This window comes from Vipera ursinii (assembly GCF_947247035.1).
Source record: "Vipera ursinii genome assembly, chromosome: 5".
NCBI classification, from domain to species: Eukaryota; Metazoa; Chordata; class Lepidosauria; order Squamata; family Viperidae; genus Vipera; species Vipera ursinii.
Window position 1 is genome coordinate 4866770 of NC_139518.1, and position 71965 is coordinate 4938734.

At 41.8% G+C, this 71965-nt stretch overlaps 1 protein-coding gene across 1 annotated transcript; it reads left to right on the forward strand.

Annotated features, from left to right (window-relative positions):
- Nucleotides 1-249: 249 nt before the first annotated feature.
- On the forward strand, nt 250-38426 carry LOC310641154 (cytochrome P450 2A3-like; the record flags this gene model as incomplete). Its single annotated transcript, XM_083363984.1, has 9 exons — nt 250-417; nt 21748-21910; nt 23128-23277; nt 23861-24021; nt 27445-27621; nt 30618-30759; nt 33842-34029; nt 36579-36720; nt 37369-38426. The coding sequence occupies 9 exons, from the start codon at nt 250-252 to the stop codon at nt 37548-37550; spliced, it is 1473 nt and encodes a 490-aa protein (XP_083220110.1). The 3' UTR covers nt 37551-38426.
- Between the last annotated feature and the right edge of the window lie 33539 nt (nt 38427-71965).

The following is a 71965-nucleotide window of genomic DNA, read 5'->3' on the forward strand; positions in this document are numbered from 1 at the left end:
ATCCCCTCCCAAATCCCTTGAAAACAGTCACAGGCCCCATTGCAATTAGGCTGGTAAAAATCACATGCACAAGATGAAAGGCACATTCCTATGCAGTAATTGTTTCTAATATATTGAGAGGATGCCAATCTGCCTGCTTAATTATCATATATAGGCAGTTGGCATCTTCAGATGAAGCAAACAAATACTGCAAGAGTGCAAATCAGAAAAGAAGCAAGAACAATATTTTGACTTTGGTATCAGTTAAAGATGGAAGTGAGCCAGTTCCTGATTGCTACAGGAATATGCTTTTTAATAGTCCAGTTCATAATGCTTCTTTGGACACGAAGGAAATTCCCACCTGGACCTGTGCCTTTGCCTCTCTTTGGAAGCCTCTGGAGAACTGGATGGAAGATCCACCAGGATGCCTTCAGGAAGGTATTTTTCTAAATAATCCTCACCAGGCAGCAGGTATATTTGGACAAGCATGGCAAAAACAACCAGGGTCCTGCAAGCAAGTATGATAAAAACTGGAAGCTGATGAATCTGTTGAGTCTGATGATTTGGAGAATGTAATTGGAGTTTTTAGATAAATGAAGGGCTTTTGAAGGAGTGGTGGAGATTAAGATCTGGAGAAATTTTTTAAAGGCATGTCTTCTTTGGGTTCAAAGGCATTTGTGAGTTGATTGCAATAGCAAGGGAGAGGGGAATAGGTGTCATTGTCATTGTCAGCGGCTCCTGTTCCATTGGACGGCCCTGGGGTTTCAGGTGTTGGATCCCTTCCGTTACCCCTCCAGTTGCGACCCCAGGTGTTGTGTCGGTTGCGGTTTCCAGCTCTCTCCTCCCTTAGTGAGCTCAGGGTTGTTTTCATCAAGTCAATAGCTTTTTCCAGAAACCGCTCTTCCTCACTGGCGTGCAGGGAGTTCTCCATCTCTTGTTTCCATTCCGGTTGGTGGTCGCTCCGTCTCAGGGTCACTTCTCCCGCAGCCTTTTCCCACTCACTTTTCCTTCCAATGCCCATCGACCACCGGGGTTTTCGTTCGTGCTGCTCCGCTGTTTCCTCCCAGGAGGAATATGATGCTTCACCTTCCCAATGTTTCTGGGAATTCGGCTGGGAGGAAGGCTCCTTCTCCGTGGGGCTTCCCTCCCTTCTTGCTTCATCGTCAGACATCATGTTTATTTGCAAAGTCTCCCGGTACGGTTCCTCTTCCCAGGTTGACTTTCAAGTGCAAGTCCTGTCTAATGTCAGGACCCACCCCAAACCACGTCTTAGGAAGACAAAATTCTTGGAGTCAAATCTATTCCAAAAAGAATCTTTACTATGACATGCTTGGTTGTAGGAACGAGACAGGACTTAATATTATTCCACGAAGTAAACCCTTATAAAGAGTTCCCGGTTTAACCCCCCTTAACCCCCATTTGGTCAGTCCCCCATCCTTTCTCTCGTATCATCCATCTCGTGGGAAAAAGGAACTTAGGACCCTTCATGTTTATTGCTGTCTTCCGTGACAAAAACCAGATGCTAGCCCCCCCTTTTGTTCCCCCAGTTCAAAAGGCTTCTCCTTTCCTTTGAAATGCCTATTGCCGGTTCAATACACATCTATTCTCTTCTCTTCGGGAGATGGCAGAATCCATGGAATAATGTTTGAAACATTCCATTTATGAATATGATATAAATGGATTCTGACAGTCATTTCAGGACTCAGGATTTTCTTTTTCTGGTCCATCATCTGCTTGTACACACATAATTAATATGTAAAGTTTCTATTTGTTTATCATTACCTCAAAGCAGTAATCAAGAGTAATCAGAATCGATTGATCGGTTAATACTTTTTTCAGCCCACAGTAATAGCTATCTTCCAAAGAATCTTCTTTTATGCCTTTTTTCTCAATGGCTGGGTTCACAGCTGTATGTTACTGGTGGGATCACCATTATACCAGATCATTTTGTTTGTTTTATCAGTACCTTTATCTTCCCTGTTTGTTTGTTTGTTTATCTGTGCTGCTGAATATGGAGTGTCTTTTTTATTGAAAAGTTTTACAATACATTTTATCTTTAGCAAAACAAAACCCCTCCCAACCCCCTCCCCTCCCACCCCCTTCCCACTCCCCAACCCTCCCCAGCCCCTCCCTCCCTTTCCCCTCCCCCCGACTTCCCAGAGCTGAGTACAGGGTATAAAAATACAAACAATCATAATTTACCTTATGCAAACAATCCTAAACTATTAAAACTATCGCACTTTAACTCATATAGATAAACTCCAAACGTATAAATATCACATCAATAATTATTCAAATGCTAAACAATACTTCAGTCCCATATTTACTCCATAGTATCTCTCTGTTGCAAATAGTCTTTCAGGTGCACTAAGGTCTTTACCATATCCTCGAAATTAAAAACTTTACAGTCCATTCTTCTATAATCGGTAGTTCTACCTTTTAACTAGAAATCTTACTGCCATAGTTAAATTCAACATCCACTTGATATCCACCGCAATAATGTCAATAATACCCAATAAAAACAATTACAGGCAAAACAATTTTACATCAATCATTAAAAACTATTCTTCTTTCCAACTGGGCTTTAAATTTCCATACTAAAACCAAGTTTATGCAATCTTTCCTTCTCCTGATATATTATACAGCTTCAAATACCATACATTACTTTCCAAACTTAAATTTTTTTATATAATCACATCATTCTTATATTTTCTTTACATGTTTCATTATTGCCCATAAAGATATTACAAGTTAGCTTTCATCTATAATTTTTCCCAAACTTGCACCAGAGTATATCACGAAGTATATACCTTGAACACATTATCCACCTTCTTATCACACCATAAATATACATACCAACTAAATAGCAAAGCATAACCTACAAAATTTCAGTAAGCACTACTACAAATCTTCCCAATTAAGTTTTCATAATTATCTTAAAATTAAAACAACATAAAATATTACAACACAGTTATTTTATAAGGGTAAAAAGTATATCCCCAAATATTTAGCCCTTCTAACAATTTCAATTCCCATAATCCTTATTACATTATTATCTCCTTCAGTTATGCAACTAAATCTTCAGGCTTGGCTCATTTGTCTAGAAGCCGCACGCCTCTTCCAATTTCTAGCCTCCTCCAGGGATACTGAAATTTGATCCACTCCTGTAGCTTTCTCCTCTGTCTGCATTATTCCTTCAACACCTTGTAGATTCTCTCTGTATCGTTGAGACTCTCTCTCACCTTTCTTCTTTGTAGATTCCAAAAGTGGTATGGGGGCTGCTTTTAAAACATTACTGTAAAAATCACGTGCCTGAATCACCGTGGTAAATCGGTGCCTCGTACCTTCATAAGTCACCACCATACCCGCTGGTATCTGCCATCTAAACTTGATATCACGTTGTCTCAAATTTTGTGTCAGAAAAGCAAATTCTTTCCTTTTTCTTAAAATTCTTGGAGGGATCTCTTTTAAGATCAAGACTTTTTGCTCAGCAATTACAAATTCAATGTTGTAGGAGGCTTGAATAACTTCATTTCTAATCACTCTCTTTGTAAAATAAACCACCACATCTCTAGGTAATTTCCTTTGTCTTGCGATCCACGAATTAACATGAAAAATTTTATCTATATCTTCCATTATTTCATCTGCTGGTCGCCCCAGCACCCCTTCCAGAGCCTCAGAAACCATTTTCTTCAAATTTTCTTTAGGATTTTCTTTTAAGCCTCTAATCCTTAAAGCAAACTCCATCTGATAATACTGTATCGAGGTCAAATCACAATCAATTTTCTCTACCACATTTTCAGTTTCTGTCATTTTTGCTTCCAGTCTAATATCATTTTGACTGAGATCTTCCACTCTTTCATCCAAATTCTCAATACATATAGCCATGCCTTGCAAAGCAGATAAAATGTCTGCTCTCATTTCTGTTAATTTCTCTGTAATCTTTTCATCCATAACCTTAGCTAGTTTTTCTGTTAACTTCTCCTCCAACTTTTTGTCCATTATCTCAGCAAATTGTTGCTATTGCTTTTCCATAGTCTCTTGCAGCACATTCTGCAAATCTTTAACTGTAAGGGCTGATGCAGATACGGGTGCAGGGGACAATAAAGCTTGCAATGAAGACTGCTGCACCAGAGCAGGAACTTTAGAAGATATAGCCGCCATTTTCACCCGCTATTGTTTGCTACGCACTTCCACTTACAAGCTCAGCAAAGTCCATTGAGTTAAAGATCAAAAGACCATCTTCACCTAAATCTCCTGTATCGCTTTGCCTGCGTCCTCGTTCTCCAAATTTCTTTCTTGCTAGCAGGGATGGTTGCGAACGCCCTGTTCTGCTCCAAAAAACCTGGAGCAGAGGCGCCTTGCAGTCCGGAGCATGCCCAGGCTTCGGGGGGGCTCAATCTTTCAGCTGCCAAAACTTTAAGTTCTGGCGGCCCCAGAGAGCTCTACCCCTACCTGGGCGCTCACCCCCTCCTCTTCTCCCGAGGAGGGGGCTTCCGAGCCACCGAAACAGCTGATCGGCGCTGTTTTTGGTGGATCTATGGAGCCACGAGGCTGACAGCCGAAGAATGGCTGCCTCCGGCGACGCCTTGCCATCCATAAGAGTGTCTTGAATCCCATTGTGGGGGAGTATGGAGACAGCTTTGAAAAATATACCTAGCAGCCATTAGGAAAATATAAACTTAGCCCAGGAAAAACAGGAGAGGGTGAGGCAAATGCTCAAGATCATCCTGCCTTGAGTCTCTTTGGAATAAAAGGGAAAGAAGGAGAAACATGGTTAGGTTTTCTGATATTGTAGCTTATAGAGTAGACGTCTTTATTGGCCAAGTGTGACTGGACAAATAAGGAATTTGTCTCCGGTGCATAAGCTCTCAGTGTACATACAAGAAACAAGTAATAAATCATGATCATAATCATGAGAGGGACCTTGGAGTCCTAGTGGATGATCACATGACTATGAGCCAGCAGTGTGCAGCACCAGCCAAAAAAAGCTAATGCAGTCCTGTGTTGTATAAATAGAGGGATAGAATCAAGATCACATGAGATTTTAGTACTGCTTTATAAAAACCTAGTAAGATCACACCTGGAATACTGCAGTCAATTTCGGTCACCATATCACAAAAAAGATGTTGAGACCTTGGAAAAAGTTCAGAGAAGAGCAACTAAAATGATCAAAGGCCGGGAGTCTAAAACATGTGAAGAATGGCTGCAAGACTTGGGTTTAGCTAGTCTAAAGAAAAGAAGAAACAGAGGCGACATGATAGCAGAATTCCAGTATTTAAGGGGCTGCCACAAAGATGAGGGTGTCGAACTATTCTCCAAAGGACCAGAAGGCAAGACAAGAAACGATTGGAAACTAACCAAAGAGAGAAGCAACCTGGAATTAAGGAGAAACTTCCTGACAGTGAGGACAATTAACCAGTGGAACAGCTTGCCTTCAGAAATCATGGGCACTCCATCACCGGAGGTTTTTAAGAAGAAGCTAGACAGTCACTTGTCTGAAATCGTATAGGTTCTCCTGCTCAAGCATGGGGCTGGACTAGAAGACCTCCAAGGTCCCTTCTAGCACTATTCTATTCATCAAATAGAACCATCATAAATCGTAAGACACAGCACTCAGTGATAGATATAGGATACTAATCAATCAATATACTGTAATAAGATACTAAATAAAAGCAATCAACACAAATCATGAGATGCAAACAACAAAGTTATAGTCATAAGAAGCTAAGGAAATAGGTAATAGGAAAGATGAGAATAGTAATACAGCCCTACTACCATGTCCCCCCCCAAAAAAAGCCCAGGTCTTATATTTATTTTAGGCTCAAAAAACCATTAGAGCTTATTTTGGGGAAGTGTTTTATTTTTTTCTATGGCCTACATACGGCACAAGCCTCCCATGATGGCCAACCTGACCCTGGGTGAGCCGAATTTCTTACAGGGAGAGGCTGCACGTTGCAGGAGGATGACTGCAAAGGGTTAAGTAAATCACTGCAGCTGTTAATAACTCAGTTGTTAAGTGAATCTGGCTTCCCCATTGACTTTGCTTGTCAGAAGGTTGCAAAAAGTGATCACATGACCCTGGGACACTGCAACCGTCACAAGTACATGCCAGTTGCCAAGTGTTCAAATTTTGACCACATGACCACAGGGATGCTGCAGTGTCGTAAGTGAGAAAAACAGTCATAAGTCACTTTTTTCAGAGCTATTGTACCTTTGAGTGGTCACTTATGAATGGTTGTAAATTGAGAACTACCTGTAATCAAATGGTCTGCCCGGCAAAATTCTAAACTATAGGAATTAACTAAGTCTAGCTTATTATGCTAATGCATTTTCTCCTTCATCGTCACTTGACCTGGTTAAACATTTTGTGTGAATTTAAAGCTTGCAACCAGACCTCCTTCCTTGCTTCAGTTGAGTTGACTTCAGCTTTGCTCTGGCAGAGATTACGTGCAGAATCAGCATGACTCTGTGTGTGTGTGTGTGTGTGTGTGTGTCCAGGTGGATGTTGTTTATAAAAGATTCTCAGCTCTTTCCTCACCACTTTCTTCTTCCCTGCAATCTCTCCACTTCAGTTAGCTGCTGTGTGGGGACATGGACATGGTAGATGTGACTTTTCAAGAGGCAGGGCTAGGGATGAAGCCCTCAATGGCTGTGGAACCTGTTTGCTCAGCCCAAGTTAGGTTCTTTCTCAATCCTGATATTTACCAATAGATTTCTTGACCGCACCTCTCATATTTTGCAAACTGCCTTAGTGAGGAATGCTCTGATGAGCAGAGTTTTCATCAGATGTTGTCTATCTGTACACCTCCCAAGGTCACTCGAGTTTCTAAATACAGGTGGTATCATGATTCCGATAGATGAGACCAGTAAAAAGAACTCTTAAGGCAAAAAGGTTTCCTTAAAGAGCATATTTATTTGGCTACATAATATCGGCATGTTCAAAACTGAACCCAAGACTGAACACCCCCCCCCCAAGGTTACAAAGTTGCAAGTGAAAGTTCCCACCCCTGTAGTATGTCATAAATCACGTTCCCCAATTAACTACTCATGTGGTAAAAAGTTAAAGGTAAAGGTTCCCCCGCACATGCATGCTAGTCGTTTCCGACTCTAGGGGCCGGTGCTCATCTCCGTTTCAAAGCCGAAGAACCAGCGCTTGTCCGAGGACGTCTCCGTGGTCATGTGGCCGGCATGACTAGATGCCAAAGGCACACGGAACGCTGTTACCTTTCCACCGCAGTGGTCCCTATTTTTCTACTTGCATTTTTATGTGCTTTCGAACTGCTAGGTTGGCAGAAGCTGGGACGAGTAACAGGCGCTCACTCTGCTACACGGCACTCGGGATTCAACCCGCCAAACTGCCGACCTTCTGATCGACCTCAGCGTCCTAACGCACTGAGCCACCGTGTCCCATGTGGGCTTTCTAGCAAAAATACCACCCACCAAAATACAGCTAGCAATGATCTTGGTTCCCACAAAACAATGTATTGTTATGGCTAAGACAAGAACACTCATTTTCCTCCTTCCAAATCAGTGGCAACCGAAAATGAAATAAAAATGGCTTCAGCTGATTTCACTGCAGAGTTGACATTTGGATCCTCTAGAAGAAAGAGAAATACTGCAATTTACAAAGAATTAAAATTAGGAGTTTCCTCAAGGCTTATTTGGATGTTTATTGAAAAACCTGCACATCAACCTTTCAGCTTTTACATCAGTACTTTTCACCAAAGTGGCCTCTGATAAGGGGTAGTATACCTTCCATTGCACTAAATACTTTATTATTATAGATTTATTATATTATAGAATAGAGCTGGAAGGGACCTTGGAGGTCTCTTGGAGGAGAACCTCACCATCTCAGACAGGTGATTGTCTAGTTTCTTAATAATAATAATAATAATAATAATAATAATAATAATAATAATAATAATAATAATAATAATATAAAGTTGGAAGGGACCTTGGAGGTCATCTAGTCCAACCCCCTGCTCAGGCAGGAAACCCTATACCATTTCAGGCAAATGGCTGTCCAGTCTCTTCTTAAAAACCTCCAGTGTTGGAGCATTCACCACTTCTGGAGGCAGGTTGTTCCACTGGTTAATTGTTCTAACTGTCAGAAGTTTCTCCTTAGTTCTAGGTTGCTTCTCTCCTTGACTAGTTTCCATCCGTTGCTTCTTGTCCTGCTTTCAGGTGCTTTGGAGAATAGCTTGACTCCCTCTTCTTTGTGGTAGCCCCTGAGATACTGGAACACTGCTATCATGTCACCCCTCACCCTTCTCTTCATTAAACTACACATGCCCAATTCCAGCAACCGTTCCCTATATGTTTTAGCCTCCAGCCCCCTAATCATCTTGGTTGCTCTTCTCTGTACTCTTTCTAGAGTCTCGACATCTTTTTTACATCGTGGTGACCAAAACTGGATGCAGTATTCCAGGTGTGGCCTTACCAAAGCATTGTAAAGTGGTATTAGTACTTCACCTGATCTTGATTCTACCCCTCTGTTAATGCAGCCTAGCACTGTGTTTGCATTTTTGGCAGCTGCAGCACACTGCTGGCTCATATTTAAGTGATTGTCCACTAGGACTCCGAGATCTCTCTCACAGTTGCTACTATTGAGCCAGGTACCACCTATACTATACCTATGCATTTGATTTTTCCTGCCTAAATGTAGAACCTTACTTTTTCACCATTGAATTTCATTTTATTAGATAGTGCCCAGTAATGATCTCCAGTGATGGAGCGCCCATGATTTCTGGGGGTAAACTGTTCCACTGGTTGATTGTCCTCACTGTCAGGAAGTTTCTCCTTAAATCCAGGTTGCTTCTCTCCTTGATCAGTTTCCAACCATTGTTTCTCATCCTTCCCTCTGGTGCTCTGGTGAACAATCTGGCCCCCTCTGCCTTGTGGAAGCCCCTCAGATACTGGAACACTGCTATCGTATCTGCCCTATTTCTTCTTTTCTTTAGACTAGCCAAACCCAAGTCCCGCAGCCCTTCTTTGTATGTTTTAGCCTCTAGGCTTTAGTTGCTCTTCTCTGATTTTTTCCTAAACTCTCAACATCTTTTTTGTGATATGGTGACTGTTATGTGCTCCTGGTTACTTTCCTTCGTGACCAAAGGCAATCTCGCCTGACCAATAACCAGCCAAGACACAGTGAAGGCCTTTTAGTTTTGTTTATTGCAATAAGCGGGGAGACAAGCTTTCAAAGCGTGGTTCTCTTCCAAGTTCTAACCCAAAATATGGGCTTCATTATGCCGGGATGTCCCGGCTGCACATCCCTCCTCTTTCCCCATTGGCTGAGGTACTATGAGGTTACACTCTTTCCGTCCACTTCTTACACATTTCCTACTGACATATTCAGTCATATTCACATATACAATAATCATGAACAAAAATTAGACATTTAAATGGATATTTTGAACTCTGTGGATGTTTATGTCCCCCTTTAAGAACAATAGGTTCTTTCCTGTTTTTCAATTTAGTATACCTTTCAGTATAATCTGAAAACTTGGTTATTTGATCTTTCTGGCCTGGACTGAGGGGTTTTTAATTTAACTTTAAATTTTAAATTTTAATTTGTTTTAATTGTGGGCTAGTCTTAATTTAATTCTATTTTAATTGTATTTATTTGTATTGTTTTAATTCGCCCTGTAAACCACCCTGAGTCCTTCGGGAATAGGGCGGTATATAAAATCAATCAATCAATCAATCAATCAATCAATCAAATAAATAAACCAAATAAATAAATAAATAAATAAATAAATAAATAAATATCTTATTCAGCTCATTTTCCTGTTTTTCAATTCAGCATGCCTTTCCTGGCTAGCCATTTCCTCTTACAGCTGTTTTTTTTATAGTTTGTCTTCTTCCTTTTCACACTCTAAGACTCGGCTAATTTTTGCCTACGTGTTTACCTTACTTCCTTCTTTTATCTTATCTTTTCCTAATTTCCATCAATTGTACTTGTTTTTCTATTCAGTTAGTTTCCATTGTGCTGTAGTTTTAACTGTCTCTAAAGATTCATCATATTGATACATATTTATCAATCCCCCCTGTATTTCTGTATACTCTGATGAATCTTCATTTTTGGCTATATTGGATAACATAAATTGAATCTGTACATCTTCTCCAGAGATGCTTTACACTACTGACCCCAGTGTTTTGGTGCAAAATGATATACAGCAGGGTAAACATTGGATACAAACACAACACATAATACCTATCACAACTATAAACACTAATCCTATATATATTTGTTTTAACCATCCAAAATTAGGAAGCCAATTTGTTAACCAACTCCAATCACCCCACATATTTTCATACTTTTGTTCAGTAGCTTTGGCCACGTTCCTAATTCCTTTTGCAATGTCCACCACTGCTTCATTATTATTATGTATCTGTAAACAGGTGGAGCAGTGGGCTAATGCCTCCTTAAGTAACACCAGCTGCCTGCAATTAGTGCAGGTTCGCATCCCACCAGGCTCAAGGTTGACTCAGCCTTCCATCCTTCCGAGGTAGGTAAAATGAGGACCCAGATTGTTGGGGGCAATTAAGCTGACTTTGTAATAATGCCGCTGGGGGGGGCCTGAAAGCCCTAATAAGCAGGCATATACATAGAATGAAGGCTACTGCTAAGCTTGTAAGCCGCCCTGAGTCTTCGGAGAAGGGCGGGATATAAATGGGATTAAAAAAACACACAGTATAATTAAATTTTCCAAATACTCCTCCTTCAGAAGCTAATATGTAATCTAAGGCCATTCTATTTTGAATTACAGCTTCTCTGATTTGTCCTACTTCAGTAGCCAGTAATTCTAGAACTGTAGCTGTTCGATTAGCTATTACTCCTACCACAGCTTGTAATCGTATCATTCCATTGGTCAAAGTATATACCCCTCTATATCCTCCTATGGTCCACCAATTCCAGGTTACTGGTTGTAATTCTTTTATTATTCTATCTGTGGACCATACACCCTTCCAATTCTGTTCTGGGGCTTTAGCTATATCCCTCTTTTCCCTATATTTTTTACACCAGGGAATTTGTATTTCATTATCCTTTTCATTTTCTAATAAAAAGAATTCAGATATCACAACCTCTGGATAGCAGATTCCACTCCAGTCTGGGGGCAATGCTCAATATTCTCTTGAGCCACATATCCAGGATTGACCTTTTCTTACTGGCTGTCCCTTAGGAAAAGGTCCCTTCCAATTGCCATCCCATCCAACTGGTGCTATAGTCATACATTGTCCTCCATGTGGTAAGGCATAGCCCACAAGGTTGTTCCTACACATCTATATACTTTCCCTTCCATTTATCTGTTGGCCATTTATAAATGTTCCAATATTCAGTGAATCCTGCGATTATGTTCCATTTATATTTCCCCAACCTCAGATCCATTCTGTTAACTGTTTTACTATCCCTTCCTTATTCTGCTTTTTGCATAAACATCCCAGTCTTAACCTATTTGCTGCATAAGAACATTATTTTTAGTGTATGTTTTTTTAAGTTGAGTACAGTTTACACGGCCTGTTGTAATCTTGTCATATGTTTGAGTCCAAACACACTGACTTTTTCCCAACATTTGATGTCCCTTACTTCTATTTAAACAAAAGAAGCCAGTTGGAACATTATTTAACTCCCACGTATGTCGGTTAGTATCAGTCCAATTGCTAGCATAATCCTCAGAGTCAGGGAGAAGAAAACGTGGCCTCAAAGGCACTGCTCTCATAGGCCATTGAGCTATCAAAGGCCTACCACACACCCAACATTTGGTTAAATTGAACACCTTCTGCACTTGTTCTGCAAATTCCACAAACAATTTTTTTCCTTCATTTCCCAGGCTGTTCTGGTGTGTTATCTTCAGGAATATTAGAATTAGAATCCACCCCCTCATGATTATTACACAGTATCTTACACCCGTAAATTGATCCAAAATCACAACAATAATAACAATAACATCAATCACACTAGCAATTACAAAGGTGACACATCCACCACCTCATTCTTACAATTTGCAAATCTACTTTTCCAGTTTCTAATGGTGTGACTTCTGTCTCAGTTACTGGTTTTACTTGTAACAAACCACTTTTACTTTTCTCATGAATCACCACCAACACTTTTGTTGTTGGTCTGGGGTCCCCTGGGATTCTAATAGAGATGTTTGAAATAGATGGGAATTCTGTTCCACCACCCATTCAAGTTCTTTTACATGTGGCTTTCAGTCCTTGTCCTGGAATAACCGTCCAACCTCTTTCAGGTCCACTCACCAACCCTTTTCAGCCGTCTGGATGGCAGATTCAGTAGTCAGTAATACTCGGTAAGATAAGATAAGGTAAGTCATTTTTTTACTGTGGGCACAATGGCGCACATCAAAAATGAAATTTAGTTGCCCGCTCTCAAAGTGAGACACATACATGACACCCCCCCAAACATACTACATACAACATATGTATAGACTCACACCCCTATATAAACATATATATATACATATACATATACATATACATATACATATACATATACATAAAATAATAATAATAATAATAATAATAATAATAATAATAATAATAATAATAATAATAATAATAATAAGTTGGAAGGGACCTTGGAGGTCATCTAGTCCAACCTCCTGCTAAGGCAGGAAACCCTATACCATTTCAGGCAAATGGCTGTCCAGTCTCTTCTTAAAAACTTCCAGTGTTGGAGCATTCACCACTTCTGGAGGCAGGTTGTTCCACTGGTTAGTTGTTCTAACTGTCAGGAAGTTTCTCCTTAGTTCTAGGTTGCTTCTCTCCTTGACTAGTTTCCATCCGTTGCTTCTTGTCCTGCTTTCAGGTGCTTTGGAGAATAGCTTGACTCCCTCTTCTTTGTGGTAGCCCCTGAGATATTGGAACACTGCTATCACCCCTCACCCTTCTCTTCATTAAACTACACATACCCAATTCCAGCAACCGTTCCCTATATGTTTGAGCCTCCAGTCCCCCAATCATCTTTGTTGCTCTTCTCTGTACTCTTTCTAGAGTCTCAACATCTTTTTTACATCGTGGTGACCAAAACTGGATGCAGTATTCCATTACATATACATATACATATACATATACATATACATATACATATACATATACATATACATATACATATACATATACATATACATATACATAACAATAAAATATTAAATACTGTCCAACTTGAATATATAACAGAAGGCCCTTCCCAGCTTGGTTGCAAAGGTTCCTCCTTCCATTTACGAATCAGCACCCACTGTCCTGGCTGGATCTTATGGACTGGAAATTCCAAAGGAGCTGTTTGTGCCACCAAGCCTTCCCGTTAAAGAGAAGAGAGAGACCCCAGTACTTGTTCCACATATTTTTTTTTAATAAACAGATCGGCTATTTCAGGTAGAATGCCCCCACCTTCTATCTTTGGCAATGGCAATCCAAACATCAATTCATAAGGCGATAATCCTACATTGGCCCTTGGTTTAGTTCTAATCCTAAATAAGGCCAATGGTAATACTTTGGTCCAGGGCATCCTGGTTTCCAATATTAATTTCTTTAATTGATTTTTCAAAGTTTGGTTTGATTTCTCTACTTTTCCAGAGCTAGAAGGGTGCCAGCCTGTGTGGTGTTCCCACCTAATCCTCAAAGAGTCCATTATTATTTGTAATACCTTTGCAGTGAAATGAGTCCCTCTATCACTGTCGAATGCTTCCACGATACCATATCTTGGAAGTATTTGTTCCAAAGTAACTTTGCCCACTGCATTAGCTGTGGCAGAGGTGGTAGGAAATGCTTCTGCCCACCCAGTCAAATGATCGACCGACACAAGTAGATATTTTAATTTCCCTATCTGAGGCACTTCAGTAAAATCTATCTGCACATACCGAAAGGGTCTAATAGCTATTGGTCTCCCTCCGTTGGGGCCCTTCACACTCTGATGTTTGTTAACCTTTATGCATATTAAACATCCCTCTGTGGCCCTTTGGGCTATCCCATAAGTTCCAAGGGTAGCATAGGATTTCAAGTACGTCTCTGCCAGCGCTTCAGTTCCCCAATGACTCCCCTCATGTAATTTTTGGATCCCCATTCTTGCAGTCCCTTGTGATAACCAGGCCCTCCCATCTGGTAATTTCCATTGTTTATCCAGTTTGTCATTGTTGTTGTTGTTGTTAGTTGCGAAGTCGTGTCCGACCCATCGCGACCCTATGGACAACGTTCCTCCAGGCCTTCCTGTCCTCTACCATCTTCTGGAGTCCATCTAGGCTCACGCCTACTGCTTCAGTGACTCCATCCAGCCACCTCATTCTCTGTCGTTTTGCCTTTTGGTACTGTCCATAGGGTTTTCATGGCAAAGATACTGGAGTGGGTTGCCATTTCCTTCTCCAGTGGATCACGTTTTGTCAGAACTCTCTGCTATGACCTTTCCGTCTTGGGTGGCCCTGCACGGCATAGCTCATAGCTTCATTGAATTACGCAAGCCCCTTCGCCACGACAAGGCAGTAATCCATGAAGGGGCCAGTTTGTCATAGCTAGATCCTAATTCTTGAATTCTTTCTAATTCTCTCTGAGTGAAGACTTGTTCTTCTTTGGGATCTTCCAACACAGGTATTAAGGTACAAAGTTGTGCTTCTTTTGCTGCCCTTTTAGCTTCCTCATCAGCCAAGCGATTCCCTCTTATTTCAGGCAACAGCCCCCTCTGGTGTCCTTTTACATAGATGACAGCCAGTTTAAGGGGCCAGTCTAGCTTTTCCATAACATCTTCTACTAGTTTTTCATGGATAAGCGCCTTTCCCCTGCTAGTTATCAATCCCTTCTCTTTCCATATTCTCCCAAAGATTCATCTATTGATACATATTTATCAGTGACTAAAATTGGCTGCAGTATTCCAGGTGTGTTCTTACTTTGTTGTTAGTTGTGAAGTCGTGTCCGACCCATCGCGACCCTATGGACAACGTTCCTCCAGGCCTTCCTGTCCTCTACCATCTTCTGGAGTCCATTTAAGCTCACACCTACTGTTTCAGTGACTCCATCCAGCCACCTCATTCTCTGTCGTCCCCTTCTTCTATTGCCCTCAATCTTTCCCAGCATCAGGCTCTTCTCCAGTGAGTCCTTCCTTCTCATTAGGTGGCCAAAGTATTTGAGTTTTAGCTTCAGGATCTGGCCTTCTAAAGAGCAGTCAGGGTTGATCTCCTCTAGGACTGACCGGTTTGATCGCCTTGCAGTCCAAGGGACTCGCATGAGTCTTCTCCAGCACCATAGTTCAAAGGCTTCAATTCTTTGGCGCTCACCCTTTCTTATGGTCCAGCTTTCACTGCCATACATTGCAACTGGGAAGACCATAGCCTTGACTATACGCACTTTTGTTGACAGGGTGATGTCTCTGCTTTTTAGTGTGCTGTCTAGATTTGCTATGGCTTTTCCTCCCAAGGAGCAAGCGTCTTTTAATTTCTTGGCTACAGTCCCCATCTGCAGTGATCTTGGAGCCCAGGAAAATAAAATCTGTCACTACCTCCATTTCTTCCCCATCTATTTGCCAGGAATTGAGAGGGCCAGATGCCATGATCTTGGTTTTCTTAATGTTAAGTTTCAACCCAAGTTTTCCACTCTCCTTCTTCACTCGCAACAAGAGGCTCTTTAGTTCCTCTTCACTTTCTGCCATTAGAGTGGTATCATCTGCATATCTTAGGTTGTTGATGTTTCTACCGGCAATCTTAATTCCAACTTTTGATTCATCTAGCCCTGCCTTTCTCATGATGTGCTCTGCATATAAGTTAAATAGGCAAGGTGACAGTATACAGCCTTGCCGGACTCCTTTCCCAATTCTGAACCAATCAGTGTTTCCATGTCCAGTTCTCACTGTTGCTTCTTGGCCCACATATAGGTCTTACTTTTGTTGTTGTTAGCTGCGAAGTCGTGTCCGACCCATCGCGACCCTATGGACAACATTCTTCCAGGCCTTCCTGTCTTCTACCATCTTCTGGAGTCCATTTAAGCTCACGCCTACTGCTTCAGTGACTCCATCCAGCCACCTCATTCTCTGTCGTCCCCTTCTTCTATTGCCCTCGATCTTTCCCAGCATTAGGCTCTTCTCCAGTGAGTCCTTCCTTCTCATTAGGTGGCCAAAGTATTTGAGTTTTAGCTTCAGGATCTGGCCTTCTAAAGAGCAGTCAGGATTGATCTCCTCTAGGACTGACCGGTTTGATCGCCTTGCAGTCCAAGGGACTCGCAGGACTCTTCTCCAGCACCAGAGTTCAAAGGCCTCAATTCTTTGGCGCTCAGCCTTTCTTATGGTCCAACTTTCACTGCCATACATTGCAACTGGGAAGACCATAGCCTTGACTATACGCACTTTTGTTGACAGGGTGATGTCTCTGCTTTTTAGTGTGCTGTCTAGATTTGCCATGGCTTTCCTCCCAAGGAGCAAGCGTCTTTTAATTTCTTGGCTACAGTCCCCATCTGTAGTGATCTTGGAGCCCAGGAAAACAAAATCTGTCACTACCTCCATTTCTTCCCCATCTATTTGCCAAGAATTGAGAGGGCCAGATGCCATGATCTTGGTTTTCTTAATGTTTAGTTTCAACCCAAGTTTTCCACTCTCCTTCTTCACCCGCAACAAGAGGCTCTTTAGTTCTTCTTCACTTTCTGCCATTAGAGTGGTATCATCTGCGTATCTTAGGTTGTTGATATTTCTTCCGGCAATCTTAATTCCAAGTTTTGATTCATCTAGCCCTGCCTTTCTCATGATGTGCTCTGCATATAAGTTAAATAGGCAGGGCGACAGTATACAGCCTTGCCGGACTCCTTTCCCAATTTTGAACCAATCAGTGGTTCCGTGTCCAGTTCTCACTGTTGCTTCTTGACCCGCATATAGGTTTCTCAAGAGACAAATAAGATGGTCTGGTACTCCCATCTCTTTAAGAACTTGCCACAGTTTGTTATGATCCACACAATCAAAGGCTTTAGCATAGTCAATGAAGCAGAAGTAGATGTTTTTCTGGAACTCCCTAGCTTTCTCCATGATCCAGCGTATGTTGGCAATTTGATCTCTAGTTCCTTTGCCTCTTCGAAATCCTGCCTGTACTTCTGGTAGTTCTCGATCCACATACTGCTGAAGTCTAGCTTGTAGGATTTTAAGCATGACTTTACTAGCATGAGAAATGAGTGCAATGGTGCGATAGTTTGAACATTCTTTGGCACTGCCTTTCTTTGGAATTGGAATGTAAACTGATCTTTTCCAATCCTGTGGCCACTGTTGAGTTTTCCAAATTTGCTGGCAAATTGAGTGTAGCACTTTTACTGCACTGTCTTTTAAGATTTTTAATAGCTCAGCTGGAATACTGTCACCTCCACTAGCTTTGTTGTTGCTCAGCTTTTCTAAGGCCCACTTCACCTCACATTCTAGGATGTCTGGCTCGAGGTCAGTGACCACCTCATTGTGATTATCTGGGACGTTAAGCTCATTCTTGTATAGTTCTTCTGTGTAATTTTGCCACCTCTTCTTAATCTCTTCTGCCTCTGTTAGGTCCCTGCCATTTTGGTCCTTTATCATGCCCATTTTTGCATTAAACGTTCCCTTCATCTCTCCAATTTTCTTGAAAAGATCTCTGGTCCTCCCTGTTCTATTGTTTTCTTCTATTTCTTTGCACTGTTCATTTAAGAAGGCATTCTTATCTCTTCTAGCTATTCTCTGGAATTCTGCATTCAATTGGGCATATCTATGTTTTTCTCCCTTGCCTTTCGCTTCCCTCCTTTCCTCAGCTATTTGCAAAGCTTCCTCAGACAGCCATTTTGCTTTCTTGCATTTCTTTTTCTTTGGGATGGTTTTGGTTGCTACCTGTTGTACAATGTCGCGAACCTCTGTCCATAGTTCTTCAGGCACTCTGTCTATCAGATCTAATTCCTTAAATCTATTTGTCACCTCTACTGTATATTCAACAGGGATATGATTTAATTCATACCTGAGTGGCCTAGTGCTTTTCCCTACTTTCTTCAGTTTAAGCCTAAACTTTGCAAGGAGAAGCTCATGGTCTGAGCCACAGTCAGCTCCTGGTCTTGTTTTTACCGACTGTATAGAGCTTCTCCATCTTTGGCTGCAGAGCATATAGTCAATCTGATTTCTGTGTTGACCGTCTGGTGATGTCCATGTGTAGAGCCGTCTCTTGGGTTGTTGGAAAAGAGTGTTTGCTATGACCATCGTATTCTCTTGACAAAATTCTATCAGCCTGTGCCCTGCTTCATTTTGTACTCCAAGGCCAAACTTGCCTGTTATTCCAGTTATCTTTTGGCTTCCTACTTTAGCATTCCAATCCCCCATGATGATAAGGACATCATTTTTTGGTGTTACTTCTATAAGGTGCTGTAGGGCTTCATAGAACCGGTCAATTTCATCCTCTTCAGCACTGGTGGTTGGGGCATAGACTTGGACTACTGTGATATTGAATGGTTTGCCTTGGATTCGAACTGAGATCATTCTGTCATTTTGAGGATTGTATCCCAGTATTGATTTTCCTACTCTTTTATTGACTATGAAGGCTACTCCATTTCTTCTGAGGGATTCTTGCCCGCAGTAGTATACCTGATGATCATCTGAATTAAATTCACCCATTCCTGTCCATTTTAGTTCGCTGATACCTAAGATGTCGATGTTCAGTCTTGTCATCTCTTGTTTGACCACGTCCAGCTTTCCTTGATTCATGGATCTTACATTCCAGGTTCCTATGGAGAAAAAATCTTTACAGCATCGGACTTTCCTTTCACCACCAGACATATCCACAGCTGAGCGTCCTTTCGGTTTTGGCCCAGTCGCTTCATTCTTTCTGGCGCTACTAGTACTAGCCCTCTGCTCTTCCCCAGTAGCATATTGGACGCCTTCCGACCTGAGGGGCTCATCTTCCAGCGTCATATCGTTTTGCCTTTTGGTACTGTCCATAGGGTTTTCATGGCAAAGATACTGGAGTGGGTTGCCATTTCCTTCTCCAGTGGATCACGTTTTGTCAGAACTCTCAGCTATGACCTGTCCGTCTTGGGTGGCCCTGCACGGCATAGCTCATAGCTTCATTGAATTACGCAAGCCCCTTCGCCACGACAAGGCAGTAATCCATGAAGGAGATAGGTCTTACTAGGGCTTTGTAAAGCTGTACTAGTACTTTGTGTGATCTTGATTCTATGCCTCTGTTTATACAACCCAGGATTGTATTAGCTTTTTTGGCTGCTGCTGCACACTGCTGGCTGATAGTCAAGTGATCATCCACTAGGACTCCAAGGTCCCTCTCACAGTTACTGTTTTTAAGGCAGGTCTCGCCTAATCTGTACTTGTACCTTTGATTTTTCCTGCCTAAATGTAAAACTTTGCTTTTCTCCACGTTGAAACTCATTTTGTTGGATAGGGCCCATTGTTCGAGTTTGTCAAGATCTTTTTGGATCCTGAGTTTGTCTTCTGGGGTGTTGGCTATTCCTGACAGTTTAGTGTCATCTGCAAATTTGACGAGTTCCCCTTCAATTCCCTCATCTAAGTCATTTATGAAGATGTTGAAGAGTACTGGGCCTAAGATAGAACCTTGTGGTACCCCACTGCTTACTTCTCTCCATGTGGATGTAGTGCCATTGAGGACTACTCGTTGAGTGAGGTTTGTTAGCCAGTTACAGATTCATCTGGTGGTGATGTCTATTAGATAACCAAAGTTTCTCTTATCTTAACTTCTACCTTTCCCCCTTTTTATAACAAAATCTAATATTCTAAATACACATCTTATCTATTTGCATATAATCTTGTTCTGTTTTCTAAAAGTTATCTGTTAAACCAAAATGCTATTAGTCTTATTATACATCTTACCTATTCAATTATAATGTTACTTTATTTTCTAAAAATTATCTATTTTCCACCATATTCAACCCTCTAATCAGTAATATGATATCCCCTCTAATAAATCAAAACCCTAGTTTCTTTCAGGCTTACTCGGGCTTTCTGCCTTTGCCAACTAACCTTCCATGTCAATACTTTTGAATAATCAAAGTTCTCCCTCTATTATTATATGTATTATTTGAAATAAGAAAGACCATTTGGTTATAGTTTTTTTGGAAGAACTAGCCCATTTATATTCATTAGATCACCTCCCTATTACTCCAATTTCCCACAATTGTCCTGATAGGTTTCTCTTCCATTCAATCTGTTCTTCTTCCTTTTCCTCATTTTTTTTCTGACTTATGTAAAAAGTCATTTATTTATTTATTTATTTATTTTTGGGACTTATATGCCGCCCTATCTCCCGAAGGACTCAGGGCGGCTAACAACAATAAAAAACAACAATACAAAAATTAAAAAAGAATTAAATAACAGCCCCAAAATAAATTAACTACACAGTTAAAAATTAAAACATATTTAAAAACCCATCATCAATCCAGGTCATCCTGATGGAAGTAGAAAGTTTTGAGGTTGTGGCGAAAGGACCGGAGGTCCGGGGCCATCCGAAGCTCAAGGGGGAGTTGGTTCCAAAGGGCTGGTGCTCCCACAGAGAAGGCCCTCCCCCTGGGGGTCGCCAGCCGACATTGTCTGGCCGACGGCTTCCATTTTCAATGTTGTCACTCCCTTTTCTGATTTTTCCATTGGCTGGATCTGTTGGTCAATTAGATCCTCTGTTTTAGTATTTAGTTGATCCACTTCTGTTATTTTCTGCATTGTTAGTTCTTTGGTTGTAGTCAAGATCTGGGTTTGTATATCTAAGCTGGCATCTTGTTCCTTTATGTTGCATCTTATTTTGTCACAAGCTGAAAGAATGGTTTCATGTATTGATTTCAACATAGAAAGGAATTTTTCCTGATCTTCAACCATATTCTCTTGATAATGTGTTAAGTTGAAGACTTTAAAATCAAACATTAAAAATAGATTTTTGTTTTTTATAACTGGTTATGGGACATCTATTTCACGTGTTGTAGGTAGTCTTTATAGTGGAAATTGTTTGCCAAGTAAGAATTTATAGTCCAAAGTATTCCATCATCTCGTGTAATAACAGATGCTTCTCATGTAAAGAAATAGAAAAGCAATTCCCCACATGTAAGTCTGAAAATAAATAAAGGTTTGCATTCATAGTTCAAACAGGCCAGATATGCTGCCCTGAAGTTCCGTCTTTACAGCTGAGTTTTTCATAGGTGGTATCTGTCAAGATCAAAAGAGGTTTTTTTCTAGTCTGGGCTTCAAGCCAAGTCTCTTTTAGGCAATAACAAGTTGTAATACCATAGGTAAAGGTAAAGGTAAAGGTTCCCCCGCACATGCGTGCTAGTCATTTCTTTCAAAGACAAAGAGCCAGCGTTTGTCCGAGGACGTCTCTGTGGTCATGTGGCCGGCATGACTAGACGCCAAAGGCGCACGGAATGCTGTTACCTTCCCACTGTAGCGGTCCCTATTTTTCTACTTGCATTTTTACGTGCTTTCGAACTGCTAGGTTGGCAGAAGCTGGGACGAGTAACAGGCGCTCACTCTGCTATGCGGCACTCGGGATTCGACCCGCCAAACTGCCGACCTTCTGATTGACAAGCTTATTTTTCCCCTCAATTTTTCTTTTACAGTATTTCATTCTTTTTATTTTGTTCTTTTCTACTTTTTTATTTTTTCCTCTCTATTCTTTTATTTTTATTTGTATTAATTTCATCTGTAATGTTTAATAAATTAGTTTTAAACAAAGAAATGAACAACCACAGATATCTGAAATGCCACAATATTTTTTCACACAATGTTTATCTCTTTCCCTGCCCTGACTTTGTTGACCCCATATATAGCTTACAGACACTTATGGGAACATCTTCACCATTTGGATAGGACACACACCAGTGGTTGTGTTAACCGGATTCACAACTGTGAAAAATGGATTAATTGAACAGTCCGAAGCATTGTGTGGGCGACCAATATTTCCTTTTTTACAAATTCTGGGAAATGGAAAGGGTAAGTAGACAGAAAATTTGTGCGTGTTCCTTTCAGTCATTTTATTTTGGGATAGGTCTTTATTTTTTATTGCCACCAAGATAGCACGAGAGTGACTTTATGTGAATGTTTAATGATATTTGGTGAAAGATTAGGGTCGGCTGGGTTCAATGGTTTGGGGAGATAAGGATTTTGATGATGGATAGGTCAAACAGCTTTGGAATCCAGGTCTCAGATCTCGCTTTAAACCATCCATTGCTGAGATTCATTATGATGTTGTGGTTAAAGCGTTTGAAAAGGACCTGGGATATCCAGATTCTCACCTATCCTCAGCCACTGAATCTCACTGGGTGATTTTGGGCCAATCACTCTCCGCCCAACCTACCTTACATGCTTGTTGCTATGGGGAAAAATGGAGGAGATGGTGTGACATACACCAGAGGTCCCCAACCTTTTGGGCACCAGGGACCGGTTCCATGGAGAGAGGCTTTTCTGCAGACCAGACTGTGCATGGTTTTGTGTGCTGCTTGCATCCCATGGATAGGGACACGGTGGCTCAGTGGGTTAGGACGCTGAGCTTGTCAATCAGAAGGTCAGCAGTTTGGCGGGTCGAAAAATGGAGTGCCGCGTAACAGAATGAGTGCCTGTTACTCGTCACAGCTTCTGCCAACCTAGCAGTTCGAAAGCACGTAAAAATGCAAGTAGAAAAATAGGGACCACTACGGTGGGAAGGTAACAACGTTCTGTGTGCCTTTGGCATTTAGTCATGCCAGCCACATGACCACGGAGACGTCCTCGGACAAGCGCTGGCTCTTCGTCTTTGAAACGGAGATGAGCACCGGCCCCTAGAGTCGGAAATGACTAGCATGCATGTGCGGGGGAAACTTTACCTTTTACCTGCATCCCATGGATGGGACTTCGCTTGCTTGTGCAGACCAGTTGCTGGCATCCCACAGCCCAGTACTGGTCCATAGACCAGGGGTTGGGGACCCCTGATGTACACAACCATATTTTTCTCAGCGTTGAAGAAACATCTTGGATGAGAAGCAAAATGTATCCAAAAGAAAAATGAGAAAGTCCACTTGTCTTATAAAATGGCACCTTTGGGTTAACTATGACCCGGATGACTGAGAATCTCCGTAGACACAACCATATTTCCCAAATGTAAAATGGAAATATATCTCTAATAAAAATGATACATTGTAGTAAAGCGTATTAATGGTTCTTATGTGTTGTAGGCATTATGTTTTCCAATGGAGAAATTTGGAAGAAGCAGAGACAGTTTGGAAATTCTACGCTCCAGAAATTGGGACAAATGAAAAATGGTTTGGAACATCATATACAAGAGGAGGCTTGTCAGCTTGTGAAGAGTTTTGCCCAGACCAAGGGTATGTAGCTGAGGGCTAAAAGGTTAGGGAGACAATGTCAGACCCGCCACGACTTAAACTTCTAAGTAAGAACGATCCTTGGCTCCATGCAATGGAAAAGGTATAGCTTTATTAGAAGTCTATCGCAGTCAAGCATAGCCAATACTGAGAATTGCACTCCAAAATCCCCACGTTAAACTTCTCCTTCCCTGAACTGCCTCCTGTTGCTGATTCTCCCATAACCAGTCAGGTTTAGGCAGTATGTTTTCTGAACAATCGATTCAAATGTAGGTTGATATGCAGCTGCCTTCTTCTCCCAGCCAGGTGACCTTGAAGCAGCGTCTCAGGGAGATACGGCAGTTACTTTCATTTTCCCCAAGCACACCCTCCCTCGTTCATCCTTCCCAGAGTTCATGGCAAACTGTCACCACATGGCAGCGAAGCACAAACAAGCGTAAGGTGGCAGCTGACAGGCAGTCTTTCTCTGGCTGACCTGTCTCCTGTTTCTTTATTTAGCAATGGCAGGCATTTTGCTTTACAGAATATTCTTTCCTCCTATCGGCTTTGTGGTGTTTGTAACAAGTCTGTTAACTTCTGGGTACAGGTCAACCATTGGATCCTTTGCCACCCATCATGCATTCAGCCTCCAAAATAATCCACACAGCAGTTTTTGGACAACCTGTTCTCACAGAGGATGACACTTTCCAAAAGCTTGTTGAACACATACATAATATTACAAAATGCAGAGGCACTTTTGGAGAGATGGTAAGTTAAAAAAAAGTAAATAAAAGCTTTTCTTTCCTATTACTGCATTGGAATGCATTGCCTTATAATTTCCTGGAATACTTTATTGATCTACCTTGTCCAATGCTATCTGTATAAACAGATATAAATATGTCTTACAATGCAGAGGGGAAAATCATACAGAATACAGAATAACAGAGATGGAAGGGATCTTGGAGGTCTTTTAGTCCAACCCCTTGCTCAATCAGGAGACCCTATACAAGACCCTAGGTGGCTATCCAGTCTCTTCCTAAAAGCCTCCAATGTTGGAGCATCCACAACTTCTGAAGGCAAGCAGTTCCACTGGTTTATTTGTTCTAACTCCTTAATTCTAGATTGCTTCTCTCCTTGATTAATTTCCATCTGTGGCTTCTTGTCCTACCTTCAAGTGCTTTGAAGACTAGGTTGACTCCTTTGTTCTTTATGGCAGCCCGTCAGATATTGGAACACTGATATCATGTCAGCCCTGGTCATTTTTTCACTAGACTAGACATATCCAATTCCTTTCTTCATATATTTTAGCCTTCAGCACCACCCCAAATCATCTTTGTTGCTCTTCTCTGCACTCTTTCCAAAGTCTCAACATCTTTTTTTATATTGTGGTGATGAAAATTGGATGCAGTATTCAAAGTGTGGTCCAACTAAGGCCTTCAGTTTTGGTCACCATGATGTAAAAAAGAGGTTGAGACTCCAGAGAAGAGCAACAAAGATGATTAGAGGCCTGGAGGCTAAAACATATAAGGAACGGCTGCTGGAATTGGGTATGTCTAGTTTAATGAAGAGAAGGACGAGGGGGGACATGATAGCAGTCTTCCAATATCAGGGGCTGCCACAAAGAAGAGGGAGTCAAACTGTTCTCCAAAGCACCAGAAGGTAGGACAAGAAGCAACGGATGGAAACTAATCAAGGAGAGAAGCAACCTAGAACTAAGGAGAAATTTCCTGGCATTAGAACAATTAACCAGTGGAACAACCTGCCTCCAGAAGTTGTAAATGCTCCAACACTGGAAGTTTTTAAGAAGACACTGGACAGCCATTTGTCTGAAATGGTATAGGGTTTCCTGCCTGAACAGGGGGTTGGACTAGATGACCTCCAAGGTCCTTCCAACATTATTATTATTATTATTATTATTATTATTATTATTATTATTATTATTGTTGTTGTTGTTGTTGTTGTTGTTGTTGTTGTTGTTGTTATTGTTGTTGTTGTTGTTGTTGTTATTCATCATCATCATCATCGCACAGTCAGCCAGAGGTTCAGACTGGATTTGGCATTTTTGTCTACCTATCGAGTCCTTACCAAGGACCTGGGATAGGCCGATGTGGATGTTTGATGGTATTACAGATATCGTTGCAGGATGGAAGCAGTTCTTAGTAAGGCCGCCTTTTGCAATTGACTAATGGTGAATTTGTTAATGCCAATGGTGTTCAAGTGGTGCTCCGGTTGTTTTGGGATTGCACCCAAGGTGCCTATTACTATTGGTACTACTCTTGCTTGCCTTTGCCACAGTCTTTCTATTTCTATTTGTAGGTCTTTGTATTTTGTTATCTTCTCCAGTTCTTTCTCATCTATTCTGCTGTCTCCAGACACTGCCACGTTCACTATCCAGACTTTTTTGACTTTCTTATTGTCAATTGTTAAATCCGGCTTGTTATGTTGCAGGTGCTTGTCTCTTTGAATTCTGAAGTCCCAGTGCAGTTTAACATTATCATTTTCTATGACTTTCTCTATTTTATGATCCCACCAGTTCTTGCTTACAGGCAAATGATATTTCTTGCAGATCTTCCAATGCACCATTGTTGCTACTTTGTCTTGCCGCTGCTTGTAGTCAGTCTGTGCGACCTTCTTGCAGCAGCTTACCAGGTGGTCCACTGTTTCTTCAGCTTCTTTGCATAGGTGGCACTTACTGTCTATTGCTGTCTTTTTAATTTTGACTTTGTATGCATTTGTCCTTAAGACTTGGTCTTGTGCAGCCAGAATTAGTCCCTCTCTCTCTTTCTTCAACTTTCCTGCTCTTAGCCACTGTCAAGTCTTGTTATTATCTGCTTTCCCTGCTATTTTTTTAATGTACTGGCCACATAGTCCTTTGGTCTTTCTTGTAGGCCAGTTTGGTCTCTCCAGTAGTCAGTAAGCCTTCCTGATATACTAATTTCAGTGCATCTTCATCATTGTCCTTCAGATATTCTTCCAAAGCCATTTTTTCTTCTTCAACCACCCGATGAACTTGCAGCATTCCACGCCCACCTATTTGCCTTGGTAGATAGAGTCTGTCAATGTCACTGCGTGGGTGAAGGGCGTGATTCATTGCCATTATTTTTCTGGTCTTCCTATCCATTGCTTTTAGTTCTGCTTGAGTCCAGTCCACTATTCCAGCTGTGTATCTAATGAGTGGAACTGCCCAGGTGTTGATTGCCTTCACGGTATTTCCTCCATTGAGTTAGGACTTTAAGATCTTCTTCACTCTCTTGATGTATTCACCTCTAATCTTTTTCTTGACTTCAGTGTGCTTGATGTTGTCAGCTTGAAGGATAGCCAAGTATGTGAGATTCAAGGTGCTGGTGATGACCTATAAAGCCCTAAATGGCATGGGTCCGGATTATCTCAGGGAGCACCTGCTGCCAGCATCAACTTCCCATCGTCCTGTGCGCTCCCACAGGGAGGGCCTCCTCAGGGTCCTGCCGGTCAGGGAATGCCGGCGGGCGATCCCCAGGGGGAGGGCGTTCTCTGTGGGCGCGCCTGCCCTATGGAATCAATTGCCGGTGGAACTCCGGATCGCCCCCGACCTTCGTTCGTTTCGCCAGGACCTAAAAACCTGGCTTTTTGAGTTAGCTGGCCTGGACTGAGGGGTTTTAAGGTTTTTAAATTCTAATTTTAAATTTTGGGGCTATTGATTTAATTTTATTTTAATTTTTATATTGTATTGTTTTAATTTTGCCCTGTAAACCGCCCTGAGTCCTTCGGGAAAAGGGCGGCATATAAATTGAATTAAATAAACAAATAAATAAATTTGTAGTAATCTTCCTTATCCAGACTTTTAATGTTATTTTCGTGGGGCATCTTGATTCCTTCAGTTTTCACTATATTATTATTATTATTATTATTATTATTATTATTATTATTATTAATAAAATAATAATAATAATAATAATAATAATAATAATAATAATAATAATAATAATAATAATAATAATAATAATAATAATAATAGTTCATGGTGTTGGGTGATGAATAACAGAATTGGAAGGAAACCTGAAGGAGACCCTATAACATTTCAGATAAAACATCTACAAGCAAATAACCAAGCACAAGACAGCAATAAGAACTCCACATGGTGGCTTATATATTGCATATTCAAGCTGTCAAGGTTACTGACAATTATAATTAATATTATCTCTCTTCCTCCAGGTATATAACCTCTTCCCTTCATTTGTGAAATACTTCCCTGGGCCTCACAAGAAGGTGGTTTCCTCCTGTGAATTTATGATTTCTTATATCAAGAAGAAAATGAGAGATTCCAAGAATTCTCAGGCACCTCACGAGCCACAAAGCTTTGTTGACTTCTATTTAGCTCACATGGACAATGTAGGTTTCCATGTTTTAATGTGCAGAAACCTTCTTTGACCTGCATAATTTTTGATTCACCAAGCCCCCAAACATTGACTGCTAGGCACAGCATGCCAGTAGGACAGGGATACAAAACCTCTTTCCAATGTAGGAAGAGCAGGATAAAACCCAAAATTGGGCTAAAGATAATTTCAGTGTAAGCCAAACTGAACTGAATTAAATACAGTTAATGTATATGGCCCATCCCAAAGGTGCTTTTCCAAAAGGCAACTGGGCTTTCTTGGGGGTTTTTTTCCATGAAAATGTTTCACTTGTCCCTGGCCAATTCACAGTGCGTAGTGGCACATCCCAGCAGCCAATCTGCACCGAAGGGCGGGCCTCTGCCTTCCCATTGGGCGCAGTCTTGCTGACTCGGCCTATCAATCCATCAGAATAGAGCTGCAAGGGACCTTGGGGGTCTTCTAGTCCAACCCCTTACTCAAGCAGGAGATCTTATAAACTTTCAGATAGGTGGCTGTCCAGTCTTTTCTTAAAAACCTCCTGTGATGAAGCACCCACAACTTCTGCTGGCAAGCTGTTCCACTGGCTAATTGTCCTCGCTCTTAGGAAATTTCTCCTTAATTCCAGGTTGCTTCTCTCCTTCATTAGTTTCCATCCATCTGGTGCTTTGGAAAATAAGTTGACCTGGTCTTCTTTGTGGAAATGGGAAAGATTGGGGTGTGGGCAAACGTGTTGTTCCCCCTGGCAAGAAGCAGAATAAGGTGGAAGTGCCTACTATTGAAATTCACCCGAAACATCGCCTTAATAAGATCAAAGGAAACATATTGGCTGGGAGAATAATTGTGTGCCAGGTCAGGATTAGTGGCTTATGCCTCTATTTACAAGAAAACATTTTTTTAAATCCCATTTATATCCCGCCCTTCTCCGAAGACTCAGGGTGGCTTACAATTTAAAGCACAAATCAATGTGCTTAGCAATAGCCTTCATTCTATGGGATGTGGTGGCTCAGTGGGTTAGGATGCTGAGCTTGTCGATCAGAAGGTCGGCAGTTTGGCGGGTCGAATCCCGAATGCCGCATAGCAGAGTGAGCGCCTGTTACTCGTCCCAGCTTCTGCCAACCTAGCAGTTCGAAAGCACGTAAAAATGCAAGTAGAAAAATAGGGACCACTACGGTGGGAAGGTAACAGCGTTCCGTGCGCCTTTGGCGTCTAGTCATGCCGGCCACATGACCACGGAGACGTCCTCGGACAAGCGCTGGCTCTTCAGCTTTGAAATGGAGATGAGCACCGGCCCCTAGAGTTGGAAATGACTAGCACGTATGTGCGGGGGAACCTTTACCTTTACAAGAAAACACCTTTCTTTTAAAGAGGTTAATGGATTCCCTTCTGAGGATTACAAGATTTGTGGCAAACAACTCTCTGAACGTTTTCATAAGAATAATGTCATTTCATTCAGTCCTACCTGTGTGGGGTGAGGTTTGAGATTCCCCCCCACACACACACACTGTCCCTCTTTCTCTCTCTGAGCGAATGACTTTCTTTAATATTTTCATTTTTTCTCCCCGCTGACTAAAATTACAAAGAATGTTCTCGGTCAGAGAAGATTTCGTGGTGCGGTTCACAGTTCCTCTTCTGAGTGGGGTTCTGTACATTTATCATGCCTCTTGCTTGGGGGCTTTTTTCTTATGCAAATGTGGCTGAAATGGATAATTCCATTTCATTTTGGGTTCCTAGAACACAGGGAGGCTGATCCCGAAACCAAAAACAAATTCCTGATTTCTAGATGTGCTTGGTAGTCCTCGGCTTACAACAGTTGGTATAGTGACCGTTCAGAGTTACAACAGCACTGAAAAAAATGTGACTTCCACCCCACCCCCCCCACACACACAGTTGCGAGCTTTGCAGCATCCCTATGATGATGCTTGGCAACTGGTTCATATTTATGACTCTTGCTGTGTCCCAGAGTCACGTGATGACTTTTTGTGATCTTTTGACATGCCAAAGTCGACGGGGAAGCCAAATTCACTTGACCAGCCGGGTTACTAACTTATCGGCCTGGAGTGATTCACTTCACAACGGTGGCAAGAAAGGTCGTAAAATGGGGGCAAAACTCACTTAACAAATGTCTCACTTAATGACAGACATTTTGGGCTCAATTGTGGTCGTGAGTCGAGGACTACTTATATCAGAAGCACCAACAATCTCCGCCCTCTGCAGAGTTCAACCAAGGGGATCCCTACAACAGTGTGAAATATCTGGAAGGCAACAGCTTTGCCATCCCAGCCTCCTGGGTCCACACACAAAGCACAGTGGGTCGTATTATTCTACTTCTGGCTAAGGGAAAGAACACATTTGGTCCCTCCTCCCCCCGCTCCAACCTTTCCAGTTTCCACTTCAGGAAGTTGAGCTGGCGGGACTGCATCCAATGGAAAGGCAGAGGCCCACCCTTCGGTATGCATGTTGGCTGCTGGGACATGGAGCTACTTGTCCCGTGCTGTGAAATCACCCTGGACAAGGGTGCAGGGAAGGAGTGCCAGCACAGGGCCAGCTGAGGATGAATACCCACAGTAAGTCGGTGGTGGCGGGGGGTCCACAGTGAAGTAGGCACAGCCACGTGCCTGCTGATAATAGCAATAGCGCTTAGACTTATATATTACTTCACAGTGCTTTACAATCTGTCTTCTCATTTTATCGACCTCGGAAGGATGGAAGGCTGAGTCAACCCTCAGCCGGTGAGAATCGAACTGCCGGCAGTCGGCAGAATTAGCCTGCAGTACTTCATTTGAACCACCGCCCGCACCATGGCTCGGGGATAATTGTCCCATTCTGCATGCAGATAGGTCACAATAGTGCTATGGAAGCTCCTGTTCCACATCTTGTGAATGGTCTTGGGGTACAATACAGTGGCCAGGAATCCCTCCTTCTAAGTGGCAATGCAGTACAGTGGTTGGAATTAAGGCTCCATAACTCTGAATATCTTGGACTTCAGTTTTGCTTTGTTCATGTGATCCACAGGAGAAAAAGAACTCCATGTCGCCTTTTCACAAAGACAATTTGGTTCAAGTTATCGTCGACTTGTTCCTCGCAGGCACAGACAAAATAGCTGTCAGCCTTTCTTGGGCCCTGTTTTTTATGGGGGTTCATCCCAACGTTCAAGGTGAGAACAGCCTGTGGTGAGAATTCTAGTCTCTCCTCCCTTCTTTTCAACATCTACCTTTAGATCTTCCAATTCTGTACTGACCAAGGGAGGCTGTTATGATTCTGTCCCAGTACCTGGAGGCCGCGTGGGCTTGAAGGAAATGTCACGCTTATTAGGCAAGGTCCTTCTGCTTCTGCCAGGCCATGAAGTGGCCTTCACGCCAACTCTACTGCCCATTTATCTTCTCCCCATCTCTGCTCTTTTGACCGCTCTGTGTTCTACCACACCTGCCGCCTCCAGCTGATCTTCACAAAGGGCTGAGCTGGGTACATTTTGTCAGCAGTGGGAGGAAGAAGACACAAAGGTCAAATTGGCTCAGTAGGGGTGGCAAAGGGCAGAATGGCAGGGTGGCAGGACTGGTGGAGAGCAGCGCAGCAGCGTGGCGGGATCAGCGGCGCACAGGGCGATGGGACGCAGGGTGGAGCCGCAAAGCCAGTAGAGCACAGGGTGGTGGTGGGGAGCAAGGCAGCAGAGGTGATGGCGGTGCAGGGTGAGCCAAAAGGCCAGAGACAGAAGGAGATGGGCAGGATAGAAGTTGAAGTGCATAGAGGTAGTCCGCAACCTATGACAATTGGGCCCAAAATTTATGTTGCTGAGCGAGACAGTTAAGCGAACGGTGCCCCATTTTATGACTTTTCTTGCCATAGTTGTTAAGTGAATCACTGCAACTGTTAAATTAGTAGCAGGGTGGTTAAGTGCATCTGGCTTCCCCAATGACTTTACTTGTCAGAAGGTCGTAAAAGGGGATGACGGGACCCTTGGGGGAGGCCACTGCAGCCGTCATAAACATGAACCAGTTGCTAAGTGGCTGAGTTTTGATCGCGTGACCTCGGAGATGCTGCAACAGGTCTTAGTGTGAAAAACGGTCATAACTCACTTTTTTCCAGTGGTGCTGTAACTTCCCACCTTCACTAAATGAACTGTTGTAAGTCGAGGTCTACCTGTACTGCGGTCGTAAATGTAGGTGGGCTGCCAAGTGCCCAAATTTTGATCACATGACTGCAGGGGCACTGCAATGGCCACAGCATCCAGGACTGGGCATAAATCCCATTCATTCAATGCTGTTGTAACTTCAAATCATTACTGAATGAATGGTAATAATCAGTGCTTTTTTGTAAAAAAACAAAGGTGCCGGAACTCACACACATCATACAAAACCCGCCTTGCCTACAAGGTTTACCTTTATAGTTGAAAAAAAAAACAACCCTTCAATTTTTAGTGTATCTAAAAGACTATTATTTTGTTCAAGGTATGTTAATACTATTAATGTCACCATGCACTGTGTGGTTTAAATTACAAGAAGACATTTTATTATTTTTGGGGGACATTTACCACTGGCGTACCCAATTAGTTTAATGAGTGGAAATGTCAGCTTTCTATGTGGAATGAAATTGGCCCAATAAAACAAAATGTGTTTGCTTGTAAAAGATTGGATTATTTTTAAGAAGTTGTCAAACAAGGTGGGCAAAATTTGCATTTGGAGTTTAATATGGATATTGACTTGAAACAAATTAAAGTTGAAATTTGTGTCGGTGAACGGATTCCTTTTAATTTACCTTTCAGTTCAACCCAATTTAACAAATGGATCTGATTAAACCTCATACTGTAGGTCTACCTTTACATTTGACCAATACGTATTTAATATATATTATTAATAATAATAAAACTTCCAAATCACAAGACACTGGCTTTATTCTTATTTTTACCCTCTGCAGTTTGAATATAAAGTATAAAAGACTAAAAAGAGATTTTTCTGGACATCCCAGCCTTTGAACTACCCAAGGAACCGAAACGGCAAAGTTTCGCTGTCGGGCAAGCTTCCACGCCAGCCGCCTTTCTTTCCTCTTGCTTTGTCTCTTTTTAACCTCACACCCCACCTTCTGTAAGGGAAGGCAAAAGGCTCGCCCGCCCTCTCATGAAAGAGAGTCTCCATGTTTATGTGTCTCCCACCGCCACCATCGGCTTCCACGTCATGTGGTCTGACCCAGCCAATCAAGCCACGCTCTGGCTGTGGTGCTCCGGTGCCTCGTGGCTCCCCCTAGAGGAGGCGGACAGCACCGGTGCCTCATGGCTCACCCTAGAGGAGGCGGACAGCACCAGAGGGGACCCCACTCACACCGTACCGCCAGTGGGGCATTTTCAAAAACAAACGAGGCTGAGCAGCAGCTAGGAAGTGCAAGAATAGGAAAAGAACGCAAGTCTGAAAAATCCGTCGAAAAACAGGTGCCAGAACTCTGTTCTGGTGCATTCTATGACCAAAAAAAAAGCCCTGTTAATAATAATAATGGAACACTAATAAGAACAGAATAAGAGAGTTGGAGGGGACCTTGGAAGTCTTCTAGTGACTAGTCCAACCCCCTGCTCAAGCAGGGAACCCTATAACATTTCAGACAAATGGCTGTCCAGTCTCTTCTTAAAAACCTCCAGTATTGGAGCACCCACAACTTCTGGAGTCAAATCGTTCCACTGATTAATTGTTCTCACTGTCAGGAAGTTTCTCCTTAGTTTCAGGTTGCTTCTCTCCTTGATTAGTTTCCATCCATTGATTCTTGTCCTGCCTTCAGGTGCTTTGAAGAATAAGTTGACCCCCCTCTTTTTTGTGGCAGCCCCTCAACTATTGAGGACCCAGATTGTTGGGGGCAATAAGCTGACTTTGTAATAATGCCGCTTGGGGGTTGTGTGAAAGCCCTAATAAGCAGGCATATACATAGAATGAAGGCTACTGCTAAGCTTGTAAGCCGCCCTGAGTCTTCGGAGAAGGGCGGGATATAAATGGAATTAAAATAAATAAATAAATAAAAATATTGGAAGACTGATATCCTGTCACTCCGAGTTGGTTGTGAACCAAAGACTGCCTCTATTCCATTCCATTTATCTAAGTATTCGTAATAGCATTAATTTTCCCTTTAGTTATAGCTCTTACACAATTAGCTAGTAATTTAACCCGAGCTTTAACTAAGTTGAGACTGAATTTCTTGAGCCTTCCCTATAGAGGTTATTTTCTTACTTGTCAATCAAAATGCATCTGTTTTCTTCTTAGAGAAAGTACAGAAGGAGATCGAAAACGCACTGGATCCCCACAAAGTAATCTGCTTTGAAGATCGGAAGAAGCTGCCTTATTCCTATGCTGTCATTCACGAAACCCAGCGTCTCAGCAGTATCGTATTTTTCACTCTCTTTAGATTGTGCACAGTAGATATGAACATACTTGATTCTTATATTGAAAAGGTACAGAATAACATTACATCAATGCAAAAAACAAACAAAAACCCAAACCCCTACATTCTCAGCCAAAGTAATAGAAAACTGTCTGTCTGTGTGTGGGGGGCAGCATTAGCAACGCACACCTTCCCCAAGCGCAATTCACCTTTTGTGCAGCACAGGACTAGCAGTTTTTCAAGAGAGCACTAAGCCTAGGCTTAAAAACAAAAACTGTTGTGATTCAGGGTCAGCCTGTGGGTTCGGCAGTTGGGTTGGACGATTCAGAGGAGGAGGAGGGGGGTGTTGGAGACCTTGCTGAGGATAGTATTGAGGCTCCGCAGAGCCCTCAGCCAGGCCCCTCCCATCTGGTCACGACGCAGGCCCAGCTGTGTGAGCCTGACAGCGTGGATGAAGATGACCCACAGCTGGCCCTGTTCAAGGACGCCCGATGCAGCAGGCAGTCAATCAGGAGTAAACAGAGGAAGGCAATGGGGTACCTCGGAAGGAGGCAGAGAGAAGCCACACCCTGAACTGTTTAAAAGGGGAATGTGTGGGAGGGCTGGTTTGCTGAAGGCAACCGTTTGAATAGCTCCTGTTTCATGGTTCGTGTTTGCTCTCTTTGCTCTGTTTGCTCTGTTTTATGTTAATAAATTTGGCAGGCTTAGTTCCAGCCTCTTGCCGTTTTGTAAAAGGGGTTGTCCCTGCCTTTTCTGCAGGGCTGGTAGTAGGCTGGTACAGAACAAAAACAAGAAAGCAGGACCCGTGGTGTTTTGAATCCATGTCATAATGGGCTCAGATAAGAGCTGATAAATTCGATGGACGATATGGACAGATATCACTCTACCAGCTCTTCACTTCAGCCCGAGCCAAAAGGGAAGGGGAGGAAGTGCAGGAAGTGGCCAATAAGAGGGGATCTCAAGCTTTTCCTGGGTCAGTAATGAAGGGGCCAGTGAATCATGCCAGGTCACACCCATGGCGAAAGTCCTGTGGGCAAAAAAAAAGGAAAAAACACTTCTTTGAAACTGGAATGGCTAAGGACATTTTTAGTGCCCTGGTGGTGCAGTGGTTAGAACAGTGATGGCGAATCTTTTAGAGACCGAGTGCCCAAAATGCAACCCCAAACCCACTTATTTATCGCAAAGTGCCAACATGGCAATTTAATCTGAATACTGAGGTTTTAGTTTAGAAAAAAACAACTCATACATTAACACTTTTTGTCTTAAAAGAAAAACACAATAACAAAGCTTTCAATGATACAAATGACTTTTTACTGAAAGGTAAAAGTTTGCTTTTGGCATGCTTTTGAACAATTAATGTGATTTTTGCTGTTGTATGCATGCTGATAATTTGTCTAACCTTGGCTTATACTTTGTAAGTTTGAAAGCAACACATGCAGCACTCAGATCATCTGTTAGTCTGTTTCTGGTGTCAGATTTGATATAATTCAAAGCTGAAAACAATGTGCTCGCTCTGGAGGCTTGTTTTGGCTAGGAAGAGGCTTGAGAAATGGCCTTTTCCTGCAAAAACGTAGGCAAACAGCGAGGCGTGTGTGCCTACACAGAGGGCTCTGAGTGCCCCCTCTGGCATATATGCCATAGGTTTGCTTCTGTTTCAAACATTGGCTTCCTGGCCACAAGTTAAGTACACCACTGCCATCACTGGGTTAGAATGTAGCATTGCAGGCTAACTCTCCTGACTGCCAGGAGTTCGATCCTGACCAGCTCAAGGTTGACTCAGCCTTCCATCCTTCCCAGGTTGGTAAAATGAGGATCCAGATTGTTGGGGTCAATAGGCTGATATTTGTAAACTGCTTAGAGAGACCTGCAAAGTACGGTGGAGCGGTATATAAGTCTAAGTGCTATTAAGTGCCTCATCCATGGGCTTCCTGAGGCGGAATTAGACAATTCACCACAGCCAACTCGTCGTGGCCAACTCACCCTGGCCAAGTCACTGTGGGACAACATGCTGTGGGACAATTTAACAATTCAATTTAATTATTTAAAATAAATAAATAAATGTTTTATTTTTTTGTCATTCACATTTTGTTTTGTCCCTCCTTTTTGCATCCTTTCTTTAATGATTCTATTCCACCATTTTTTTTAAAAAAATTTTTTTTTGATATTAGTGGTGAGTTGGCTGTGGCAAGTTGATCGTGGTGAGTCGGCTGTGATGAGTTGCCAGTTGCACTTGGTTTTGTTTACTTGTGGCTTAGTGTGCAGTGCAAACCCTACCTATTGGGCAGGATGCCAGTCATGTGTAACTCAGAAAGAGAGCCACTTTGATATAGTGGTTAAGATTGGGACTTGTAGTCCTGCCTCGGCCTGAAGCACTTGGGTGACTTTGAGCCAGTCCCTCTTTCTCAACCCTCAGGAAAGGAGCAATGGCAAACTACTTCTGAAAAACCTTGCCAAGAAAACTGCAGAGACATGTCCAGGAGTTACACTGATTGGAAGACACACACCCCACACACCCCCTCCACACCCCCTCAGGAAATAAATTAACTGGATCAGCAGGCTTAGCAGTCTTTGTGAAAACAGCAGTTATGAAATAAGAAGTTCTCTTTTCTCCTTTTGTAGGATACCCTGGTGATCCCTGATCTCTGCTCTGTTCTGCTTGATCCCAAATGCTGGGAGACACCGCAACGGTTCAACCCCAACCACTTTTTGGATAAAGATGGCAAATTTGTAATCAGAGAAGAATTCTATACCTTTGGGGCAGGTAAATGCGCTGACAATATAATTGGCCTATGTTCAAACTTTAGCAATAGCTTTGAGCCATGGTTTTGGTGCTTGGCTGACCCTTAGTTTTTTGCAAAGGTGCTGTAATGGATTTTTAAAGCTAAAAGCTTTAATGAACGTGAAATCACTTAATGACCACAGTGATTTACTTAACGACTGCTGCAAAAGTCATTGAATGGGGTCAGTCATATGACCAACCCATTTTAGGAGCAGCGTGACATAGAATCATAATGGGCTATCTTCACGTCAAGGATGAATGGTTATTGCATGGAACTTTTCCCAATTAATTTCATTCCGTGACCGAGAACAGAGTTTCCCTAGCATTCTGACAGCTGGTGGCGCAATGGTTAGAATGTAGTATTGCAGGCTAATTCTGATGACTGCCAGTAATTCGATCCTGACCAGCTCAAGGTTGACTCAGCTTTCCATCCTTCTGAGGTTGGTAAAATGAGGATCCAGATTGTTGCGGGACAAGAGGCTTACTTTGTAAACAGAGATAGCTGCCAAGCACTGTGAAGCAATATATAAGTGCTATTACTTCACTGCTAAGTGCTATTTTAAAAATCTAGGTTATAACTTTGATAGTTGTTCAAGTCATCTCCTGAACGTCTCTTTATTTTTTTTTTAGGGTGCCGTGAATGCTTGGGGAAGACTTTGGCTCAGATGGAGCTCTTTCTTTTCTTTATCAACCTTATGAAAACATTTACCTTCCAGCATCCAGAAGGACTAAAAGAACTTAACATGGAGCATGTAATAGGGGCTGGGATGCAACTTTCAACCCCGTTGAAGATCTGTGCAGTTTCTCGTTAATCTCCAGTGCCCTGGCAGAGCTTAATTTTCTGGCTTAATTTTATCACTTACTCCTCAGGTTTTCATAGTTTTGCTCAGTGATATTTGTCTATGAAGTCTTCACATGTACATTACCATATTTATCTAAAACGAAGGGCTCAGAATTGAAGAAGATTCCTCCAAAGAGGAAGAATAGGCTAGAAAAACAGCAAGAACTGGAAAAAAAACACAGTTTCAATGAAGGAGAATATTTGTAGCTCAGGATTGAAATGCGGAGTCCTTGGTGCTCTCTGAGCTTGGGCAGGTCAGCCCCCCCTCCCCCGAAAAAAAAGAAAAAAAAAGAAAAATCTCCAGTGCTTCTCCACTAGTATTCAGCACTCAGATGAGCATAGATTTACCTCCAAGGTCACCTTCAGACCAACAAGCAAGTAAGCAATACCCCAATCAAGAAACTGCCACAGAACCATTAGTAAACAGCCCCACCGAAGAATCCCTAAGACCGCCCCCACCCACCCACTCAGACAGGCAAGACATCAGAATATAAACTCAGCAAACTCCACTCCTGATATTCCCTACACCGGGTAGTGAAACGTCTGCAGGAAAACAAGCACACTCAGAGAGCACCAAGGACCCCCCCTCCTCAAAACACAGTCTATTAGGGCAGGGCTTTTCAACCTTTTCACCCATTGTGCCACTTTTAGGATATGGTAACATCCGAGGACCACCGGTCGCCTAGCAAGGTGTCAAAAACTTGATGACCAAAAAGAAAAAGGACAAAAGTGATGAAGTACAGGTAGTCCTCGACTTACAACAGTTCGCTTAGCGACTGTTCGAAGTTACAATGGCACTGAAAAAAGTGCTCCCCAAGCCACAGCCAAGCAAGACACCTGCCTGCCTGCCCGGCGGCGCTCCTCCTCCTGTCCGAGGTTTTCATTGTTGTGAGCATTTCTGTTGAGGATTGGCAGCGGGGTGGTGGTGGGGGGTGTTTGGTTTTTATTCTCCCTGTCTCCTGGGTGGTTGCAGCAGGTTTTGGTCACTTCACATGACCCTGGGACACTGTGACCATCATAAATATGAACCAGTTGCCAAGCATCTGAATGTAAATCACAAGACCCTGGAGATGCTGCAACATTCCAGCTGATCGGTGCTTCTTCTGGGCTCAGAAGCGCCAGGATCAGTGCTGAGCTTCAGCTGGAGCCTGGCACTGATCCTGGCACTTCCGCTGAGCCCTGACAGCCCCGAAGAAGCACTGACGCTGGCGCTTCCTCTGAGCCCCGACAGCCCTGCAGCTCCAGCCGTCTCTCGCTCAGGCTTGTGTGCTGCTGCCACCGGTTCAGCTCATTCCCCTCCCCCGCTACTTTTCTAGGATGGTTGCGTACCACCTGCCAGGTGCCAATGTACCACAGGTGGTACCCGTACCACTGGTTGAAAAGCCCTGTATTAGGGAACACTTGAGGTTGCTGGTGTTCAACTGATTTCCATGCTGACTGGCGTTATCTCTACCTGTGTTGCTGGATTCAGTTGCTGAACTGGCAATAGACTCCCTTAGTCTGTTGTTGCTCAGATTTTGGCAGCATCAAATCTGGTGCCTCCTGTCATCTCTTTCAAGGCGGGAGTGATACGCCCTATATTCAAGAGGCTGTCCTTTGACCAAACAATTTTAGATAATCGCTGCCCTGTCTCCAATCTTTCTTTTTTTGGGAAAGTTTATTGAAAAAAAGGGCTAATGCCTCCTTAAGTAACACCAGCTGCCTGCAATTAGTGCAGGTTCGCATCCCACCAGGCTCAAGGTTGATTCAGCCTTCCATCCTTCTGAGGTAGGTAAAATGAGGACCCAGATTGTTGGGGACAATAAGCTGACTTTGTAAAAAATGCCACTTGGGGGGGGGGGCGAAAGCCCTAATAAGCAGGTATATACATAGAATGAAGGCTATTGCTAAGCACATTGTGCTTTAGATTGTAAGCCGCCCTGAGTCTTCGGAGAAGGGCGGGATATAAATGGGATTAAAAAAAATTCTTTATAGCACTATATGCATTTGAACCCAACATTTTCTGGATTTCTTGCAAGCCCACTAAGCATGATAAAAATGACACTTTCATGTTTTCCACATTTCCACTATAAAGTTGAAGCACCTTTATACATTCTAGATAATTTTTCTTGAAGCATATACCAATAGCACATCATTTTATAAGAAGTATCTGGACTGACAGCTTGTTCTTTTCTGTAACCTCTTATTTCATCAGTGGCTGTGAGAATAGTTTGATGGATTGCTTTCAACATAGAGAGAATCTGTTCCTGGTCTTCATCCATATTCTCTTAGTAGAGTGTTAAGAGCTTTACAATCAGAGAATGCAAAACGAAAGATTTTGTCACTGACTGAGGAACACAGCTGGGCTTCTCTCAGCTGATGTTTCAAGGTTACATAAATCTTATCTATTGTCTGGGCTGCTGGCCAAGTCTCTTTTTAGCAATAACAAGTTGTAGTATCAGGTTTAGCCACAAGATGTCATCTCTGCCATTTAAAGTTTTCTTTTAAATTCCAAACTTTTTATAATCTTTTCAATTTTGCTTCTTTCTTATAAGTAAAAATCCCAATCTTTTAGTCCACAAACTTTAAAAAATAGAATTCCAATTAGAATCAAATTATTCTTTCAACATTTTAAACTCCCCTGGATAGTCAGTCACCGCTGTTTCTGGAGGGAGGGAGGGGTAAAAATCTCCCTCCCCTCTCCACAGGGGGCAAAGTACTTTAGGCAGCTTATGCAGGTAAAGAAAATAGTTAGGATTTAAAAGAGGCAGATCTCACCCGGTCTCATCCACACTGCTTTAAAAGTGCCTGGTGGTAACTGTGACTTCGGCTGTCTGCAGCCTAGTGATGAGCCATATTGCTATGACCGGTCTTTCGTCCACCAGTTTGGAGGGCTGCCCTGGATCAAGCGGAAGGGCTGCTGCCCTCCCGCAATCTAACGAGGATCCTCTCCTTGCTGGTCGCCCATACAGGGCGAATTTTAACCCTTTCCAGGGTCCTCCAAGGAAGCAAAACTGGGTGCAGAAGATGGAGTTCACTTTCCAGATGTCCATGGCGATTGCCTCGGCAAACCTGAAGCCGCAACCGACTTATATTTATGACGGTTGCTGTGTCCTGGGGTCATGTGATCACCTTTTTTGCGACCTTCTGACAGGCAAAGTCAATGGGGAAGCCAGAATCACTTAATAACTATGTTACTGTCTTAAAAATTGCAGTGATTCACTGAACAACTATGGCAAAAAGTTCATAAAATGGGGCAAAATTCACTTAATGACTGTATTGCTTAGCAACAGAAATTTTGGGCTCAGTTGTGGTTGTAAATGAAGGACTACCTTTATTCCAGTAGCTTAGAATACTCCAATATCTAAGAACCCCCATTTGAAATCTGCTGAATAAGAACATAGAGCGGTGTTTCTCAACCTTGGCAGCTTTAAGATGTGTGGACTTCAACTCCCATAATTCCCTTAGCCATCAATCCCAGTTGTGGAATTCTGGGAATTGAAGTCTACGCATCTTAAAGCCTCCAAGCTTGGCATGCATCGATTCACACCCTTAAAGAGAAGCAATAGGAACTCAACATGGTATAGAGTTTAGCACCAAAGAAATGGAGTAGCCATCAAATCATATTGTAGCGATATAGAGTAGAATATTATGATTAGCTTTTATTAACTCCTCATGTTGTATGATATCACCCAGAATCTCTGTGTATAACTTGGCTGATTATATAAATTTGTTAAATAAACAAACAAATGCGATAGGCGAAATAGGACCTTGAAGGCATAATGTAGGCATAGAGGCTAATATATAAAACAATATCTCAGTGTAAGTTTAGCATTAAGGAGCATTTAGCATTTAGGAGTAAGATATTAAGATAACTGGAGAGTCAGTCTGATGAAGTAATTAAGGTATCAGGCTGCAGACCATGAGTTCTGGTCCTGCCTTAGGCATAAAGCCAGCTGGATGACCTTGGGCCAACCACTTACTCTCAGCCCTATGAAGGAGGGAATGGAAAAACCTTGCCAAGAAAACTACAGGGACTTGTTCAGGCTGTCTCAGAGAATTGGATGCGATTGAACCAAAGGGGTGGGGGTGGGGGAAAGGATAATTCGATAAAATAAAAACAGCAGGATTAATGCCTAGATATAGATGGCATGCTAGCAATAATATATGAACTTATGTAATAATAAAATCACAGTTTACTTTAGTAAAATTTCCTTGTTTAAAATGAAAAGTCTCCCCCAGCCACAGCGGGGAAGTCTTATTGGATAGAAAAACCAGACCAAGGTGTGGTTTCATTCTATTGGGTGATTTCATTCTGTTTTGGTTTTGTTCTGTTTCATTCCTTGAAGCATACGATAACAATAAAATGCTACAGCAGGCAGCCATCTTTGTTCTGTTTTCTTTCTTTCCTCTTTGTACAGGATTTCTAGTGAAAGACAGAAAAGTAATCAGAAAAAAAATGGGGTGATGGGGAGATGGGTGGAGCCAGGAGCTTGTAGGTTGCGTGAGGTGGAAATCCTTGCCAGCAGAGCTTCCTGTGATGGTGATGCAGAAGACAATTATTATTAACGAGTTTAGTGATATACTGTATTTTTATTTCGCCTTCATATGATACTGTATTTTTATTTCGCCTTCATATGAAGAAACGTCTATGAAGAAAAATATGAATACACACACACACACACACACACGAATATATGAAGAAAAGTGCAGAGAAGAGCAACAAGGATGATCAGGGAACTGGAGGCTAAAACATCCAAAGAACGGTTACAGGAATTGGGTATGTCTACTCTGATGAAAAGAAGGTCTAGTGGACACTGTCGCCTGTCCAGCTGGATCCAGAAAAATAAACTCCTGGGACATTATTTTACCAAGACAAGAACATAAACTTTACTGAATAAACCATATTGGCACAGACGAAGCGAAACCAGCTCTGGATTTTTCTGTGCAAAAGCTAGCATAGTTAATCCCCCTCCCCCTTTGTGGGCCACACACAGGCCATTACGGCCACCAATTTTTCTGTTCATTTTGTTATGGGAAACAGCAAGCCACACGAGTCCACCTGCTCAGTGTGTCCTTGGGTTGGGCATTCTCTCACGGGAACAGATGATACTGAAGTGCAATTGCCTCTGCATTCCATCCCACCTCTTCCCATTTCTTTGTCAAGCTGTGAGCGAAGTAGAATACAGGTGAACGTGCAAATCAGTCTTGATTTGTTACTGTTGTTGCATGATAGACACATGAAACAGTTCAAGTAAAATCCCAATACATTACAGGACCTACCAAAGGAAACCAAAAAATTAGCCAAAAATAATCAGGAACTAGAGGAAGAGATGAAAAAGAGCATGTCAGAAGGCTTTTCTCCTATAGTCACAAGACAGCAGAAAATGGGACAAGTCTTTATAGCACCTTTTAGACAGGTGCCTATAGGAGAAGGCAATCTGGGTTATGTGGAGGCCCCTCTAACGGCCTTTGAAATCAGACAGTTCAAGAAGGAACTGCCTAAATTAGTAGAAAATCCAATAGCCAGGTGGAAGGAAGACCAGAAAATTGGTTTTTCAATGACTGATGAAAATTTGATAAAGCAAATTAGAAATCAGGGTCCAGCACATATTAAACAGATTTATCTTGCATTGATAGATATTGACTCAGAAACAGAACTTGTTAAAGACTGTATGATAAAATGGGCCCAGAATATTCAAGAAGTTATTACAATGGACACTTGGGAAAAGATCTGGGTGAGGAACGTAAAATTTACGCAAGCTCAAAATTTAAGAGAGAACTTTTATAAAATGTTTTATAGATGGCATTTAGATCCTAAAAAGCTTGCAAGCATGTATCCGAATTATCAACCTAAATGTTGGAGATGTGGTGGTGAAGATGCAACCTATTTTCATATATGGTGGAACTGCAAAAAGGTTAAGGCTTTTTGGATAAAAATTTGGTGGAATATGCAAAAGATCTTTAAGCAAAGGATAAAGTTTTGTCCGCAATTGTTTTTGCTGGGCATAATTACAGATGCTACTGTTGTGGACATTAAGTTGATGTTGAATTTAATTACAGCAGCAAGACTATTAATAGGTCAATATTGGAAAAAGGAGGAACTGCCAACTATAGAAGAATGGACTCTAAAGGTTTCTGACCTGGCGGAAATGGCAAAGATTTCGGCTTACTTGAAAGATCATTCGCAAGAACGTTATATTATGGAGTGGAAAAAGTGGATCGATTATATCCAGAACAAATATGGGACTAAAAAGTTTCATTTAGCATTTGAATAAGTTTTCTTTTCTTTTTTCTTTTTTCTTTTTTTTCTTCTTTTTATATTTAACATTAGTATTGCTTGTAGTCATTTTATATGAGCTAGAGGGCGATAGAATTAATAGTTTATTGTTGTTAGCATATGGATGTTTATGATTGTTTTTTGTTTTTATACCTTGTACTTAGCTCTGGGAAGTCGGGGGGGGAAGGGGGGAATGGGGGGGAGGGATAGGGAGGGTTAGGTAGGGGTGGGGGGAGGGGGGATTGTTAAAGATAAAATGAACTGTAAAACTTTTCAATAAAAAAAAGAAGTAGGAAAACAGGTTGAAATGTTTTTAGGACCTATGGAATATTCATGGAGAGAAATGCAATTTATATTTCATATGTTATTTACACGAGAAGAGAATGGGATGATTAGGAGAGCAGCTAAGGAACAACGTAAGAAAAAGTTTCCACAAAAGAATGAACAGAATGAAATCCCTGATGCAGATCCAAAGTGGGAAGGTAACATGAGTGCAGAGAGGAAAGTTATGGCTGATTATAGGGGATATTTAATAGAAGGTATTAAAAAAAGGGACGTGGTGGCTCAGTGGGTTAGGACGCTGAGCTTGTCGATCAGAAGGTCAGCAGTTTGGCGGGTCGATTCCCGAGTGCCACGTAACAGAGTGAGCGCCTGTTACTCGTCCCAGCTTCTGCCAACCTAGCAGTTCGAAAGCACGTAAAAAAATGCAAGTAGAAAAATAGGGACCACTACGGTGGGAAGGTAACAGCGCTCCGTGCGCCTTTGGCGTCTAGTCATGCCGGCCACATGACCACGGAGACATCCTCGGACAAGCGCTGGCTCTTCGGCTTTGAAACGGAGATGAGCACCGGCCCCTAGAGTTGGAAACAACTAGCACGCATGTGCGGGGGAACCTTTACCTTTAACTTTTTATTAAAAATGCAGCGCCTCAGTGTCTTAACATTCAGAAGGCACTGCCATTAGAACAAGGAAAGGAGGAAACACCAACTGAGTGGCTAGAAAGATTAAAAAGCCAACTTCAAAAGTATGGACATTTGGATCCTGATAATCCAGGACATCAAATGATTTTGAAATATCAATTTGTAGGGAAAACATGGGAAGCTGTTAGGGTAAAATGGCAAAAATTAGACACATGGGAAAGTAAAACAATAGAAGATTTATTAAAAGAGGCTCAGAAAGTTTATGCAAAGAGAGGAGAGAGATAAACGTAAGATAAAAGTGATGGCTCAATTGGTGCAAGCAGGCCATATATAGTTTCTCTACCTATCTCTTTTTCATACCTGCCTGAACGGGCAGCTGATTCCCGCCCCAGACCTCAAGCAAGCTTTACTGGGGAACCTATCTCGACCCTTGAACTGGAACACCCCAGGCTTCTATCGGGTCTGGCGCACTGAAGCCTCCTAGTGAGACTTCTGCCTACCGCCACAGTTTTTGGGTCAAAAAAAGGAACTGAAGGAGCACTCTGGATCCCTCACAGAGAACTGGGATGCTCCTTTAGGGATCTACCACCACGGTTTCAGACCAAAAAGGCGTCTGTTGAGGACTCTTCTGCTCCCCTGCAGAAGGTACGTGGATGCTGTCTTACTGGCTTTACCTTCACTTTTCACCACCGCCGTTTGCAGACTTCAAACGTCTGGGAGGACCTCTGCTTAATTTCCTAACTTTGCTTTGCTTTGCTTACGGGGCCTAACCCGCTAGTTGCCCAAATCCAATTCTCTCATTCCATTCCATTTTTCACGCAGTCTCTCCCTTTTTCCTAACAAAAGGTCCTGCACTCTAACCAAAAGGGTTTTCTCACTCACGCGCCCAGAGACATGCACACATTTCTTTCACTCCCCTGGGCTTTAAAGTTAAAATTTAGAGGTACTCACCTTCACCTTCTTTCCAAAGCAGACCTTGAGCTCAAACCCAAAACTCCCTTTACTGTTGTGATTCAGGGTCAGCCTGTGGGTTCGGCAGTTGGGTCGGATGACTCAGAGGAGGAGGAGGGGGGTGTTGAAGACCTTGCTGAGGGGGTTGAAGATCTTGCTGATGAGAGCCCTCAGCCAGGCCCCTCCCACCTGGTCACGACGGAGACCCAGCTGTGTGAGCCTGACAGCATGGATGAAGATGACCCACAGCTGGCCCTGTTCAAGGACGCCCGACGCAGGAGGCAGTCAATTAGGAGTAAACAGAGGAAGGCAATGGGGCTTCTTGGAAGGAGGCAGAGAGAAGCCACACCCTGAACTCTATATAAGGGGAATGTGTGGGGAGGGCTGGTTTGCTGAAGGCAACCGCTTGGATAGTTCATGTTTCTTAAAGCTCCTGTTTCTTGGTTCGTGTCTTGTTTGTTTTTGTAGCTATAAATTTGGCAGGCGTAATTCCAGCCTCTTGCCATTTGTAAAGGGGTTGTCCCTGCCTTTTCTGCAGGGCCGGTAGCAGGCTGGTACAGAACATTTACTACCTTCGGCTCCACATGGGCAGGGCCTGGGAAATCCATCCACAGACGCAAAGGAGTCTGCTGCAGGTATGGACGGGCTTACCAGTCTCAGTCCATTGGAGAGGTTAGCCTGGAGTCCCATTCTGGGGTGCCAAAATTGTTGGAAGAAAAGTCTTCATCATGGTTCCTCCAAGCGGGGAATAAACATGGCAACTGCTTTGGGAAGAAAAGAAGGTTGTAGTTTACTGCAGAGGAAAGCCAGACAGAAAGGTGGATCCAACAGAAAAAAGAAAGAGTGACCACACGTGGGTAGTGAGTTTTTATACCCCCTGGACTCTATTGTCTGGAGTTATTTCCTGTTTCAAGCTTTGTATTTCCTTTGTCACGTATTCTGTCCTGAGCCTAGTTGTGCTCCTCTAGGATTCTTGCTGGTTGTCTGTCCCAGCCCACTTCCTTGGGGCTGGGGTATGTAGATTTTAGATGTCTAAAGTCTTCTTAGCTTCAACCTTCCTGAATGGTTTACATCTGCATTTCTATAGAGTTGGTTTCTGCTTAGGGGAGGGAGACTTGGGGCTATTAAGAAAAACTGGGCATGTTTTTCTTTTTTAGGAAATGTATTTTCCTGCACTTTTAATATTTCCTTCTCGGGGGGGGGGTGACTTCCCACAATAACACACCAGAGCAGCCTGGGAAATGAAGGTAAAAATTTGTTTTTGTGGAATTTGCAGAATAAGTGCATAGGATGTTCAATTTAACCAAATGTTGGGTGTGTGGTAATCATGAGGGGGTGGATTCTAATTCTAATATTCCTGAAGATAACACACCAGAGCAGCCTGGGGAATGAAGGAAAAAATTTGTTTGTGGAATTTGCAGAAGAAGTGCAGAAGGTGTTCAATTTAACCAAATGTTGGGTGTGTGGTAGGCCTTTGATAGCTCAATGGCCTATGAGAGCAGTGCCTTTGAGGCCAAGTTTTCTTCTCCCTGACTCTGAGGATTATGCTAGCAATTGGACTGATACTAACCGACATATGTGGGAGTTAAATAATGTTCCAACTGGCTTCTTTTGTTTAAATAGAAGTAAGGGACATCAAATGTTGGGGAAAAGTCAGTGTGTTTGGACTCAAACATATGACAAGATTCCACTTACAACAGGCCCTGTAAACTGTACTCAACTTAAAAAAAAACATAGACTAAAAATAATGTTCTTATGCAGCAAATAGGTTAAGACTGGGATGTTTATGCAGAAAGCAGAATAAGGAAGGGATAGTAAAACAGTTAACAGAATGGACCTGGGGTTGGAGACATATAAATGGAACATAATCGCAGGTTTCACTGAATATTAGAAGATTTATAAATGGCCTACAGATAAATGTACAAAAGAAGGGAAAATATATAGATGTGTAGAACAGCCTTGTGGGCTATGCCTTGCCACATGGAGGACAATGTATGACTATAGCACCAGTTGGATGGGATGGCAATTGGAAGGGACCATTTCCTAAGGGACAGCCAGCAAAAAAAGGTCAATCCTGGATATGTGGCTCAAGAGAATATTGAGCATTGCCCCCAGACTGGACTGGAATCTGCTATCCAGGGGTTGTGATATCTGAATTCTTTTTATTAGAAAATGAAAAGGATAATGAAATACAAATTCCCTGATGTAAAAAATATAGGGAAAAGAGGGATATAGCTAAAGCCCCAGAACAGAATTGGAAGGGTGTATGGTCCACAGATATGGAAGGGTGTATGGTCCCAGCTTCTGCCAACCTAGCAGTTCAAAAGCACGTAAAAATGCAAGTAGAAAAATAGGGACCGCTACGGTGAGAAGGTAAAAGCATTCCATGCGCCTTTGACGTTTAAGTCATGCCGGCCACATGACCACGGAGACGTCCTTGGACAAGCGCTGGCTCTTCGGCTTTGAAACGGAGATGAGCACCAGCCCCTAGAGTTGGAAACGACTAGCACGCATGTGCGGGGGAACCTTTACCTTTACCTTTTATGGTCCACAGATAGAATAATAAAATTACAACCAGTAACCTGGAATTGGTGGACCATAGGAGGATATAGAGGGGTATATACTTTGACCAATGGAATGATACGATTACAACCTGTGGTAGAAGTAATAGCTAATTGAACAGCTACAGCTCTAGAATTACTGGCTACTGAAGTAGGACAAATCAGAGAAGCTGTAATTCAAAGTAGAATGGCCTTAGATTACATATTAGCTTCTGAAGGAGTAGTATGTGGAAAATTTAATTACATTAACTGTTGTTGACATATAATAATAATGAAGCAGTGGTGGACATTGCAAAAGGAATTAGGAACGTGGCCAAAGCTACTGAACAAAAGTATGAAAATATGTGGGGGGATTGGAGTTGGTTAACAAATTGGCTTCCTAATTTTGGATGGTTAAAACAAATATATATAGGATTAGTGTTTAATTTAATTTAATTTTAATTTATTAATATTTCTATACCGCCCTTCTCCCGAGGGACTCAGGGCGGTGTACAGGGCAAGAATAAAACATGAAGTTACAAAAATTAAAAAATTATTAAATACATGCCCATAAATAAAAGCAATAAATACGTTAATAAAACCCCCGATAAAATAGTAATAAAAACCCCAGCAATCCCACCCTCAGGCCAGGCCGGCTTGTTCGAACAGGTATGTTTTCAGATCGCGGCGAAAGGAGCGAAGATCCGGCGCCGTCCGGAGCTCAACCGGTAACTGGTTCCATAACTCCGGGGCGCCCACAGAGAAAGATCTCCCCCTGGGGGCCACCAATCTACATTCTCTGACCGGTGGCACCCTGAGGAGTCCCTCTCTGTGGGAACGGACAGGGCGAAGGGAAGTTGACGCCGGCAGCAGGTGTTCCCTAAGGTACTCCGGCCCCCTGCCATGTAGGGCTTTAAATACCATGACTAGTACCTTGAATCTCACCCGGAAGACAACTGGCAACCAATGCAGTTTATAGTTGTGATAGGTATTATGTGTTGTGTTTGTATCCAATGTTTACCCTGCTGTATATCATTTTGCACCAAAACACTGGGGTCAGTAGTGAAAAGCATCTCTGGAGAAGATGTACAGATTCAATTTATGTTATCCAATATAGCCAAAAATGAAGATTCATCAGAGTATACAGAAATACAGGGAGGACTGATAAATATGTATCAATATGATGAATCTCCAGAGCAGTTAAACCTACAGTACAATGGAAACTAACTGAATAGAAAAACAAGTACAATTCATGGAAATTAGGAAAAGATAAGATAAAAGGAGGAAGTAAGATAAACACATAGGCAAAAATTAGCTGAGTCTTAGAGTGTGAAAAGGAAGAAGACAAACTATAAAAAAAACACAGCTGTAAGAGGAAATGGCTAGCCAGGAAAGGTATATTGAATTGAAAAACAGGAAAGAACCTATTGTTCTTAAAGGGGGACATAAATATCCACAGAATTCAAAATAACCATTTAAATGTCTAATTTTTGTCATTATTATTTTTTATGTGCCCCTTCATGGATTATTGCCTTGTCGTGGCTAAGGGGCTTGTGTAATTCAATGAAGCTATGAGCTATGCCATGCAGGGCCACCCAAGATGGACAGGTCTGACAAAACATGATCCACTGGAGATGGAAATGGCAACCCACTCCAGTATCTTTGCCATGAAAACCCCATGGACAGTACCAAAATGAAAAAAGATATGACGCTGGAAGATGAGCCCCTCAGGTCGGAAGGCGTCCAATATGCTACTGGGGAAGAGCAGAGGGCTAGTACTAGTAGTGCCAGAAAGAATGAAGCAACTGGGCCAAAGCCGAAAGGACGCTCAGCTGTGGATTTATCTGATGGTGAAAGGAAAGTCCGATGCTGTAAAAAAATTTTCTCCATAGGAACCTGGAATGTAAGATCCATGAATCAAGGCAAGCTGGACATGGTCAAACAAAAGATGACAAGACATCTTAGGAATCAGCGAACTAAAATGGACAAGAATGGGTGAATTTAATTCAGATGACCATCAGGTATACTACTGCGGGCAATAATCCCTCAGAAGAAATGGAGTAGCATTCATAATCAATAAAAGAGTAGGAAAAGCAATACTGGGATACAATCCCTCAAATGACAGAATGATCTCAGTTCGAATCCAAGGCAAACCATTCAATATCACAGTAGTCCAAGTCTATGCCCCAACCACCAGTGCTGAAGAGGATGAAATTGACCGGTTCTATGAAGCCCTACAGCACCTTATAGAACTAACACCAAAAAATGATGTCCTTATCATCATGGGGGATTGGAATGCGAAAGTAGGAAGCGTTTTAATCTATCTAAGAGTTCTGGGCACTTGTTTAATCTTTTTTAATTTTTGTATTCTGTTTTAACATGTATTGCCCTGTTCACCACCCTGAGTCCTTCGGGAGAAGGGCGGTATACAAATAAATATTAATTAATTAATTAATTAATTAATTAATTAATTAATTAAAAGATAAGCGGAATAACAGGCAAGTTTGGCCTTGGACTACAAAATGAAGCAGGGCACAGGCTGATAGCATTTTGTCAAGAGAATACAATGGTCATAACAAACACTCTTTTCCGACAACCCAAGAGACGGCTCTACACATGGACATCACCAGACGGTCAACACAGAAATCAGATTGACTATATGCTCTGCAGCCAAAGATGGAGAAGCTCTATACAGTCGGTAAAAACAAGACCAGGAGCTGACTGTGGCTCAGACCATGAGCTTCTCATTGCAAAGTTTAGGCTTAAACTGAAGAAAGTAGGGAAAAGCACTAGGCCACTCAGGTATGAAGTAAGTCATATCCCTGACAAATATACAGTAGAGGTGACAAATAGATTTAAGGAATTAGATCTGATAGACAGAGTGCCTGAAGAACTATGGGCGGAGGTTCGCAACATTGTACAAGAGATAGCAACTAAAACCATCCCAAAGAAAAAGAAATGCAAGAAAGCAAAGTGGCTGTCTGAGGAAGCTTTGCAAATGGCTGAGGAAAGGAGGGAAGTGAAAGGCAAGTGAGAAAAAGAAAGATACACCCAATTAAATGCAGAATTCCAGAGAATAGCTAGAAGAGATAAGAATGCCTTCTTAAATGAACAGTGCAAAGAAATAGAAGAAAACAATAGAATAGGGAGGACCAGAGATCTCTTCAAGAAAGTTTGAGAGATGAAAGGAAAGTTTCATGCAAAAATGGGCATGATAAAGGACCAAAATGGCAGGGACCTAACAGAGGCAGAAGAGATTAAGAAGAGGTGGCAAAATTACACAGAAGAACTATACAAGAATGAGCTTAACATCCCTGATAACCATGATGAGGTGGTCACTGACCTCGAGCCAGACATCCTAGAATGTGAAGTGAAGTGGGCCTTAGAAAAACTGAGCAACAACAAAGCCAGTGGAGGTGACAGTATTCCAGCTGAGCTATTAAAAATCTTAAAAGATGATGCAGTAAAAGTGCTACACTCAATTTGCCAGCAAATTTGGAAAACTCAACAGTGGCCACAGGATTGGAAAATATTAGTTTACATTCCAGTTCCAAAGAAAGGCAGTGCCAAAGAATGTTCAAACTATCGCACCATTTTACTCATTTCACAAGCTAGTAAAGTTATGCTTAAAATCCTACAAGCTAGACTCCAGCAGTATGTGGATCGAGAACTACCAGAAGTACAGGTAGGATTCTGAAAAGGCAGAGGAAATAGAGATCAAATTGCCAACATACTGTACGCTGGATCATGGAGAAAACTAGGAAGTTCCAGAAAAACATCTACTTCTGCTTCATTGACTATGCTAAAGCCTTTGATTGTGTGGATCACAACAAACTGTGGCAAGTTCTTAAAGAGATGAGAGTACCAGACCATCTTATCTCTCTCTTGAGAAACCTATATGTAGGTCAAGAAGCAACAGTGAGAACTGGACACGGAACCACTGATTGGTTCAAAATTGGGAAAGGAGTCCGGCAAGGCTGTATACTGTCGCCCTCCCTGTTTAACATATATGCAGAGCACATCATGAGAAAGGCAGGGCTAGATGAATCAAAAGTTGGAATTAATATTGCCGAGAGAAATATCAACAACCTAAGATATGCAGATAATACCACTCTAATGGCAGAAAGTAAAGAAGAACTAATGAGTCTCTTGTTGCGGGTGAAGAAGGAGAGTGCAAAAGCTGGGTTGAAACTTAACATTAAGAAAACCAAGATCATGGCATCCGGCCCTCTCAATTCCTGGCAAATAGATGGGGAAGAAATGGAAGTAGTGACAGATTTTATTTTCCTGGGCTCCAAGATACTGCAGATGGGGACTGCAGCCAAGAAATTAAAAGACGTTTGCTGCTGGGGAGGAAAGCCATGGCAAATCTAGACAGCACACTAAAAAGCAGAGACATCACCCTGCCAACAAAAGTGTGTATAGTCAAGGCTATGGTCTTCCTAGTTGCAATGTATGGCAGTGAAAGTTGGACCGTAAGAAAGGCTGAGCACCAAAGAATGGAGGCCTTTGAACTATGGTGCTGGAGAAGACTCCTGCGAGTCCCTTGGACTGCAAGGTGATCAAACCAGTCAGTCCTAGAGGAGATCAACCCTGACTGCTCTTTAGAATGGCAGATCCTGAAGTTGAAACTCAAATACTTTGGCCATCTAATGAGAAGGAAGGACTCACTGGAGAAGAGCCTAATGCTGGGAAAGATTGAGGGCAATAGAAGAAGGGGACGACAGAGAATGAGGTGGCTGGATGGAGTCACTGAAGCAGTAGGCGTGAGCCTAAATGGACTCCAGGAGATGGTAGAGGACAGGAGGGCCTGGAGGAACATTGCCCATGGGGTCAAGATGGGTCGGACCCGACTTCGCAGCTAACAGAAACAACCACAACAACTTATTCCTCTGATTCCAAAATATACTATGCAACTGATGAAATAAGTTGCAATCCCACAGGATTTATTGGTCAATAAATTTCACAACCAACTGCACATTGTTTCCAAAGATAATGACTACTTCATTAAAAGGATTATTATTGCCTAATAATTTGCAGAGACTTTCACAATTTTGTCTGTTGCATAATACAAGATATCATACTATTCTCCACAGTAGCTACAATAACTCTTTTTCTCTGAACCTGATACCCGAATTGGTAGTGTCTTAGAACTTGTAACTAGAGGCTGTAAGAAAAATGCCAGTTAAGCAAAGCAATTATAGGTAGCCGTTGATTTACAGCAGTTCATTTAGTGACCATTCAAAGTTACAGTGGCACTGACCATTTTTCAGACTTATGACCAACGCAGCATCGCCATGGTCACATGATTTACATTCGGATACTTGACAACTGGTTCATATTTACAATGGTTGTAATGTCCTGGGGTCATGTAATCACCTTTTGTGACCTTCCGACCAGCATAGTCAATGGAGAAGCTAGATTCACTTAACAGTGGGGTTACTAATTTAACAACTACAGTGGTTCACTTAACAAATGTGGGAAGAAAAGTCATGAAATGGGGCAAAACCCATTGCAAGGCGATCAAACCACTCAGTCCTAGAGGAGATCAACCCTGACTGCTCTTTAGAAGGCGAGATCCTGAAGCTGAAACTCAAATCCTTTGGCCACCTAATGAGAAGGAAGGACTCACTGGAGAAGAGCCTCATGCTGGGAAAGATTGAGGGCAAGAGAAGAAAGGGACGACAGAGAATGAGGTGGCTGGATGGAGTCACCGAAGCAGTAGGTGTGAGCTTAAATGGACTCCAGAAGATGGTAGAGGACAGGAAGGCCTGGAGGAACATTGTCAGACACGACTTCGCAACTAACAACAACAAAATGTGTAATTCTTATCCTTACCCCCCAAAATTTGGAGATTACCCTTAAAAATTAAGGAGACTAGGAGCAAGCCAGCGGCATTACTTTTGCAGTCTCTCGAGAGCCACTGAGGATGGTTATCAAAGAACTCCCCTGGGATTCCCTTCTTCTGAGCAAGCTCATACAGAGAGGGACCCAGCATAGTGTTCAGATCTCCTAGTAATACCACTATGGACCGAGGGTACAGTACAGATATATCTTCTAGCATAACTTCCAAGCCCATCCTGTATTCGGAATTATAGTGCTGGGATGTGCTTGGAAGAATATACACATTTACCAATATTAACTCAAACTGGTCATATTCAAATTTGACAGCTAGGAAGTACAGATAGTTACTCTTCGTTATATAATTTCTCCCCCTGCCATTGCAACTCTTGCTTTATAAGAATGCATAGTCGGCAAAGATTTCGGCTTATTTGAAAGACCATTCGCAACAACGTTATATTATGGAGTGGAAAAAGTGGATTGATTATATCCAGAACAAATATGGGACCAAAAAGTTTCATTTAGCATTTGTATAAGTTTTTTTATGTGATATTAGTATTGCTTGTAGTCATTTCATATGAGCTAGAGTGCGGTAGATTTAATAGTTTATTGTTGTTAACATGTGGTTGTTTATGATTGTTTTTACTTTTATACCTTGTATTTAGCTCTGGGAAGTTGGGGAGGGGGGAGGGGGGAAGGGGGGGAGGGTTAGGGAGGGTTAGGAAGGGTTGGGTGGAGGGAGGGGGAGGGATTGTTAAAGATAAAATGTATTGTAAAACTTTTCAATAAAAAAAAGAATGCATAGTCCACCAGAGGGTCTCCCTTTGTTCTTTGTTTTTTTGGCTGGGGAGGCCCATCCCTGAAAGCCTGGCAGTTGTACTGGTTCGTCCACTTCGGTTAACCAGGTTTCTTGAAAGGCTATTAACGTCAAATCTAGAGAGAAAGCTCATTAGTCCACTATCAACCATCCCTTTCCTGCCAGCTATGTTCCAGGTCATCATCTGTGTGTGGTTCTCAGAGGCAAGGTGATCTGGCTTGGTTGATTGGCTAGATCAGGGGTCTTCAAACTTGGCCCTTTTATGACTTGTGGACTTCAACTCCCAGAATTCCTCAGCCAGCATGCCTGGCTGAGGAATTCTGGGAGTTGAAGTTCACAAGTCATAAAAGGGCCAAGTTTGAAGACCCCTGGGCTAGATGGTAAAAATGCCAGATGTCAACTTGACATTGGAGCCACGTTGATATCATCTATGCTTCCCATATAAACACAGTTGTTGTGAGGTTCGATATTTCTCTTCGTGGGTTGCAGAACTTGTTGTTGCTCCTCTATATCTCGGTTGCCAGTGTGCCTCTGCTCTTGCTCCAAGAATGATTTTTTCCCAATAGGCAGGTACTCCGGCTTAAGTCTATAAATGTAGATTTATGTCCATTTTTGGAAGGGCATAGCTGAGGGTTCATCTTTATTTATTTATTTTTTATTTTAATTCCATTTATATCCCGCCCTTCTCCGAAGACTCAGGGCGGCTTACAACATTAGCAGTAGCCTTCATTCTATGTATATGCCTGCTTATTATTGTGAAAAGATGTTGTGGGAACTTGTAAATCAAATGAGGATGGAAGCTGGATTATATCCTTAGTGTTTGTCGGCTTAGGGGGCACTGTGTGATGAAGCCCTTTGACTTTCAGTTGTTTCTCGGAGGCTGGGTCAGTCAGTGCAGTTACCCCACTGTCAGCCTGTGTGACACTACCTTTTTTTTTACTGTTGAGGTAAAGCCAGATTGTTGACTAAATATATTGTCACAAGGTTGCGCGATTAGTGGAGCCAAATTAAATAGAGGCTTTGCTGTAGATTGAGTTGTTGTCAGTGCCTCTTTTAGGTCATCCAATCTTTGAATGATATTAACTTGCTCAGGTTCCGGCAATGCACTGAATAGCTCAATCAGCATTTCTTCTGGCACATCCTCAGCAGTTCCTGCAGCTGTGGCTAACATAATTTATATATTGCTCCTTTCCCTTCTCAGGGTCAGTTCAGTTGCAGCAGCCTCAGGGTTAGTAGTGTGAGGGCTGTTGCAGCCTGGATTTAAAGCAACAGTTCCCTCTTGGTGACGCTGTTTCAGGAGTGGGCACACTTTGTCTGAGCAAAAGACCCTTATTGGAAATATTGAAAAGGTGCTCAGAAAGGGCTTCATTCTGAAGAGCATGGAGGGAATTGTGGGCTGCTTGAATGATAGGAGAATTCTCATTGCGTTCTTGGTGGCAGCTACTCTGCATGTAGTAGATCTATCAGAGTGAATTCACAGCCAAGCAGCTGGATCAGGGACATCCTAACAGCTTCTCTATTACTCCAATGCCTTCTATTTATTCTCTTGTCATAAATTTGCAAAGCAACCTGGTTAGTTTGCAGACTGTAGTTATATTGGTCATCTCTTAGGTCTTTACCTGGTTGAGTGTTTTCTCTACGTGTGTTCAAATTCAAATTTTTGGAAGGAAGACAAGGTCCTTCTCTAGTTCACATTTTCTGAATTAGCCATCCCATGTCTATCCATGGTTGTCCTCCCAAGTCCTTCTACAGTATTTGGGTGGCTCCTAACAAACTTTGCCAAAGATTCTTTCAGGCAGTCGACCTTATTTATGACAATTGACAAAAGATCATATATTGAGTTTACAGTTTGAGCTGTAAGCAAACATTGTCTGGAGAGGAAGTCTGTCACATTTCCCCCCTTTAAATTTGTTACATCTCCCTCCTGTGCAAAGAAGGCTGCTGCTGAGTTCCAAGGAGGGGAGCCTTTTTCAGAGAGGGAGGAGGACAGCTCTACATGCTGTTTGTTCTCTAGTTCGGTTTGTAAGTCCCGTTCCAATGAGTCACGTAAATTAAATTTATCTGATAAGGTGCCGGCGGATGAGTTACTTACTGGAACAGACTGTCTGTTTGCAATATAATCTTCCATTTTCTGCTGCTTCAATGGCTTGGATAAACTCTGCTGCAGAGTGCTGACTCTTCCTCCTTTTCCCCATTCAGGTTTGTTAAAACAGGTTTAAAAATAAGTTTAAAACTAGGTTTAAAAAGGTTAAAATGGGTTAAAAATGGGTTTAAAAAAGGTTAAAATAGATTAAGAAGGGGTAGGTTAAAAATACAATATTAAAAGAGGTTAAAAAGTTAAAATAAAAATAAAGTAAAATAAAATAAATCTTTTACTTTTGGAGGAGCTCTTTACAGCCTTTGTTGCCTGTCCATCATCTTGTCTCCCTATCTTCTTCCTCTGGTCATAAACCAATACCGGCATCCTTCTTAGATCAACCTGGCAGAACTCATTTGAACTTGGTTATTTACATTGAGTAAGCAGGAAATAAACAATCTTGGAATCTTGCCTGCGCTGGCTCATTTCCTTCCCCAGTACACTTTGCTAGGCAGGGCTGCGTACCACCTGCCACATGCTAATATACCCTCTTTGCTTTTAAACTGATTGGACTGTCAGAATCCATTTATATCACATTTCATAAATGTATGGGTAGAATATTGTGTTTATTCTGGGGATTCTGCCATCTCTCCGAGGGGGGGGAGAGGATGGTTACTCAGATTGCAGTGGGCTGTGTTTCGAAGACCAGGGGGGCTTTTGATCTGGGGGGAACGGGGGGAAGAGAGAGATCTGGGCTGCATCTCCATTTGCAACTGAGAGGAAGAAGGAATAGCAATAAAAACAAGGAGAGTTCCCTTTCCCACGGAAGGGCCTGACACCTAAGTGGATGATGTGGGCCTGACCAAATGGATGAGGGGAAGGGGCTGAAATGGGAATGCTTTATATATGATTGAAATGTAACTCTGTTAGATCCTGTCTTGTATTGCCACAATCGATCTCATCCTAGTAAACTTTTCCTTTTGGACAAACTTGCATCCAAGAGTTCTTATTTCCTAAGATGTGGATTGAGGTGGGGTAGGTTAAAAATACAATATTAAAAGAGGTTAAAAAGTTAAAATAAAAATAAAGTAAAATAAAATAAATCTTTTACTTTTGAAGGAGCTCTTTACAGCCTTTGTTGCCTGTCCATCATCTTGTCTCCCTATCTTCTTCCTCTGGTCATAAACCAATACCGGCATCCTTCTTAGATCAACCTGGCAGAACTCATTTGAACTTGGTTATTTACATTAAGTAAGCAGGAAATAAATAATCTTGGAATCTTGCCTGCGCTGGCTCATTTCCTTCCCCAGTACACTTGGCTAGGCAGGGCTGCGTACCACCTGCCACATGCTAATATACCCTCTTTGCTTTTAAACTGATTGGACCCTCTTTGCTTTTAAACTGCCAGAGGCTGCTGGGAAAAGCTACAAAACTGTGAGTTAAGGAGAAGTGGGTGGAGGAGCACAGTAGCTAAGTCCTTGCTGATTGGATCCTCTTTGCTTTTAAACTGATTGGACCCTCTTTGCTTTTAAACTGCCAGAGGCTGCTGGGAAAAGCTACAAAACTGTGAGTTAAGGAGAAGTGGGTGGAGGAGCACAGTAGCTAAGTCCTTGCTGATTGGACCCTCTTTGCTTTTAAACTGATTGGACCCTTATGCAAACAAGTTATCACAAAAAGCCAACATGGATTTGTCAAAAACAGATCATGCCAGAAAAATCTTATTGCATTCTTTGACCAAGTGACAAAAATAGTGGACCAGAGGAATGCTGTAGATATAATTTACTTGGACTTCAGTAAGGCATTTGATAAAGTAGATCACAACCTACTACTTGATATGATAGAAAAATGTGGGTTAGATAGCATCACCACCAGATGGATTCGTAGCTGGCTGACAGGCCATACTCAGCATGTGGTCCTCAATGGAACTGCATCTACATGGAAGGAAGTGTGTAGTGGGGTGCCCCAGGGCTCTGTTCTGGGCCCAGTGCTCTTCAATATCTTCATCAATGATTTGGATGAGGGGATAGATGGGGAACTCATCAAATTTGCAGATGACACCAAGCTGGCAGGAATAGCCAATACTCCAGAAGATAGGCTTAAGATACAGGAGGATCTGGACACACTCGAACACTGGGCGCTATCTAACAAAATGAAATTCAATGGTGAAAAAAGTAAGGTTCTACATTTAGGCAGGAAAAATCAAATGCACAGGTATAGTATAGGTGGTACCTTGCTCAATAGTAGCAACTGTGAGAGAGATCTCGGAGTCCTAGTGGACAATCACTTAAATATGAGCCAGCAGTGTGCTGCACCAGCCAAAAAAGCCAACACAGTGCTAGGCTGCATTAACAGAGGGATAGAATCAAGATCGCATGAAGTACTAATACCACTCTACAATGCCTTGGTAAGGCCACACCTGGAATACTACATCCAGTTTTGGTCACCACGATGTAAAAAAGATGTCAAGACTCTAGAAAGAGTACAGAGAAGAGCAACAAAGATGATTGGGGGAGTGAAGGCTAAAACATATAGGGAACGGTTGCTGGAATAGGGTGTGTAGTTTAATGAAGAGAAGGGTGAGGGGTGACATGATAGCAGTGTTCCAATATCTCAGGGGCTGCCACAAAGAAGAGGGAGTCAAGCTATTCTCCAAAGCACCTGAAAGCAGGACAAGAAGCAACGGATGGAAACTAGTCAAGGAGAGAAACAACCTAGAACTAAGGAGAAACTTCCTGACAGTTAGAACAATTAACCAGTGGAACAACCTGCCTCCAGAAGTGGTGAATGCTCCAACACTGGAAGTTTTTAAGGAGAGACTGGCCAGCCATTTGTCTGAAATGGTATAGGGTTTCCTGCCTGAGCAGGGGGTTGGACTAGATGACCTCCAAGGTCCCTTCCAACTTCTTCTTCTTCTTCTTCTTCTTCTTCTTCTTCTTCTTCTTCTTCTTCTTCTTCTTCTTCTTCTTCTTCTTCTTCTTCTTCTTCTTCTCCTCCTCCTCCTCCTCCTCCTCCTCCTCCTCCTCCTCATCATCATCATCATCATCATCATCATCATCATCATCATTATTATTATTATTATTATTATTATTATTATTATTATTATTATTATTATTATTATTATTATTATTATTATTGGTACGCATACCACCGGTTGAAAAGCCCTGCTCTAAAAAGAGTACAGAGAAGAGCAACAAAGATGCGAAAACATATGAAGAATGGTTACAAGAACTAGGCATGGCTAGTCTAGTGAAGAGAAGGACCAATGCAGACATGATAGCAGGGTTCTAATATTTGAGGGGCTGTCACAGAGAGGAGGGGATCAACCTATTTTCCAAAGCACCTGAAGGAATAGACAAGGAATAATGGATGGAAACTGATCAAGGAGAGATTCAACCTAGAAATAAGGGGGGATTTTCTGACACAGAACAATCAACCAATGGAACAACCAATGGTCTTCAGATGTTGTGGATGTTTCATTAATGGAAACTTTCAAGAAGAAACTGGACTGCCATCTGTCAGAAATGGTGTAGGATCTCCATCTTGGGTGTGGCGTTGGACTAGATGACCTACAAGGTCCCTTCCAACTCTGTTGTTATTATTATTATTATTATTATTATTATTATTATTATTATTATTATTATTATTATTATTATTCTATTCCATCTCTGTTATTCTGATACTTCTGATATCTCCAAGGTCCCTTCCAATTCTGTTGGTCTTTTAAATAGGAATCAGCAGTGTGCTGTAGCCATCAAAAAAGCCCAGGTTGCATTAACAGAGGGATAGAATCAAGATCATGTGAAGTGTTAGTATCACTTTATAAAGCCTTAATGAGACCACACTTTGAATATTCTATCCAGTTTTGGTTGCCATTATAAAAAAAACATATTGAGATTCTAGAAAAAAAAATGCAGAGAAGAACAACAAAGGTGCTGAGAGGGCTGGAGGCTAAATATATGAAGTATGGCTGCAGGAATTGGATATGTCTAGTTTAATGAAAAGAAGGACTAGGGATGACATGATAGCAGTGTTCCAATATTTCAGGGGTTGCCACAAAGAAGAGGGAGTCAAGCTATTCTCCAAAGCAGGGCTTTTTAACCTTTTCACCCATTGTACCACTTTTAGGATATGACAACATCCGAGTACCACCAGACACCTAGCAAGGTGTTAAAAACTTGATGACCCAAAAAAAAGGAAAAAAGTGATGAAGTACAGGTAGTCCTCGACTTACAACAGTTTGCTTTGTGACTGTTCAAAGTTATAACGGCACTAAAAAAAGTGCCCCCCAAGCCACAGATGAGCAAGACACCTGCCTGCCTGCCCGGTGGTGCTTTTCTTCCTATCCGAGGTTTTCATTGTGAGCATTTCTGTTGAGGATTGGCAGCAGGGTGGGGGTGGGGTATTTGGTTTTTATTTCCCCCCCTCTGCTGGGTGGTTTCAGGAAGTTTTGGTCACTTCACATGACCCTGGGACACTGTGACCATCATAAATGTGAATCAGTTGCCAAGCATCTGAATGTAAATCACAAGACCCTGGAGATGCTGCAACATTCCAATTGATCGGCGCTTCTTCTGGGATCAGCAGAAGCGCCGGGATCAGTGCCAAACTTTGGCTACAGCCTGGCACTGATCCTGGCACTTCCGCTGAGCCCTGCAGCTCCAGCCATCTCCCGCTCAGGCTCATTCCCCTCCCCCGCTACCACTTTTCTAGGATGGTCACGTACCACCTGCCAGGTGCCAATGTAGCACAGGTGGTACCTGTACCACTGGTTGAAAAGCCCTGCTCCAAAGCACCTGAAGGCAGAACAAGAAAGAATAGATGAAAACTAATCAAGGAGAGAACCAACTTAGAAATAAGGAGAAATTTCCTGACAGAACAATTAATCAGTGGAAGGGCTTGCCTTCAAAAGTTGTGGGTGCTCCAACACTGGAAGTTTTTAAGAAGAGATTGGACAAACATTTGACCGAAATGGTATAGGGTCTCCTACCTTGACCAGGGGGCTGGACTAGAAAATCTCCAAGTTCCCTTCCAACTCTGTTATTCTGTTATTCCAAGTACCTCAGATTGCCCTGGGCGGGTTCATAATCAAGAAGCATAAAAGATCTCCCTTTAGATCATGTTACATTTTGGAATTATGCTATCTCAAAGCTATTTGCTACGGATGACCCATAGACGCATCTTAATCTCAAAGTTGAGAATGACAAAGTTATTATGAGTCTGTAAAGGTCAATTTACTAGAAGTTGATAGCAGGCAGGGGAATAAAGAGCTGCAGAAGTTATTTAAAATAACAGCTTGAACATCCATGTATCAGTGCATTCAAAAACAGGCTGGTCCTGATTTCAAGAGGTGCATAAGTAGGACAGAATATAGAAGGGTGTGGTAGCAAAGACTTCAAAACAGCAAACATCTCTGAAGGAAGCAAAGAGTCCTCAGAGAAAAGCATACCAGGCACAAGTCCCATGACAGATGATCAGGCCGGAGAGTGGGAAAACAGGACAATGTTGAAGCTACTGTTCCTTCTGATCCTTTGGATTCCACGCCAGATTCTTTCCTACCTGAAACAGATCTTGTCACACAAGCGCTACCCGCCAGGGCCTTTCCCATTTCCTGTGATGGGAAGTATGTGGCGGTTGCTGGGGACTGGCATTTCAGAGACGACTTTCACAAAGGTACACCTTTTTGTGTCATTTTATCCAATGAGAAGCAAGGGGATGTCAGAAAGCAGCTTTTTTCCCCACTAACATTTTTGTTTTATCTTTATTAATTTTCAAACCTGCTACCTCACCATATTTTTCTATTTGTTCTATTAATACAGGTCCTGTTTCTAGTGGCTTCTCCAAGATAAATACTAAATCATCTGCGAAAGCTTGTAGCTTATTTTCTTCTCTCTTAACTTTCATACCTTTTATATCCTTATTCTGTCTTATAGTTAGTATCTCTAGTGTCAATACAAACAATAATAAGGATAAAGGGCATCCCTGCCTTGTTCCCTTCATAATGTTAATCTTTTCAGTCATATCTCCATTTATCATTATTTTGGCTATTTGCTTACTGTAAATTGCTTTAATTACATTTATAAATTTCTCCCTAAAATCCATAATCTTTAGTTGTCTTATCATGAATTGCCAATTCACATTGTCAAATGCTTTCTGTGCATCCAAAAACATCAATGCCATCTGTTTTTCGGGATGTGTTTCATAATATTCTAATGTGTTTAATATAATTCGCATATTGTCTCTAATCTGTCTTTTGGGCAGGAACCCATTTTGACCCATATGTTTAATTTCGTTTAGGAACTTTTTAAGCCTTTCGGCCATGATTGATGCAAATATTTTGTAGTCCACATTCAGCAGAGAAATTGGTCTATAGTTCTTTATTTTCTGTATTTCTGTTTCTTCCTTTGGTATCAGGGTAATAAGTGCTTCTGACCACGAATCTGGTATCTTAGGTTCAGAGAAGAGTTTATTATAGAGTTCCAGCATTACAATGCCTAACAGTTCCTGCAATGTTCTATATAGTTCCGCTGGTAGCCCATCTGGTCCTGGTGTTTTGCCATTCTTTTGTTTTTTAATTTTTTAATTCCATCATTGTTATTTTCTCTTATAGTAGCTTTTTAAATTTCTCCGGTACTTTAGGTATCTCTGTTTTTTCCAAGAATTGTTTTATCCTATCATCTGAAACTACGTGTTGCTTATATAAATTCTCATAATATTCCCAAGCTATTTTTTTCTTTTCTTCATTCCAGTGTTGTAAAGTCCCCTCGGCATCTTCCAGTTGTTTAATCCATCTCTTCTCTTTCTCCTTTTTAATTTTATATGTCAACCATCTCCCTGGTTTGTTTGCATGTTTGAAAAAGGTTTGTTTAGCTGCCTTTATTTTCCTTGCCACCTCCTCATTTTCTATTAAGTTCATTTTATGCTTGTTCGACTCCATTAAATTTTTTTATCTATTTGTTTTGTGTATCTTTCTGTAATTCTTTCTCAAGAGTCTTATATTCTTCCTCCAGTTTGTCTTTTCTGTTTATTCTTTTTCCCCATATAAGATATAGCAAGTCCTCTCATGTACGCTTTCACCGTATCCCAGACATTTTGAAGTGAGGTATCTTCTGTTTTATTTTCCTTAAAGAAGAAAGTCATTTCTTTTGCCATATATTGCTGGAAGTCTTTTTCATTCAATACAGTTTGATTTAATGTCCATCTTGTTCTTTTTTTGTCCTTTCCATTTAATTGTGACTGGGTTGTGGTCCGCCCATGTGCTTGTTTCTATGTTTATAATTTGTGTACTTGTAAATAAGTCTATTGATGTCCATACCATATCTATTCTTGACCAGGAAAGGTGTCTGTTAGAATAGAATGTATATTGCTTCTTTTCCAGATATTTTTCTCTCCAAACATCTAGTATATTTAATTTGTCCACCATATTATGAAAATATTTTGGAAGTGTTCTCCTTAGGGTCTTATTTTTTTTGTCATATTATAATCCAGCCCAGCCTTTACAATAGCATTGAAATCTCCAATCATTCATATGCTTTTGAATTCCAATTCTATTATTTTCTGGTGTAATTTTGAATAGAAATTTTCTTGGTTTTCATTTGGGGCGTAAATCGCTACCAATATAGTTTTTTTTACAATTCATAATTACTTCCACCATTAAAATTCGCCCTTCTTCATCCGAATATAACAATGTAGTTTGTATTGTTTTTTGAATATATAATACCACACCTCTTTTACTCTGATCTGCAAGTGAGGTATATAATTCTCCCAATTTTAGATATTCTAGTACAGACATGTCAAACACAAGGCCCGGAGGCTGGATCCGGCCCGCGAAGTGGTTTCATGTGGCCCGCGAAGCTGTCCTGGAAACAGTGAGGGAATGGCCCCCACTGCCTTGGCCCTGGCCCAGAGACCCTCCTTCTGCCAGGGACCCTCAGATCTGTCCCACTCCTGCCCAGGCCCCCATAGGCACCCTTGATGCGAATGATGTAGAGCTGGCCACGCCCACCCAGTAGGCCATACGCACTCTAGCCACGCCCACCCAGTAGGCCACACCCACCCTGGCCATACCCACCCAGCCCCCTGAGGGCAACCGCAATGCTGATGCGGCCCTCAATGAAATTGAGTTTGACACCCCTGTTCTGGTAGATTTTTATGTTGTTTCTTAATATGAACTTCTTGTAAACAAATTATATCCATTTTTAATTTCCTCAATTTATTTAGTGTTCTTTTTCTTTTTATAGCTGAATTTAGTCCATTTACGTTTATCGAAATTGCTTTTATTTCTTCTTCCATGATTATTTATTTGAAGTTTTAGTTGCTCTCGTTATTCTCATTTCTCTTTGCTCTTTTGCCTCTTTTGCTCTTGTCCCTTCTCTCAACACCCTTTCCTCCTGTTCTATGCTATACTTACTGCATTGCTTCTCTGTCTCGTCTCCTTGCTGTCTGATTACTCTTTCCCCTCTCAGCCTTTCTTCTTCTTGCTGCCCAAAGTATTGATCATAGAAAAGTTCTGCTTTCTCTGTTGTGTCCAGTCTATGTCTCTGTTCTTGCCAATTTATCATTACTCCTTCTGGTATTAACCATCTAAAATTTATCCCTTTTTTAATTAAGCATTTTGTCAGAAATTGATACTCCTTTCTCAGGTCTCTCACTCTTTTTGGGGTCTGTTTTAACATCACTATCTGTCTTCCTTTATATTTTATTTTAACATTTCTCAGCTTCTGTAATATATCTACCCTTAATGCTTTTTTAGTAAATCTTACATGCACCTCTCTGGAGAGAGTATTTCTCGTTGCATATCTAGTGTATATTCTAAATATCTCATCTATATCATTAATTATCTTTCCCTTGCTTTCCTCCAATGCTTCTGCTAATATTCCCGCCATTACGTCTGCTAGGTTCTCTCCCTTTTCTTCTTCAACTTTTTGGAATCTTAAATAATAATCAGCTCTATCCATCTCTAAAGCAATAATCATTTTCTCCTGGATCCTGCCTGTTAATGTAAGTCGGTTATCAATCTCCTCTAGTCTCTTATCTGTTTTTTATAATTAGTTTTAACTTTTAATATGTATTAATTACTATGGGCATAGTTGTTTAATCACTTTTTAATTTTTGTATCCTGTTTTTTATTATGTATTGCCCTGTTCACCGCCCTGAGTCCTTCGGGAGAAGGGCGGTATACAAATTAAATTATTAAATTAAATTAAATTAATTCAATTCTTTCTTCCGCTTGTTGCAATCTTTGTTCATTTTTCTCCATCAGTTCTTTGACCTCTTTTAGGTCCTCTTCTAGTTTGCCAATCGCTTCCTTGAAGTCTGTGTGTAGAGCCAGTATCATATTTTTCAATTCCATGTTGGATCTATCTTGCTGCGTTGTGTTGTTCAGTGATTTCTCTGCCACCAGACTCTGTGATATTAGGGCAGCTGTTGCTGGGTGTGTTGTGGTCTTCTTCATTTTCTCCAGTAGTTTGTAATCCAAATGTTGATGGGGTATTATAATCCAAATGTACTCCAAAAAAAGAAAAGAGTACGAAAAATTTCAACGACAAGTAAAGGTGAGTACAAAGGGAAAAGGAAAGAAAAAGAGAAGGGAAAAGCCAAATATCCTTATATCTAAAAAGAAAAAAGAAAAAAAAGAAAAGAAATTAATCCATACAGGTCATGCTCTTTGTTCATTTCAGAGTCTCTGTGCCTTAGTCCAAAAGAAAAAAAAATCAAAGTAAAAAACAATCCACCATTCCGCAAAGTAAAACATGGTTGGGCCTCGTCTGTCAATCAAGGCGGGTTTCCAAATGATTGACAGACGAGGCCCAACCACCAAGAATGATACCAGACCCAAACTCATGATAACATCACATGACATCACCACCACACAACCATTCAAAAAGCAAATCCGAACCCACAATGATAACGAGGCACAACCACAAAACAGAAACCTAACTACAGCTGCAACATCAGCCACTTTAAACCCCTCCAAACCACACAATAACCAAACTGACACCCACTATAAAAACATGGCACCACCACAAACACGAAGCCGAACAAAAGCAGCACAACTCACCAGCTCAGGTCTGGAGCTGGCAGCTGAGACCAGCCCATCCACCCAGAACACACCTCCACCCAATCAGAACACCCCCACCATTCAAAACACACTCCCACCCAATCAGAACACACTTGGTCCCCCACCCAATCAGAGCACACCTCCACAGAACACACCCCCTCTGGCAGTTTAAAAAAGAGGAACAAACAGCCACATGCTTCTCCCAGAAGTAGGAAGCTAAAGCCACCAGCCTGATGATGACGGATGGGATTCCGTCGAAACATTGCGCCTACACCTTGAGTTCTACGCTTGGAAAAACCCGAAAAACCAAGGATCCACATACAGGCACCCGCGAAAACCTCAGAAAACATATATATATATATATATATATATATATATATATATATATATATATATATATATATATATATATATATATATATATATATATATATATATATATATATATATATATATATATATATATAAACAAAAACAAAACAAGACATAACATAAACAATACAATCAACAAAAATACAACAAAAATACTTAGCTTCCGTTATTCCTAATCTTTCTAATCATTTTCAGGTGACTTCCTCGAGTCCCCCCCTATCTGCGTTTCTTCGTTAATCCTCATTAGCAATTTCTATTTCATAATTTTAAATCGTATTTAATATCTATCTATATTTAATTTCTTATCATTTAACAATCATCATTTCATATTGTCCTTAATATTAAACATTAAACTCTAAAACTACAGCTTATAAACACTTCCAAGTCCATTTCAAACTAGTTGATATAACGATATTTCTTCAAATAGTCCTTGAATTTCTTCCAGTCTTCTTCCACCGACTCTTCTCCTTGGTCACGGATTCTCTCTGTCAATTCAGCGAGTTCCGTATAGTCCATCATTTTCATCTGCCAGTCTACCACCATTGGTATTTCTTGTGTCTTCCAATTCTTGGCTATCAAAATTCTCGCCGCTGTTGTGGCATACAGAAAGAAAGTAACATCTTTTTTGGGAATTTCTTTTCCGACTATACCCAATAAGAAGGCTTCTGGTTTCTTAATAAATGTATTTTTCAAAACTTTCTTTAATTCATTATAAATCTTTTCACAGAAGTCTTTTACTATGGGGCAAGTGCTCCACATGTGGTAAAAGATTCCTTCTACAGCTTTACATTTCCAGCATTTGTTATCATATGTATGATAAATTTTTGCAAGCTTAACTGGTGTTAAATACATCATCTTCATCATATTTTCTTTCAAAACATTGCATGCTGTAAACTTAATACCCCTTTTCCACATCCTCTCCCAGTCCTCAATCATAATGTTATGCCCCACATCATTAGCCCAATCGATCATCACTGATTTCACTTGTTCATCTTCTGTGTGCCACTCCAGCAATAAATTATACATCTTGGAAAGGTTCTTTAATTTTGTATCTAACAGTAACGTTTCCAATTTGGATTTCTCTATTTGAAAACCTCTTTTTTTATCCATTTTATACACTTCATTCATTTGGTAATATTGAAACCAATCATCAACCTTATCTTTCAGCTGCTCATATGTTTTTATCTTAAATTGGTCTCCTTCTTGTATCAATATATCCTTATATTTCAGCCACTTGGTTTCCATATTTGACCTTTTCTGGGTCTTAGCCTCTAGTGGTGAATAATAAGGATAAAGGGCATCCCTGCCTTGTTCCCTTCATAATGTTAAGGTTTCTGGTTTCCTGTATTTTTTTAACCAAGCAAAACCTCAGAACCTGCATATCATGCAGCCTGGTTTCCAGGAGAGGTGCTTGGTTGGTCCTAGGGAGGCTCAGGAAAGGGGAAGGCACCGAGCGTGCTCTGGGATTTCCTGGAGGTGCCCCCCTTCTTGACTCTTCACTGTGGTTTTTAACAGGAACTAGTTTTTCCCTCTTCTTTTTGGTTGCCTTTTACTTGCTTCCTGCACACTCAGGAGGGCTGAAGATAAGGTAGGACTCATAGATATACATTAATTTGTTGCACCAGCTTGCCTGGGGGAGTGTGTGTGTGTATGTGTAAATGTGTGTCTGTTTCTTTGAATCATTTCCCACCATTGACCAGAGCTGGGTGGAAGGGTTTACGCCAGCCGCACATAGGGCCCCCTTTTTATGGGGGTACTGGGGGTACTTAGAAAGCAAGGGGCATTAATCTTGTACTCTCATGCTCCAATGGGTTGTGAGTGGTGTCTGGTTTGAAGTTTGTGGTTGCTCCTTATATATATTTCCTGCTGTTGACCAGGCCTACGCATGATACTGATCTTAGCTGAAGGTCAGTGGATCTCTTGTGGCCCAACAGGCTGTACAAGTGGTGTGAGTAACTTGAACACATGGGCTCAGCCCAGGAAGACCAGTTAGAATGAATAAAAGGAATGGATGTGTCGTCAGCCCCCTTGAGTGTGTCATAAGGAACTTTGTCACCAGGACATATGCACAGTTTGGCCCACAGGGGAATCCATAAATTTGGGAGTTTTTGAAACCATGGGAGACTATGCTTAAAGAGGCATGGATTATGATCAGCACGCTTAATATGCCCTTTTGTTTTACTTCGGACCTTATATGAGAATAAGCAGGTGCTTATAGACTGTGGGTTGTGGTGACCTTCCATGGCACCACCTTTTCCTGCTTTAGCTTCTGCTTCACCACCCTATAAGGGGATCTACTCCCTCACAGGGCAGGTAGCTGTTGGGAGAGGGAACACTAATGAGGTCCTGGTTCATACCCCCTTTTCCACCTCTGATCTTTATGCATCGGAGGACCGATTGGGTTCTTACACTGAAACCCCACAGAAATATTCTGAATTGCTTCTGTCCATTTTTTTGTACTTATACCACTAACTGGGCAGACCTCCAAGCCATGCTGGATGTCTTTTTAACAACAGAGGAGGGGCATCTGGTAGGCAATGCTACTAAAAGGAAGGAAGGTCCTTGGTTTGCAACTTAAAGGTTTCCAAGATATTATTGTCACTGCATTGCAGATTGCCCTCCCTAAACAGGAAGTGGGCAAAATTTATGATGTTCATCAGTTGCCAGCTGAAAGTCCCAGTGACTTCCTTGAGCGCCCCAGATATTAAGTGCGAATTACAGAAGGTGGAGGGGATAACCAGGGGGGTTAAAGAGGGTGGAAAAAAACATAGTATTGTTTTGCTGGCTTAAGCTCTGCAACAGGTGCCCTAGTACAGGGCTTTTCAACCTTTTCACCAATTGTACCGCTTTTCGGATACAATATAAGTTACAATATTTGAGAATACAGCTCCAAACCTCTTATGCAAACGCAATGCATCATGTCAGTTGTAGGACAAATAACATGAGCAAGCATTTTATTTCCTCCCTGGATACAATTCCTGCAGCTGAAGAAAAAGCAGCAACTGTAGAAAAAAGACAATGTGCATTTCATTAATGTAGAACAAAGGAACAGTGAGTAACTCCGCCTTAAGAGGAAAAAGTAGGGTAAAAATAAATAAAAATAAAAATAGTTGACATTGAGCGAAGCAAGCTACCAAAAAGTGGATTTTATTACAGAAGCCAGGGAGAGAACTGATTCAGCAATGACTTCTGGACTGGCTAGTAAAAATCACCTAAATGTGTAGTACAGTTTATGCTCTTTCCTATTTTAAGCTTTGATGAGATTTGTAAGAAGTTTGTTCTTCTTAATTTCCTAGCTTGGTTTTCCCCTCCCCCTTTCAGTAGGATTGATTACTCCTATCACCCAGGGATGGGAATAACTTGTTGATGCAGTTTGGGGTTAATATTGTTGTTGGTTTTTATGTGTGTAGGGGGCAGACCTGTCAGATTTCTGTTGATTTGTTCATGATTAACACTTATCTTTTCCTTCGTGTTTCTTGGCCGTCTGCCTGGGGCTGTTAACTGATCCAGGCAGGGGAGGAAGAGAGAGGGGGGGGGAGAGAGAAAAAAAACCCTCTTCCCTGGTGCTTTTATTTTTTGGCTTGACTTTCCTGAGAGAAGGGGGGTTTCAGCAGCCTTTCGTCTTGTAATAGTTGGTTTCTGGGGCTAGGTTTTCTACTTTTTCATCCATGCTGGTTCAGGGATTCTGGGAGCCGAAGTCCACAAGTCATAAGAGGACCGAGGTTCCCCGCCTACCAAGCCCTGCCCTAGTGGAAGGGGGAGGAAATGGGACTTGGAGAAGAGGATGGAGAGGAGTGGTAGGGCCCTTTAAGAGAGAAATGGGACAATGTCACCCAGATTCCAGGCACCCCAGACCACCCACTGCAGTCTTTTGCCCTAAGACAGGACCGGTGTCAGAGGAAAGCAATACCTTTTTTGGTTGGCACAGGAGAGTCACATTCAGTAGTAAATAAGCCCCTTGGAGACCCTTACTCACAAACTTTTCAGTCCTTTGGGGCCAATGGCCCTTCTGTGTCAGCTGCAATAATCAACCCTTTGGAATGCTTTGTGGCTGGTATTGGCCTTACTCATCTTTCTTTACCTTTCACACTGCCCTATGCTCTTTTAGGATCCATTTGCTTGCTAAGTTACAAGCCACCATCTTTGCTCTAATGCACAGGTCTGCAACCTGCGGCTCCGGAGCCGCATGCGGCTCTTTCAGCCATCTCCTGCGGCTCCCAGTCTTCTGCCATGTGCAGTCCAAAAAAAAAAAAAAGTGGGACTAAAAAAGTTCAACCAATAAATTCAAATATGCAGGGTAGGTGCATATCTTGCCTTGGCTCCACTCTTTAGTCAAACCCTGTTCTGCACATGTGCGCATCTACGCGCATGCGCACACATTTTTTTGCGGCTCCCAGTTTTTCCTTTTGTGAGGGAACCGGTTCTGAGTGGCTCTTTCACTGTTTCAGGTTGCTGACCCCTGCTCTAATGGCTAAGCCCTTGTATCTCACCGGCTTCCTGCTTGCTTACTTACACCACAGGCATCGCTTCTGTCTCTCTTGGCTGCCATCTA